General features: G+C 44.0%; 1 protein-coding gene and 1 pseudogene across 2 annotated transcripts; both read left to right on the top strand.

Moving 5' to 3' along the window:
* Positions 1 to 16,969: 16,969 nt before the first annotated feature.
* On the top strand, positions 16,970 to 31,545 carry LOC125520971 (carbonic anhydrase, chloroplastic-like). Of its 2 annotated transcripts, XM_048686011.1 has the most exons (6): positions 16,971 to 17,129; positions 17,250 to 17,298; positions 18,763 to 19,019; positions 19,115 to 19,220; positions 19,350 to 19,515; positions 31,291 to 31,545. In XM_048686011.1, exons 1-5 carry the CDS (start codon positions 17,068 to 17,070, stop codon positions 19,482 to 19,484), a joined length of 609 nt encoding a protein of 202 aa, XP_048541968.1. In that variant the 5' UTR covers positions 16,971 to 17,067; the 3' UTR covers positions 19,485 to 19,515; positions 31,291 to 31,545. The 2 variants fall into 2 exon arrangements, with proteins under 2 accessions (XP_048541969.1, XP_048541968.1); XM_048686012.1 differs by lacking the exon at positions 31,291 to 31,545 and having other exon boundaries at positions 16,970 to 17,129; positions 19,350 to 19,766.
* LOC125520970 lies at positions 30,494 to 31,545 on the top strand (annotated as a pseudogene).
* Positions 31,546 to 72,089: the final 40,544 nt, after the last annotated feature.

Below are 72,089 nucleotides of genomic sequence, written 5' to 3'. Positions count from 1 at the left end.
GTTGACCAAGCCTGTGCCTATGGGACTTGCATGCATGTCTCCATGATCTCATATACTGTTGTATGTTTTTTCTATTTATGTTTAAAAGCAATCATTGGAAAGAATATGGATATAACAGACAAAGGCTTGGTTTTTTGCTTATCCTGCCTGCATCCACCGTCAACATGCACGCCCATGTCGACAAACCCGATAGCATACACGGGTTCGAAAGAGGTGGTCAGTGATAATTGTTCTCTAGAGATGATATTTTACTACTACCTCCGTCCTGGTTTATAAGTCCTCTTTGTATTTTGTGTCAAAGTTTGATCATAGATTTAACTAAGAAAATAGTAATGCATGTCATCAAACATTATATCGATTGATTCGTATTTGTACATAGCTTCTGATGATGTAAATTTTATTTCATATAAGGTATGACATAAATTTTATTAGTTAAAATTATGATCTGTAGTGCAGGTACATACATGACCAGAATGGTTATTATGGGGGTTCGGGAAGATCTGGGGTACTTATGGGGGTTCAGGAAGATCTATTTAAGGTAGACGTCTGTAGTGCAGGTGCATACATGACCAGAATGGTTATTATGGATAAAAGATCAGGATTCAAGTGGAATCTGATCAATGTCTATGGGGCTGCTCATGTGAGGAATAAGGATAAGTTCCTGGTGGAGCTAGTAAGCTCTGGGGTACAATAAATTGCCCAGTGTTTTTGGGGGCGACTTTAACTTAATTAGGAGAATTAACGAGAGAAACAAAATTAAAAAGCTTCCTAAATGGTCTTTTTATTTTAATTCTATTATTGAGCATTGGGGTTTAAAAGAATTGGATTTGTCGGGGAGGAGCTATACTTGGTCGAATAATCATGAGGATCCACTTTTTGCTAAGTTGGACAGAATTTTAGTTAGCTCTCTTTGGGAGCAGCATTTTCCTTTAGTTACTGTCAGAACCTTGGTGAGAGGGGTTTCTGACCGTGCATCGCTTCTATTACATACAGGGATTAAGTCTGTTGTTAATCGCAAACCTTTTAAATTTGAGCTATGTTGGTTGTCTAGAACAGAGCTCCCTGTTATTGTTAATAAAGTCTGGAGTTCCACTGTACGTAGAGGTAGTAGTCTTGACTGGTGGCAGGATTTCATGCAAAATTTAAGGAGAACCCTCAAAGGGTGGAACCTTAATGTAGAGGGTAGATATACGAGAGATAGAGATGAGATTGCCAATAAGCTTGACTTTTTGGATAAGAAAAGTGAGCTCTCTAGAGTTTCAGAAGCTGACTATGTTTTGAGAAATCAGTTGCAAAATGATTTGAATAAGATCCTTAGGGAAGAAGGGATTAAATGGTACCAGAGGTCTAAAGAAAAACACATTAAGGAGGGTGATGGTAACACGAGATACTTCATGATTAAAGCTAGCGGTAGAAAGCGTAGGAGCAAAATTTTCAGATTCATCCAGGATGAGGGGATTATCCAAGGGGATGAGTAGCTCCTTAAATATGCGACTGATTTTTATCAAAAGCTCTTTGGGGCTGTTGAATTACTTCCCATCTCCTTAAACTTTCCTCTAACTGATGTGCTTTCCGATGAGGACAAAAGTAAGACCTGTATTCCCACATTCAGTGCATGGACAACACATAAAACCATTCTCCTTGTTTGCCTCAGCCGCATTGAGAAACTCATGCACGCCCTTAATGCACTCGGAGGTGTGTCTGTCACCGTACATCCATTGTCGGTTCATCTGCGTGCATTATATATAATTAAGTGTCCAAATTAATAGAAGTTCATCATCACATTAAAACCAAAGTACATACATAGTTCTCATCTAACAACATATAGCTCTCCAGAGCATCTAATTAATTAAACCATACATTGAAACTATGTAAAACATTTCAATGCGAAAACAAATGCGATCATAATCGCAACCAAGGTAACAATTGATCCAACGGCAAAATGATACCAAGCCTCGGTATGAATGACATATTTTTTAATCTTTCTAATCTTCAAGCGCATTGCATCCATCTTGATCTTGTGATCATCGACGACATCCGCAACATGCAACTCCAATATCATCTTCTCCTCCTCAATATTTTTAATTTTTTCCTTCAACAAATTGTTTTATTCTTCAACTAAATTTAACTCTCGAAAATAGGGTCGGTTGGAATTTCCGATTCACATACATCCTACATAAATAAAATATATGTCACGTTGGTCGGCATAATTTTCATAAACAATAAATGAACCAATAGTTATAAATATAATATATATACCACATCCGAATCATAGACAGGACGAGGGCCGACAGGGGCGGATACCAAAACCATCGCACTATATAAGATGCAATAATAAAAGTAAGAAAATAATACAAGTATCTATGTAAACATACAAGTAAGAATATTTTTCCTTTCAGAAAGAAGATAAGAACAAGAGGCTCATCACGGTGGTGCCGGCGATGAGCTTGGCGCGGGTGATCGACGGCGGTGAAGACGGGGATGGGGCGTGACGGACCGCTAAACCTAGACAAATATTGAGGAAAATGGAGCTTGGAGGTCGAGCTTGGAGAGGAGAAAGCTTAAGTAGTGTGGCTCGGGCATTCCATCGAACACCTTGTGTGCATAGGAGATGAGCTAGAGCACCACCAAGCCCTCTCCCCCTCGGCCAGAAAAAACAGAGCAGTGTGCTCTGCTCTTACGCGAGGAGGTATATATAGTCACCTCATTGGTCCCGGTTGGTGGCATGAACCGGGACTAAAGGGGAGCCTTTGGTCCCGGTTCAAGCTACCAACCGGGACCAATGGTGGTGGGCCAGGAGCGAGGCCCATTGGTCCCGGTTCGTCCCACCAACCGGGACCAATGGCCCACGTGGCCCGGCCGGCCCCCTGGGCTCACGAACCGGGTCCAATGCCCCCATTGGTCCCGATTCTAGACTGAACCGGGACTAATGGGCTGACCCGGCCTGGACCGTTGCCCCCTTTTCTACTAGTGATTCCATGCTTAGTGTTGTTGGGGGCATAAGTAAAGTTTTATTTATATTATTGTAGAACTTAACATTGGTGTGGAAGACTTGTACCTCCATGGATTGCTAGCTATGGTTCCTCACTAACGAAAAAATCTTACTTCTTGCTACAAACTCTTGCATTGGAGGACCAACTAGTTGTTAGGGTAAAACCTAGCAATCATCACTCGTCAAGGTAGGATGGCGCCCGGCGAGTGCCACAACTCCAACTGTGTGGACTTAGACTCCAAGCGATCCTAGAGCGCACCCGTCACCCCTAAGTTGGTGGTCATGGCCCTTGTGTCTGAGGGATCTCCTCGCTCAGCTATGTGGCACTCGATGCCTTCCTTGGCACTATGCTCGGCAGACGCTCTGCGTGATGAGGTCGTGGCCACGCCCTCAATCATGAAGGGCAAACCATCGAAGGTCTCACCTTCTTCTCCATATGTAGTACGAGCTCTAGGACCAAAGGTGCGATGGGTGATCTCACAACTATTCAAAAGGTGCATCACTAAGCGCGGCTATGGACTTGGAAAACACATGTAATCCGCGACCTAAATTTTTTGTCTTGAACGCATATTCTAATGAACACTCTGTTTTGAAACATGAATAGTAGGGAAAGCCCTACTATGATTTTCCACTAAATAAAGAAAGGAAAATTTTGTTAAAGAATTACATCATTTACGAGGAGGGTTTCAATCTCCATAGAAGAGGAAAATAGAAATTAAAAAAATACAAGGTGGTGGATATACAGGAAAGTAGTGGATCTTCGCTTCGTTAGAAGGTTTAACTCTATGGGCAACCAGACACATGTCCTTGGTAAAAAGAGAGAGAACCAATAAGCCATTGGGGGGCTGCTTGTACTTATGATGTTTCCAAATATTCCTAAGCACTAAGGAAGTGATCTGCATAAAGCAAGGCCCACCAAAAAGGCTATGAGAAACATAGATTGTCCCTAAATATGTATGATCTTCGATTGTAAGGAAAAATAAGTTTTATACGAACTGGTGCTGGTAAAAAATAAAAAAACAATGAATAATAAAGCTTGCTATCACAAGGGTCAATATAAAATGACCTTTCTTTGTATTATGAGCTTGCACATTCAAATAAAAAATGCATGCCAACCTCTGTTTCCCTCTACGAAGGTGTCGTATGTTTCCATCCTCTCTGTTGGGTCACATGGTGCTTCTGCACATGATTTTGGTTCCTCTTGATGGGGATGTGGTAGATGGTAGACAAAATGACTGCCACAAGGTCTATTGCAGACTGAGCTTGTTTTCTATAGGCAATTGTTTGGGTGCGAGTTGGGAGAGTTACCCTTCTCTTACCTAGGTATTCCAATCCACCATCGTAGGCTGACAAACAGAGAGTGGAAGTGCATCGAGGACCGATTTGAGAAGAAACTGAGTTGCTGGAAGGGTAAGCTCATGTCATACGGAGGCCGATTAATCCTGATAAATTCGGTGCTCACCAGTATGCCTATGTTTCTCCTATTGTTCTTTGAGGTCCCAGTTGGTGTTAGGAAGAGACTGGACTTCTATCGATCGCGTTTCTTTTGGCAGGGTGATGAGCTTAAAAGAAAATATCGGCTTGCTAAATGGGATATCATCTGTAGACCGAAAGACCAAGGGGGTCTCGGTATTGAGAATCTAGAAGTTAAGAACAGATGCCTTCTTAGCAAGTGGCTGTGGAAGCTCTCAACGGAGAATGATGCCATGTGGGCTCAAATCCTTCGCAACAAGTATCTCCAGACAAAAAACTTTGTCCCAGGTTACAGTCAGGCCGAATGATTCACCTTTCTGGAAAGGACTGATGAAAGTTAAACAATCTTTGTTTAATAGGATAAAGTTTGTTATTGGAAACGGCACTAGTACACGTTTCTGGGAGGATACTTGGCTCGGTGACAAACCCTTGGCCATCCAATATCCGTCTTTGTACCATATTGTTCAACGACGTGAGGTGTTCGTCGCATCGGTATTTCAATCTATCCCCCTTAATATTCAGTTCCGACGGACGCTAGTGGGCAATCGTTGGGAAGAATGGCTCCGTCTAGTTAGGAGACTGATGGAGGTCCAGCTTTCTCAACAACCCGATGAATTACGCTGGAAACTGACTAAGTCTGGAGTATTCACAGTTAAATCAATGTATATTGATGTTATCAATTCGAACTCCATTCCTAGTTCCAAGCATGTTTGGGATGTCAAAGTTCCTTTGAAAATAAAAGTGTTTATGTGGTTTGTCCATAAACAAGTTATTTTAACTAAGGACAACTTGATAAAGCGTAATTGGACAGGACCTACTAGGTGTAGTTTCTGTGATCGGGATGAGACAATCAAACACCTCTTTTTTGATTGCCCGTTGGCCAAAGTACTTTGGCAGACGGTCCACATTGCTTTTAATATCAATCCACCGAATTCTGTTAACGCATTATTTGGGACATGGCTTAATGGGATTGAGCCTGACTTAGCGAGACACATTCGGGTTGGTGTTTGCGCTTTGATGTGGACTATCTGAACTTGCAGAAATGATTTGGTTTTTAACAGAATATCATGTATCCACTTTTTGCAGGTTATATTCCGAACTACGGCACTGATCCGTTCGTGGTCGCTACTCACCCCGATGGAGGCCAGGGAGCATTTGGTTACTGGATCTTTCCGCTGGGAGATGGTAGCTCGGGATATCTTCAACCGGTTTGGATGGTGGTCATGTAATAGGATAGGCATTTAGTTTACCTACCTAGTTTTAGCCAGCCGGTTATGGCATCTTTTCATGGCTAGTTGGTGTTTCTAGCCCGTTTTGGCTATGTGTGAGCTTTCTTTACTTTTTCATTACTTTTGGAGACCTTGGAACCATATTCGCACTGCTTTATTTGGTTAATAAGATGGCCGTTATGCATCACTCTGATGCAGAGGCCGGGGAGTCCCCCTTTTCAAAAAAAATATAATATTTTTGCAATAAATTATTCATTTGTGCATACAAGGCTAAGCTTAGAGGCTTCACTGTACCTTTGTTTCTAAATTAAAAACAGAATTTTTAGCTTTGTGTTAAAACATACAATGAGACCAGTAGGACACTTCTTTTTGCAAAAGTGATCAAACCTATTATAAAGTTCTCCGGAGGTACAAATCATCTCAAACATAATAAAAGTTACATCGACTTTTGAGACCACTAAATAACCACTACCACTGACAAAACGAGCCGCCGATGCGCCCATGTCGCCGCTCCCATACCGGAACCGGCTTGACCTTGTCGATGAAATCCGGAAAGTCTTGCTTATGTACCCCTAAGGACCAGTGTCTTGGAGACACAGTTGTTATCGTTGATCCTAGCATAGATCTGAAACACCTGATACCAAATCTTGCCGCCTGCTGAGAAACCCTAACCTCACCGCCCAAGGAGACGGCAGGAATCTATGGCGGACCTCCTCGACTATGTTCAGATGGACAAAATCAAGGTGGATCGAAGTCTGAAAGACAAATTTGAAGAAGAAGCACTGCCATCCGTCTGAATTCCGCGCCTGCGAGGACTAAAAAAGACCTAACCTAAACTACTAAATGGAGCAAAGGAACCGGGATTCCCCTCCCCACCATCGGCCGCAACAGCGGTATGCAAAGGGGAGATGGATCCGCAGACTCGCCGGTCAAGCCTGGAGGGAAGAGTTTGACCTGGTCGTCTAGGATTAGGGAAGAAAACAGGAGGATGCTTTTTTTCTCACTTGTACTTATAGTTAGGAGCGGCCAACATGATTTTAGTAGATAGGTAATCTCCATACCCTTGCAAAAAATAATGATAATCTCCATGGATGTTTAGAAAGAAAAATGCACTCGAATTTTAGTGGTGTTTGGTGTGTGAAGTTCTATGATTCACTCGTTTCTACACACTTGCCACCCTATCCTATCTGTTCTATTATTTCTTTAATGAGAAATCCTGAAAGCTACTTCTCTCGATTATTCAACCCGTTCTCTCTCTTCAACTACTCTAACTCTAGTTTTCACGAATGGACCCTGGTTCTATAATAATTTCTCATTTCCCTCTCTATTGTTGACTAACTACTTTATTGTGAACCTGGATGTTGCATATATAAACAACACTTGAAGGTAGGTGTGCACCCCGTCCGGTTCAATACTATATACATGATGAGGTGATCAAGTTGTCATACATCACCACACCAAGATGAGAAACATGTTCTTATTTTTCCCTTTGCTGCTTCATCCATTCCATTTCGTAGTCGTTATCCTGATGTTTGGCATGGAGGTTTCAGGATGCCCAAAGGTGCCGGGAGTCTACTTTCCTCAGACCAACCCAAGTCGTGCAGTGATTCCTCACCAATTCGTGCAAGGCTAGTACATGCACGATTAGTTGCCACGCTCCTCACTCTAGCCAATTAGTGTATATGTGACCTCAACTTAAACCTCGGAACCAAAAAGCCAAACTTAACGCCTCGGTCAGCACTCTACATCTTCGGCTGATGACAGTTCTTGGTGTGACCAGTGTCCATCAAGTACCAGGAAGAGGAACTTGCCTACGTGTGAAGAAATACTGGTAGAGGAAAATCCAGTCTTTTTATGAGTGGAAGAGACAAAAAGAGTTCGGATGTTAGGTGCCTTTGTGATGAAGAAATTCTGGATCAGATCCTGCTGCGAGGAGAACGAACCGCGGCCGAAGTAGTTGCAGGGAAAAGGCACAAGGGGGCACTTGGGCAGCAAAAGCTTTGCTTTGTACCACGTGCTGCTGCATGAGCGTGATGTTTGTTAGGAAATGGAATGTACATAGTCTTCTATTGGAATTTGGGAAAACAACTTGTTTTTTTCATATGAACAACAAATGATTGCCGAGTATCGAAGTGAAGTGTCATGCAGATGCAAAAAGACTAAGGATTTGATTCGGCTGGAACTTTGATATCAACCTAGAATTCTCGTACATACATTGACGTTTTAGGTATGGATTGGCTAAGTGTACAACCTTAGAAACATGACAGCTCAGGTCCTTTTGAGACTACATCCAGCGTATTTTTTTTCTTTTATATCTCAGTTTCAACAAAATCGAACATGACCAATCCAACGTGCCTCTGTGTAGTCAACAAGTATTGCAATCTAGTCTCCAACCATCAACCCGTGGACATGGGCATGTTGCTAACGTGTCATGCCCAAAGCAGACGACACCACGTACAAGCTGTATATAGTGAGCATCTTTCTACTTGTTGTTTTTTTGTGTTCATCGTGAAAATCTCACTGCAAGAACAGCACTTGTCGGTGGAAATGTTGTAACATTTCTAATTTGGAGGAATTATCATGTACTCATGAATTCTCACCTAAAGGGATATTGTACTATTTGGTGGAGATGTTTGAATAGTCCCATTATTTTGGTTGCACAAACCATCCTTAATAAAAATTTGAGGCCTACGGCACAAGTTCTTATTACAAAACTGCAGTTTGTGCTGTACTGTGCTTCATTCACGTTTTCAAGGTAACATTGGATCAGTCAAATCCATATTTTCTGGATCTAGTTTCAAAAGCACTGGACAGCCCGTTATAGAATATTGGGTTGCAGACTCCACATTTATCCTTTTTTTATCGCAATATGCACTTGCCTTGCACAATTTGATGCCCAATTTTGTATGTGCATTGTAGGTTATCCAAACTGTTCCTTTAATGAACAGGTTGCTCAAACTGGAAAAGTATGGACTTGTCTTGCACCTTACTCCATATTGAGTTCTTGCAACTGGACAAGATGAAGAGGTGCTTGATTATATTTTCCTCCAAGTACACCTGCACAAGTAACTCAATATCGTACAAAATTACCCGGTACGCACAATATTCCATGCAATCAATGGCTGATCTGATCCTATATTACTCCCCTCTGGCAGTAGTGAAATGTACTGTAAAATCTCTCAAAAACAATCATTGACTAGATATGCGTCTAACAGACAAAGGCTTGGTTTTTTGCTTATCCTGTCTGCATCCACTGTCAACATGCGCGCGCATGTCCACAAACCAGATAGAATGTGCAGGTTCCAAGGAGCTGGCCAGTGATAATGTTAACTAAAGATGACAATGTGGTAATGGACTAGTTGAAAATTGTCTATATCTACAATACCGAACATATACAATACCGAACTTAGCAAATGCAATACATTATTGAACGGAGGGAGTATGAATTTGATGGACAAAGGCTTGGTTTTTAGCATATCCTGTCTGCATCCACTGTCAACATGTGCGCTCCTGTCCATAAAACCGATAGAATACGCTGGTTCCAAAGAGGTGGCCAGTGATAATTTTAACTAAAGATGATAATGTACTACTGGACTAGTTGAAAATGACTCCCCAAAAGCTCCAAGTGGAAAGGCAAAAGCTCCCAGCGCATAATGAAATCAAACGTGTAGCGGCTTTTCCTTGACACAATAAGGTGTCGAGTCTATCACGCAAGGCCGTGGAGCATGCTATTATAGGTTTACTACTCAATGTCTTTGCTCTATTGGGGAAATGTATATCTCCGTCCTTTGGCTCAATGTTGAGCAGTTTGACTTTGGTTCGCATAAGTTTGCTGAATAAACGACCGAGTCATCCGCCGCATCGGCTTCTTAATTATTTTCTATATTTTGGAGTTCCCAATCACTACATGTCTACGTACATCCCACGCGATGGAAGCCCACGTGCACACAATAGGTAGCTTTGCCTTCGTACATCCCACGCGATGGAAGTCGATACGCAGCACACTGAGAGTTCATGCACGGACAATGGATTGCCATCATAATTGATCCAATGGCATTTATCCTTTTGGGCTGCAAACATAATGCACCCTAAGACAGGTTTGAATGTTGGGCTGCAAAGTCGACATTTATCCTTTTGGATCTCAATACACATTTCATGTTGGACGCCCAATTTTCTATGCGCTTTGTAGGTTATTCAAATGGTTTATTTAATGGACAGGTTGCTCAAACTGGACAATATGGACTTATAAAAATTTGAGGTGCACCACACAAGCCTTTATAACAAAACTGCAGTTTCTGTTGTGCTTCATTCAGTTTTTCAAGGTAACTTTGGATCTGTCAATTTCATATTTTCTGGATCTAATTTCCGAAGCATCAGACAACCTATTGTCTTTTTTGGCTGCAAACTCCACATTTACCTTTTTGGATCTCAAAACACACTTGCCTGGAAGGCCACCCAATTTTGTACAGGCTTTGTAGGTTATTCAAATGGTTCCTTTGATGGACAGGTTGCACAAAGTAGAAAATGTGGACGTGCACTTGCACCTTACTCGGTATTGAGTTCTGGCAACTGGACAAGATGAAGAGCTGCTTAAATATATTTTCTTCCCAGTTTTCTTGTATGGGTAACTTCAGGGATGCCAGCAGCCAGTGGCCTGTTTAAAAAATGTCTAATTATCTTTCCCATAGGAAAAATGTATTGTAAACATTCTAACTTCACGAATAAATGCACCTTATTTCAGTGCGCATTTCGTTGCATCCGTAGTGGTGAACGAAAAGGCACTATTGCATAGTTGACCAAGCCTGTGCCTATGGGACTTGCATGCATGTCTCCATGATCTCATATACTGTTGTATGTTTTTTCTATTTATGTTTAAAAGCAATCATTGGAAAGAATATGGATATAACAGACAAAGGCTTGGTTTTTTGCTTATCCTGCCTGCATCCACCGTCAACATGCACGCCCATGTCGACAAACCCGATAGCATACACGGGTTCGAAAGAGGTGGTCAGTGATAATTGTTCTCTAGAGATGATATTTTACTACTACCTCCGTCCTGGTTTATAAGTCCTCTTTGTATTTTGTGTCAAAGTTTGATCATAGATTTAACTAAGAAAATAGTAATGCATGTCATCAAACATTATATCGATTGATTCGTATTTGTACATAGCTTCTGATGATGTAAATTTTATTTCATATAAGGTATGACATAAATTTTATTAGTTAAAATTATGATCTGTAGTGCAGGTACATACATGACCAGAATGGTTATTATGGGGGTTCGGGAAGATCTGGGGTACTTATGGGGGTTCAGGAAGATCTATTTAAGGTAGACGTCTGTAGTGCAGGTGCATACATGACCAGAATGGTTATTATGGATAAAAGATCAGGATTCAAGTGGAATCTGATCAATGTCTATGGGGCTGCTCATGTGAGGAATAAGGATAAGTTCCTGGTGGAGCTAGTAAGCTCTGGGGTACAATAAATTGCCCAGTGTTTTTGGGGGCGACTTTAACTTAATTAGGAGAATTAACGAGAGAAACAAAATTAAAAAGCTTCCTAAATGGTCTTTTTATTTTAATTCTATTATTGAGCATTGGGGTTTAAAAGAATTGGATTTGTCGGGGAGGAGCTATACTTGGTCGAATAATCATGAGGATCCACTTTTTGCTAAGTTGGACAGAATTTTAGTTAGCTCTCTTTGGGAGCAGCATTTTCCTTTAGTTACTGTCAGAACCTTGGTGAGAGGGGTTTCTGACCGTGCATCGCTTCTATTACATACAGGGATTAAGTCTGTTGTTAATCGCAAACCTTTTAAATTTGAGCTATGTTGGTTGTCTAGAACAGAGCTCCCTGTTATTGTTAATAAAGTCTGGAGTTCCACTGTACGTAGAGGTAGTAGTCTTGACTGGTGGCAGGATTTCATGCAAAATTTAAGGAGAACCCTCAAAGGGTGGAACCTTAATGTAGAGGGTAGATATACGAGAGATAGAGATGAGATTGCCAATAAGCTTGACTTTTTGGATAAGAAAAGTGAGCTCTCTAGAGTTTCAGAAGCTGACTATGTTTTGAGAAATCAGTTGCAAAATGATTTGAATAAGATCCTTAGGGAAGAAGGGATTAAATGGTACCAGAGGTCTAAAGAAAAACACATTAAGGAGGGTGATGGTAACACGAGATACTTCATGATTAAAGCTAGCGGTAGAAAGCGTAGGAGCAAAATTTTCAGATTCATCCAGGATGAGGGGATTATCCAAGGGGATGAGTAGCTCCTTAAATATGCGACTGATTTTTATCAAAAGCTCTTTGGGGCTGTTGAATTACTTCCCATCTCCTTAAACTTTCCTCTAACTGATGTGCTTTCCGATGAGGACAAAAGTAAGACCTGTATTCCCACATTCAGTGCATGGACAACACATAAAACCATTCTCCTTGTTTGCCTCAGCCGCATTGAGAAACTCATGCACGCCCTTAATGCACTCGGAGGTGTGTCTGTCACCGTACATCCATTGTCGGTTCATCTGCGTGCATTATATATAATTAAGTGTCCAAATTAATAGAAGTTCATCATCACATTAAAACCAAAGTACATACATAGTTCTCATCTAACAACATATAGCTCTCCAGAGCATCTAATTAATTAAACCATACATTGAAACTATGTAAAACATTTCAATGCGAAAACAAATGCGATCATAATCGCAACCAAGGTAACAATTGATCCAACGGCAAAATGATACCAAGCCTCGGTATGAATGACATATTTTTTAATCTTTCTAATCTTCAAGCGCATTGCATCCATCTTGATCTTGTGATCATCGACGACATCCGCAACATGCAACTCCAATATCATCTTCTCCTCCTCAATATTTTTAATTTTTTCCTTCAACAAATTGTTTTATTCTTCAACTAAATTTAACTCTCGAAAATAGGGTCGGTTGGAATTTCCGATTCACATACATCCTACATAAATAAAATATATGTCACGTTGGTCGGCATAATTTTCATAAACAATAAATGAACCAATAGTTATAAATATAATATATATACCACATCCGAATCATAGACAGGACGAGGGCCGACAGGGGCGGATACCAAAACCATCGCACTATATAAGATGCAATAATAAAAGTAAGAAAATAATACAAGTATCTATGTAAACATACAAGTAAGAATATTTTTCCTTTCAGAAAGAAGATAAGAACAAGAGGCTCATCACGGTGGTGCCGGCGATGAGCTTGGCGCGGGTGATCGACGGCGGTGAAGACGGGGATGGGGCGTGACGGACCGCTAAACCTAGACAAATATTGAGGAAAATGGAGCTTGGAGGTCGAGCTTGGAGAGGAGAAAGCTTAAGTAGTGTGGCTCGGGCATTCCATCGAACACCTTGTGTGCATAGGAGATGAGCTAGACCACCACCAAGCCCTCTCCCCCTCGGCCAGAAAAAACAGAGCAGTGTGCTCTGCTCTTACGCGAGGAGGTATATATAGTCACCTCATTGGTCCCGGTTGGTGGCATGAACCGGGACTAAAGGGGAGCCTTTGGTCCCGGTTCAAGCTACCAACCGGGACCAATGGTGGTGGGCCAGGAGCGAGGCCCATTGGTCCCGGTTCGTCCCATCAACCGGGACCAATGGCCTACATGATGATCCTATGCATACAGTGAGATATGTATTCACTTTATGGACCTACATGATGATCCTATGCATACAGTGAGATATGTATTCACTTTATGGGCAACCAGATACATGTCCTTCATAAAAAGAGGGCTGCTTGTGCTTACCTTGTTTCCAATTATTCCACAGAACTAAGGAAGTAGTCTGCATGAAGCAAGGCCCACCGAAAAAAACTATTGGAAACATAGAACATTTAGTATAGATCATCATTGGAGGTCCATGAAATCCCCACACGGTCCGAACAGTGCCAGACAAATTCTACAATTGAAGAACAAATGTTATCTGGTTTCCCAGCAAAGAACAGATCATGATGAACACTTAGGGATAGCCGATGATTTCGGGGTTAAATTATACTCTGATGTGGGTTTGAGGGTGGTTGATTTGTCCGTGATCTGTTTGAGAGAGATAGGATAGGCCGCCTTGCGGAGGCGTATGCAAAGAAAGAGGAAGAGGAGCGGGCGGCCGCTATGATTCGTCACTTTTTAATGATCAAATGGCTAACAATACTATTACCTCTTGGGGTAAGATTGGGGGGGGGGGGGGGGGGGGGGGGGGGGGGTAATTAAGATAATGGTAATAATTAGTACTAAATGTGTACGAATTCACGTTGATATCAAGTACTTGCACGTTGATATAATATTAGGGGCAGCGGAGTAGAGTATTAATTAGTAAGAGTTAAAAAATAGATAAGCTTGTAATTGCATGTTCATATTAGGCAGAATTTTTTAGGAAATATATGATATTACTTATAACATTACTGACATCGTAAATATTCGGTATGCTATTAATTGCATGATAAACATGGTGAGCCATTGCCACTGAAGAAATTTAGGTCGTTGGGTCCACGTGATTTGAAGGCCGAGATTACTTGGATATGCCCCTTTCGATCTTTTTATCTTAGTATACTAGTAAATGCGTACGTGCATCACGTTCATAATTTGGAGAATATTTTTTATAGATATTTGGTAGAATATTAATCGCATGTTGATATTAGGTAATATATTAATTGCATTATAATTATGAGATTTTTTCCTGATATTGATATTTTGTATAATATTTTTTTTGCGGGAGTATAATATTTATTACTTCCTCCGTTCCTCAATATAAGTCCTTTAGAGATTTCAATAAGCACTACATATAGATGTATATAGATATATTTTAGAGTCTATATGCACTCATTTTGCTCCGTATGTAGTACACATTTGGGAAGGGTGGTGGTAGGGGGAGGTCAGAAAAAAACCAGACGAAAAAAACCAGCGAAGGTGGGGGTGGGAGGAAGGACGAAAAGAAACCAGGGGAGGTGGGATGAAAATTAACCGCAGAGACTACCAACTGAGACATTAGGAGTAGAGATTCATTGGATCCACATGATTTGATGAACGAGATTATTCGGATCACCCTCTTTGAGTCTTTTTTATCTTGGTATACTAGTAAACGCTCACGTGGAATGCACGTTCATATTTGGAGAGTATTTTCTAGTGATATTTGGTATAATATTAATTGCATGTTGATATTACGCAATATATTAATTGCACGGTAATATTATGGGATTTTCTTTGATATTAATATTTTTTATAATATTTATTGTGTGCTAAACATTTTGAGCGCTCGCCATTGAATCAATCTTTGTCATTGGATTGACTTGTTCGCTGAGATTAGTTCGGTCCGCCCTTTCAGTTTTTTTATATATTGGTGTAGATATAGATAGATAGATGTAGGAACTATTATATACTTTTTAACTACAAATTTTACAAATTAGAGGAAAGATATCATCTTTGCGAGTAAACTAGGAAAGATATTATAGTGTCCCGAAGGAAAATGCAGGAAGAATAAAAAATCTACGAAAACACTAACGCCCACACGTGTGGGCATTTACATCTCACCCACACGCGTGAATCCGCGTCCGTTTGTGGGTGCACGAATCTTGGTATGTTTGTGGTGCCACGTATGACTGGGCTAGTGTGTGGGCATTCATCCAGTCGCCCACATATCCGTTTTACCACACGAAGGGCCCGGTGTGTGGGCGTTTAGCAGTTCGCCCACACGCCAGTTTTCACTCACGCACAAGGGTTGGTGTGTGGACATTTGCCATCTCGCCCACACGTCCGTCTTCTCTCCCACACCCAAGCTGCCAGTTGCCATGCGTTTTGCAGTGTATATGGCAACTGCCCTAGTGTGCTTGTAAGCAGATGACAACTCTCTTTTTTTTACCTGAACATGTCAGTTGCCATGTGTTTTTGCAGGGTACACGGCAACTGCCCTAGTGTGCTTGTAAGCAGACGGCAACTCTTTCTTTTACTCGAACATGTTGTTTTGCCATGTCTCTTTGTAGCGCTACACGGCAACTGCCTAGTGTTAGTAGGTGGCAACTCCTAAGGTTTTCAAATCATGACAACTGTAGTAAACCAGACCATACATGGCAACTGCTTAGTGTTAGTAGGTGGCAACCTCTAAAGTTTTCAAATCATGGCAACTATAGTAAACCAGACCATACATGGCAACAGCTGCAGTTGTCCAAAATGGCATCCGGCAGTTGACCTGAGATGGCAACTGCAGTTGAGCAACCATGGCAACTGTAGTTGTCTGACATGGCAATTGTAGTTCAGCGACATGGCAACTGCAGTTAAACGGACATTGAAGAGGGTCCGGACCATGGCAATTGCAGGGACGCGTGGTGACTGTCACGCGGGGCGTGCGAGGCCGTGAGGTAGGTGGCTGAGAGGTCGTGTGGGCATTATGCATTTTGCCCACACGTAGGCGTGTGAGAGGGACCGCAAGGAAAAAAAAAGACGTGTGGACGCTAGTTGTTTTGCCCACACGAAGGCGTGTGGGCTGGTCCTCTTAGACACCACACAAGACGTGTGGGCAGACCCCTTAACGCTCACACATGTGGCAGTTATCGTCATCCAAAATCTAATTAATGTTATACTAATATATATTTTTGACAGCATTTAATGTTATACTAATCAATCTTAGAGTGTTTAGCTTTGTATTTTCGTGAGGATAAAAAAAATCTTACTGCTTGTCTATATTTTTTGCAGTGTCGAAGTTACCCTCAGATGATCGACGGCTAGGATTAAATTACGTAGGAGGGTGCATCTCAAAATTTCCGAAATCACAAGCCCTGCCCACATGGCCACACCTTTGCCTATTCTGGCACCTCTCTCCTTTCCCCTACGCGCTTGGGAGTGGACGCGGCAGCAGCCCAAAAGAGTTTCTCAAAAAAAAAAAAAAGTAGTAGAACAAGAAGCAGCAGCAGCCCAAGAATAGCGACATGAGCCGGCCTCCACCTCACCTTCCGCTGCCCCCAATTCTCCACCGTCTTCTCACCTCCAAAGAAAGGTCCGGTCGCCATCAATCCACGGGCGTGCTTAATATAATCCGATCAAACAGGAGTGCTACTAACTAAAAGAGAAATCAGAAACGGCGATCGGGCCAAGAAACCATCTGCAGCCCCACTCCTTTCACGTGTCGTCATCTTTGTTTGACCGCTACTAATCCGGGGAGACGCTAGCGGAGACGAGGGGACGATCAGCGGCGGCTGCCCCTATGCCTCCCCTCCCCCCCCCCCCCCCCCCCGCTATATAACTGGGGCCTCCCTCCTCCAGATTTCAGAATCCCACCCAACATCCTCCCCCACCCTCCAGCAAGTTCCTTCTCTATCTTCCTCACATCCTCCCCCACCCTCCCTGCTCGAGATGGACCCCGCCGTGGAGCGCCTCAAGACCGGCTTCGAGAAGTTCAAGACCGAGGTCTACGAGTAAGTTCCCATCTTTCCTCAAACAGGACGAAATCCTCCTCGTCGATCATGATCTGGTTCGATTTTCTTGAGATTATCCAGTTCTGCTTTCTTAACCTGGTTATTCTCTCGCCATGGCAGCCAGAAGCCGGATCTCTTCGAGCCCCTCAAGGCCCACCAGTCACCCAAGGTATGCACACATACACACACTCTGATTCTCTCTTGCTGGCAACGAACTCTTGGTTGCTTGTTCCGCCGTTCGGCGTCCGATCGTGGACAAAGTCCGCCGCGGGTTTGGGATCGGGTGCCCATAGCATTCCCTGTCACGGTCAAAGTATATTAAATTAAGAAATGGAAACGGCTGTTTTGTCCTAATTGAACGCGCCATTGCCGGCCACTTGATACTAGGATACGTACTGTGAAACCAACTAGCAAGAGGGAGAATCCTATGATGCAATACAATCTTGGAATCAACTTCCTACTTAACGCCCACCGGTCATGAACCTCCAAGAAATTGGATCATGCATGCTGACATGCTGTGCTAGCTAACGACACCCACGGGTATTGTCATGATATATGATTTGGCTTATTGAGATGTCACCGTCCTTATCTCTTTGTGTGTTTGTGTCTTGTGGACAATGGATATAAGGAATATGGTTCTTTTCTTTCCTCCCTCCTTTTCCTGTTATAAAGGAGGAATAGCTGCTAGCTAGGATAACTTATTCCTTAAGAATCTTGCAAGTAGTACAATTTCTCCCCCTCTCTGAGATTCTCAACTGGCATGCTTGCTAATGCCATGGTGGGTTGTTGACGTTCCCCTTGATAAAAATTGGACCAGCAACCGCCGTGTTGAATTTCCGGTCCCTCGTCTCTTATTTTCTTCCTAGAAAATAGCCGCCGCTCTGCGCTATCACATATGAACATAATTTTTTTTATGATGTTCACTTTGGAACCTTCATCATCTTGGCACCGGCCGGCCGCGTCAGACCGCACAGACAAGAACCGTGAACAGGGCAAAAAGCCATCCATGGCTGTGGCCCTGCTGCTCTGCGTACATAATTAACCAGGCCCTACCCTTCCAAGGAAGTGCTATCAATCTGAGGAGAACTTGTAGACAGTGGTGGTCCTGTCTTCCATTCTTGATAACTCACAGAAAGGCATGGCTGACAGATGATCAATCGTCCGTCGGGTCTGCTGTCATGGGTCATAATCAAGTCTTTATTCGGTAGTTTGGTGCTGTGGTCGAGCGACGGAAGAACCTTGCCGCTACATGCTTTGCCTGCCTTTCTGTTTCCCGTGCGTCTGTCTATCCTCTACTCTTCAGGTCCATGTTGCAAAAGCAAAATTTATTTCTGGTTTTCTCCCGCCGGACCGAATAAAAAGCCGTCAGGCACAGTATTGTCAAAAGTGGCAGTGCTGTTTCATAAACGTGCACTCCACCTACACGCCATTTCGGCATCAGCATATGTGCTTGTTTGCTTCTCCCTGCTGGCTAATGCGGCTAAGCCATAATAGAATAGCGTATCTGCTTATCAGCAGAAACTGTGAAATGTTCTCATATTTTGGTGTCTTTTCTAGAAAAAAGTAACTGAAATATTGAGTAAAATAAAATAAACTATGAAATGTTGTCAACTAAAAGGATTCGGTTGTGCAGTACATGGTGTTCGCGTGCGCTGACTCACGCGTGTGCCCGTCCGTGACCCTGGGTCTGGAGCCTGGCGAGGCCTTCACGGTCCGCAACATCGCTGCCATGGTCCCGTGCTACTGCAAGAACAAGCACACTGGTGTCGGGTCGGCCATCGAGTACGCCGTCTGCGCCCTCAAGGTTGAGGTCATCGTGGTGATCGGCCACAGCCGCTGTGGCGGGATCAAGGCCCTGCTCAACCTCAAGGATGGCGCCGACGACACCTTGTAAGTTCGTAAGAGTGAAACACAGGCTCAAATCTGAATGAACCTTTATTTGGTTATCTCTTTCTGACTGGAGCTGCTCGGTTGGTGTCTATCAGCCACTTCGTCGAGGACTGGGTGAGGATCGGGTTCCCAGCCAGGAAGAAGGTCAAGGATGAGTGCTCAGAAATGTCTCCCGAGGAGCAGTGCGGCGTCTTGGAAAAGGTTCGCTCTTTCGCACCATTTGCCATCTACCATTTCTCGTTGCTTCCACAATTGTAGATGTGAATGAGTTGATTAACTTGTTGACAAAGAGATGATATGTTTCTGAAACGTTCGTTCTCGTTTCTGCAGGAGGCCGTCAACGTGTCCCTCCAGAATCTGAGCACCTACCCGTTCGTCAAGGAGGCTGTGGCCAACGGAACCCTCAAGCTGGTCGGCGGCCACTACGACTTTGTCTCCGGCAAGTTCGACACATGGGCGCTGTAAATAATCTCGCAACCCATCGCTCATCTCCTACATATATCATATCAAATATACCGTGGGACCGATCCATCGATGTGAACGCCATGGAGCATGCACCTGCTCGTTATTTTCCAGCAGTAGTGAACGCTGGATGGCCAGATGTCAATTTTGTAATAAGGGATCAAATCTGTCGACGCGGAACTATTGTAAAAATTATTACTATGTGATGCATAATTTGATCTCCATGTGATCAAAAGACATCAGATGCAATTTCATTAATATCTTCATCAAGTGTTTACCTTCTTATTACCTTCTGCTCTTATGTTTTAGTTTTCCCTATGTTGTGTCGCACTAGCTTAGCTGTTTCTTCCCGCAAAAAAAAAAACTTAGCTGTTTCAGACTTATCTTCGACGAATGATCGTTTTGGACCGCATGGACCTTCCCATCTGTGCATGCACAGGCCTATATAGTATAAACGGTACATTGATATGGTAGTACGGACTACCTATCAGTCCTTCACTCTTAAGCTTTTGTCTTCCCTATGGTGTGTGGCACTGGCTACTGTTTGAAACTGTCATTCTTAGATGTACACAAGAGTTGCTCGAAAATCATAATCAAAATTGCTAACACTGCTGTAAACCGACTGGAAGCTTTGTGGTCTTGCTTGACTAATGACATCGATCGACATTGAAAAATGATGGGCGGTGTTTTGCATTATGTGTTGGAACTATTCTGTTTTTTTTTTTCAAAAGGGATGGCGTGTCTTGGCAAATTTCATTGGTGCCTCACAGCTGGTGGTAGTTCTATGGGATTTAGGTAGTCATGTGACATACCAGGGCTCGCAGAAAATGATTTACCTAGGTTCCCCCCTAGTCGCTGGTAATAGCCCTACTCCCGCCTTGATTGATCTGTTGAGAATAAACCTAGCCATGAATACCTAGACCCGAAAGCTCAGTGTGCAGGCTAGGTTCGGGCCTTGTTTTTCACCAAGAGCTCAGCTCGAAGGCACGAAAAAGTTTGAAATTGGCGATATTTACTATTCTATCTGTCCCAAAATGTAAGGTGCATTTTTTTCTTTAGAAAGTCAAACATTTCTATGTTTGACCAAGATTATAAAATAATTTTTTTATGGGAAAACTTTTGATCTATTCATTTTTAATCATGGCAGTATAACAAACACCAAAAATATTAACATTACATCCAGATTCATAGACCACCTAACGACGATTACAAGCACTGAGCGAGCCGAAGGTGCGCCGCCGTCATCGCCGTCCATCGTCGGAGTCGGGCACAACTTGTGCTAGACAGTTGGGAAGTCGTCGTGCTAAGTCCCCATAAAACCAGCGCACCAGAACAGCCTCCGCCGATGAAGAGTAACGTAGATTTGAAGAATCCAACCTGAAGACACACAAACGTAGACGAAGTTAGCTCGTTATCCCACAAACAACCATCTGGGCAAGGATGGACGCCACTTGCTTTTGTTATATCCTTTGGAAGGCAATTTGTATTCTTACCTATCTAAGGTTTATTTGGTTACATTGCATGAGTTGGATCTTGGTTGAAAGACCCTATATATATAAAATATTTTCTTACGTAATTTTACATTCGTACATTGTTTTTACATTCATAATTTTACGTAATATAAAATATTTTTTACGACGAGTACATATTTTCTTACGTTCTTTTCTTATATATGAAATAAGATAAAATTTACGAAACGTAAAAATACGTTGCATTGATGATAAAATAGAGGGGGTGAAGAATAACTATTCCTCACCTAGGGTGACGAATAGCGCGACCCTATATATATATATATATATATAGGGTGTGTGTGTGTGCGTGCGTGCGTGCGTGCGTGGACCCTCTGCCCTCTTGCCACATTAGGTGGCTCGAGATTGGCACACTTGCGTGGACCCTCTGGACCATCTGCAATAGGCTTGTGATTCAGTGCATCCCTCTCCGACGTGCCACTGACGCTCTCTTCAAATTGTCTGGTTTCTTGCAGCTCTGACGGCCGCTTAGCCGCCCTCAGGATCGGGTCGCCTTCATCGCCGACCTCCGCTCGATGGCCGCCCGCTTATCGCCGATGCCTCCTCCAGAGCCTGATTAGATGTTGGACTTTGTCGTCGTCGCCGGCTGCGGCCGCCTTTTCTTTTTGTGTTTTGGGCTTGTTGAGTTGTGCCCTCAGCAGAACCTTTGTATTGTTGTTATGTCTCTCGGGTGTGTGTGTACTGAACTAGTCCGTGTATGTGTACTCTTGGCGGTTTGCTTTATTTATAAAGCGGGGCGAAAGTCTTTTTCGGTATATAGGAATCGACCTGGTGTTAGGCCCCTCCGAAAATTATGTCCTAGGATGAAGAGGAAGATTAGTGTACTACATGTTGTAATGGCTGAAGAAGAAGAATAAGAAATCCCATCAGACAATTCCTGCTATCTAGTCTCTTTGGAAAGCATGTAGCCAACTCAAGCATTAAAATTTCTTTTGGCTCCTCCTGATGACCCAGCTCAATTCCAGAGAACTTTTACAAAGAAAAAAAATTCTTTGTTGATGATTACACATGTCCCATGTGTAATGACTTCACTTTGGAAACCAGAGGTCACCTTGTTTTACTATTGCAGGTTTGCTCATATGTGTTGGACCTATATTTTCCCAAGCTGGAGTCCAATTACTTCTGATATTCAAGCACAGGTTACCAAGCTCAAAGAGCATCTACATCTACCATTTGCTATGTATATTATTATTCATGTGGCTTGGGCTATATGAAACACTAGGAATGACTTTGTTTTCAACAACGTGCCCCCTAGCCTTTATGCCTGGAGGTGGCGAGTAAAGGAAGAACTCAAGCTTCTGACACATAGGGCCAAGACGAAGCCCTTTGTGCCTCTGCCTCACTAGGTGCAGTCTTTCAGATGACCAACTCAACTATATATATATACATCTGTATATGTTAGCCTCTACTGAGCAGTGTTGTTGTAATTTTCTTGTTTGTATTCTTTATTTCTTTTTGCTTGCTGTTTGCTATCTTTTGGGCTTTCTATTATTATTTAAAAATCAATAAAAATACATAGCAGAGTCTTGCTGTTTCCGTCAGAATTAGTAGGAGAAATTATAGTCTTTAGTGTTATCAGTTTATCTATACCAATATAAAAAGACCCAAAGGGGCAGATCCAACTGATCTCGGCCATCAAACTAGGTGAATCCAACGATGTAGAGTACTCCAATGGTGAGCGTTCAACGTGTTTGACGTGCAATTAATATTGTACCAAATATTGCACTAATCACAGAATTAACACACAAATAATATCATACCTAATATCCGCGTGCAATTAATATATTGCCTAAATATCAACGTGCGCTGCACGTGCGCATTTAGTAGTTCTATAAGTATCTGTTTATTGTTAGTGTTGTGTTTGTGTAGTCTGGGTGCTCAATGTTTCGTGCTTTGTTTATGTGTTAATTTAGCCCGTTTAGTACTTTGTAGAAATGGAAAAGGCTGCTTTGTCCTAATTGAATGGGCCATTGCCGGCCACTTGTACTAGGATATGTTGGAATTTTGCTAGTAGGCCTTTGGTCCAAAGCCCAACTAATATTCTGAAACTTTCTTAGCCCATTCATGCACATATGTGACTGGAGTGAGTGAGACTAGAGTTTAGTCCCACCATGAAAGTTTAGAGAGAGTTGCACCTCTTTATAAGGTGAGCTCTTCTATCACTTGTATGATCATGAGAAAAGGAGACCTACACGCGCGCTCCTCCTCCTCGCTCGCCTCGCCACGCCTCGCCTCGACGCGACGCGGGATTGAGCCGAGCTGATGACAGAGCTATGCACATTGTCTATATAGTTAGGCAGACGCCTACCCTAGCCGCTGCCACTTAGTATGGTTTCGCACCACCGTTCCAGATCATTGCGCCGCCAAGCAAGTCTTCTCCATCCCTTCTTTCGGTGTGCACTGGAAGAAGGGACAACAGGCCTCCGGAACTCCGCCTCTCGTGATCCTGTACGGGAGAGGGGCGATCAGGTTTTTGGGGAGCGCACTCGCGCGATTGCTGGCAGCGACGACTTCGCCAACGACGATTTCTTCCCCAACCTCGGCAACCTCATCCTCGACGACATGGGCGACAACGTCAACGCCGGCGGTGCTGCTCCCGCTGCACCGTATGTGATTCTATCCTTACTGTTCAAGATCGTGGTACAATTCATGTTTCTAGTATGTGCCCTAATGTGATTTGTTCATCTACTATGCTAGTTCACATAATTAGTTTAATCTGTGCTATTGCAGTCATGATTTATCTTTTATTTATTCGGATTAAATCTCGTAGTAATTTTCTCATATTTTCAACAATTCAAAAACTTGATTATAGGCAATTTACTCCGAGTGGTTTTGCTACGCATTTGAAGCCGCCTGCCTTTAAGGGAGTGCAATATGGAGGTGGCGCACGAGAGCAGTCTACTGGTTTCAGACCATGTGCGGCTATGACGCCACTAAGGGCAAGCCCGAGGGTGATCTTAATCCAACACAGCTAGAAGCTTTTGAGAAGATCGATACTCTCTTTAAAGGCGCTCTTCTGAGTGTTCTTGATGACTCCATTGTGGATTCCTATATGTCGTTTGACAACGGCAAGGACATGTGGGCTGCCCCCGAGGCCAAGTTTGGTGCCTCGGACGCCGGCAGCGAGTTGTACGTCATGGAGCAATTCTATGACTACAAGATGACTGATGAGAGCTTTGTTGTATAGCAGGCTCATGAGATACAGTCGCTCACAAAAGAACTTGAGTACTTCAAGTGTGTGTTGTCGGACAAATTTGTTGCCGGAGGCATCATTGCCAAGCTTCCACCTTCGTGGAACAATTTTGCTACTTCCCTGAAACACAAGAGACAGGAGTTTTTCGTTGTGGATCTCATTAGTACTCTTGATATTGAAAAGAAGGCGAGAGTAAAAGATACACGTGCTTGATTTGCTGAGGGAGCTTCTAGTGCCCACATGGTACAAAAAGAAAAACTTCTAGCCCAACAAGTTCAAAAATAACAAAAAAAACTCAGGGTAAAGGCAAGTTTGATGCAAAGAACAAGCCATCACATTCTACCAACTTTAAGAAGAATTCCCATAAGAAGGGGAAGGGACTTTGCCATGTCTGTGGTGACCTAATCACTGGGCTACGAAATGTCCTAACCGCTTTGAGGAGCGTGAACATGAGAAGAGCGGCAAGTCTGCTAATGTTTTCATCGGTGATACTGTTACGAAGGAATCAGGGTACGGTATTTTTCCTACCATCCTTTCAGTATTTCAATCCCCTGATTGGTTAATTGACACCGGTGCCAATGTACATGTTTGTGCTGACGCCTCCATGTTTTCTTCTTACTAGGCCACAGCGACTTCTCCCGTGCTGATGGGAAACAGGTCACTTGCCATTGTTTGAGGTGTACGGTTGATCTGAAGTTTATTTCGGGGAAGACCGTGCGTCTGAAGAACGTTCATCATGTGTCGTCCATCAATAAAAATCTCGTTAGCGGTTCCCGTTTATGTCGAGATGGTTTTAAGTTGGTTTTCGAGTCCAATAAAGTTGTAATTTCTAAGTATGGACACTTTGTTGGAAAAGGCTATGAGAGCGGAGGCTTGTTCCGCCTGTCCTTGTTAGATGTTTGTACTAAAGTTATTAATAATGTTTGCCACAATAATGAGTATGATATTTGGCATTCACGATTTTTTCACATTAACTTTGGTTGCATGACACGGCTAGCCAATATGAATTTAATTCCGGAAATCTCTACTATCAAAGGCTCCAAGTGCCAAGTATGTGTGCAAGCTAAGCAACCTCGCAAGTTCCATAAGACTGCAGAGGCAAGAGACTTGGCGCCACTAGAGGTTATACATTCTGATCTTTGTGAGATGAATGGCGTGTTGACAAAAAATGGAAAGAGATACTTCATGACGTTGATTGATGACTCCACTAGATATTGTTATGTGTATCTTATGAAATCGAAAGATGAGGCTTTAGCTTTCTTCAAAAACTATAAAGCTGAGGCAGAGAACCAACTTGATCAAAAAATTAAACGGCTTAGGTCCGATCGTGGTGGAGAGTATTTTTCCAATGAATTTGATCTGTTTTGTGCATTGTTGAGGAAATCGTTAACTGGTAGCTGCTCGGTTGGTTAGCGAGTAGGGGATTAATCGGGTAATCGGCAAGTTAATCGGGCATTTAATCAATTAATCGGATGATTTTTCGGTTTATCGGCTACTCGATGATCCTATGAGTAGGGATTAATCGGCAAGTTAACTGGTTAATCGGATGAATCCTTGAACAAGGTTTTTGTGTGGAACATGGTATAATCCATGAGAGGACGCCTCCCTACTCACCTCAGTAAAAATGGGGTAGCCGAAAGAAAGAACCAAACTCTAACTGATATGGTTAACACCATGTTAGACACGTCGGGTCTCTCCAAGGAATGGGGGGGGGAGGTGCTAATGACTGCATGTCATGTCCTAAACCGAGTTCCCACAAATCATAAGACCATGACTCCATTTGAGGAATGGGAAAGGAAAAGATTGAAGCTCTCTTACCTACGTACTTGGGGTTGTTTGGCGAAAGTCAATATACCAATTCCCAAGAAACAAAAGATTGGACCAAAAACCGTGGATTGTGTTCTTCCGGGCTATGCTTTTCATAGCATTGGCTATAGATTTTTGATAATAAAATCCGAGGTATCCGACATGCATGTTGGTACGATTATGGAGTCGAATGATGTGACTTTCTTTGAGGACATATTTCCTATGAAGGATATGTCGAGTTCATCAAATCAGGAGATACCTACTCCATCTAGTGAGGAATTTGCTGTAATTCCCGAACCCACCATTGCGATGGAACACATTGAGAATCCTATTGAGGGTGACAATGGAACTCCTGTGAGGAGTAAGAGACAGAGGACTGCAAAGTCTTTTGGTGATGATTTCACTGTGTACCTTGTGGATGACACACCCAGGATTATTTCAGAAACCTATGCATCTTCTGATGCTGACTACTGGAAAGAAACTGTTCGTAGCGAAATGAATTCCATCTTAGCTAACAGAACCTGGGAGATCACTGACCGTCCTTATGGGTGCAAACTTGTAGGATGTAAGTGGGTGTTCAAGAAGAAGCTTAGACCTCATGGTACGATTGAAAAGTACAAGGCACGGCTTGTGGCTAAGAGTTATACCCAGAAAGAAGGTGAAGACTTTTTTGATACTTACTCATCCGTGGCTAGACTGACCACAATTCGGGTGCTACTATCACTGGCTGCCTCACATGATGTTCTTGTTCATCAAATGGATGTTAAGACGACTTTTCTCAACGGAGAGTTGAAGGAGGAAATTTACATGGATCAGCCAGATGGTTTTGTAGTACCAGGCCAGGAAGGAAAGTTGTGCAAGTTATTAAAGTATCTATATGGCCTTAAACAAGCTCCTAAGGAGTGGCATGAGAAGTTCGAAAGAACATTAACTGCTGCCGGGTTTCTAGTAAACGATGGTGACAAGTGTGTGTATTATTGCTATGGTGGGGGCGAAGGAGTTATTCTTTGTCTGTATGTCGACGACATACTGATCTTTGGAACCAAACTTGATTTAATCAAGGAGGTTAAGGATTTCTTATCTCGTTGCTTTGAGATGAAGGATCTAGGAGTAGCTGATATTATCTTAAACATCAAGCTGTTGAGAGATGAGAATGGTGGGTCACACTGCTTCAGTCTTACTATGTGGAAAAGATCTTGAGTCGTTTCGGGTATAGCGACTGCACACCTTCTCCAACTCCATATGATGCTAGTGTGTTGCTTCGAAAGAATCGACGGATTGCTAGAGATCAACTGAGGTATTCTCAGATTATTGGCTCGCTTATGTATTTGCCGAGTGCCAGGAGGCCTGACATCTCTTTTGCTGTGAGCAAGCTGAGTCGGTTTGTGTCAAAACCGGAAGATGATCATTGGCATGCATTTGAGAGAGTTATGCGCTATTTTAAAGACACTGCGAGCTATGGGATTCACTACACCGGGTATCCAAGGGTACTGGAGGGTTATAATGACTCAAACTAGATATCTGATGCTGATGAGATTAAGGCCACAAGTGGTTATGTTTTTACACTTGGTGGTGGTGATGTTTCCTGAAAGTCTTGCAAGCAGGCCATTTTAACAAGGTCAACTATGGAAGCATAACTCACAACATTAGACACTGCCATTGTTGAAGCAAAGTGGCTTCGTGAGCTCTTGATGGACTTACTTATGGTTGAAAAACCAATACCCCCTATCCTGATGAACTGTGATAATCAAACTGTGATCGTGAAGATAAACAGTTCTAAGGACAATATGAAGTCCTCAAGGCATGTGAAGAGGAGACTAAAATCTGTCAGAAAACTAAGGAACTTCAGAGTTATTACGTTGGATTATATCCAGACGTCGAAAAACTTGGCAGATGCCTTCACAAAGGGTCTATCACGTAATGTGATAGATAATGCATCGATGGAGATGGGTCTGAGATCCACCGCATGAGTTGTTCATAGTGGTAACCCACTCTATGTGATCGGAGATCCCGTGAAGTAGAAGTAGAAGACAAGCTGTTGGTCAGCTGAGAGGAGAGTATCCCTATTTTAATTATCCCACTCCGTGAAGATGCAATACTCTCCTGATCTGCATGGCAGGTTGATATTTATCTTAATGTGTTCCAAGTGGCTTATCTGAGTAAGCAGAGATGTTGTCCTGCAGAGCATCTCCTGAGGAACACATCTATATGAATTTGATTGTTAACGTCGCAGTCTGTGAGAATTGGGTGTTCTCTAATAAATTCATGAAAGGCCCCGGAATATGACGTATATGCCCCACCTGCGGGGAAGCCTTGCGGCAGCCTAGTATCAGTCAAGAATTTTTGTGAAATTAGTTTCGCAGAAAACTTGTAGTTCAAGGCATAGTTCAGTATTCAAGTTGTGATCTAGCGTAGCATAAAACTCTAAGTGGAAGTTCAACTTCATAGTCTGCACTAAGCACTGGTATATAAACAATGCTATGGAACTAAATGATGAGATGTGCCAATGAGACTTTGTGGGGGATTGTTGGAATTTTGCTAGTAGGCCTTTGGCCTAAAGCCCAACTAAAATTCTGAAATTCTCTTGACCCATTCATGCACACATGTGAGTGGAGTGAATGAGACTAGAGTTTAGTCCCACCACGAAAGTTGAGAGAGACATGCACCTCTTTATAAGGTGAGCTCTTCTACCACTTGTATGAGCATGAGAAGAGGAGACCTACACACGCGCTCCTCCTCGTCGCTCGCCTCGCCATGCCACGCCACGACGCGCCGCGGGTTGCGAGATTGAGCCAAGGACAGAGCTATGCACGTTGTCTATATTTTTGCTGCTTCAATAATTAACGGACGCGTTAATTACTGAACCGTTTTCGATTCTTTTGGATCGTGACGACTCGGACGTGGGGTTTACTCCTACTACCTACCCGGCCCGCACTATATAGTCAGGCAGACGTCTACCCTAGCCGCCCCCACTTCGTATGGTTTCGCACCACCGTTTCAGATCATTGCGCCGTCAAGAAAATCTTCTCCACCCCTCCTTTGGGCATGCACCGGGAGAAGGGACATCAGGCCTCCGGAACCCCGCCTCTCGTGATCCTATACGGGAGAGGGGTGATCAGGTTTTTGGGGAGCGCACTCGCGTGACTGCTGGCAGCGACAACTTCGCCAACGACCTCGGCAACCTCATCCTCGACGACATGGGCGACAACGTCAATGCCGGCGGTGCTGCTCCCGCTGCACCGTATGTAATTCTATCCTTCCTGTTCGAGATCGTGGTATAATTCATGTTTCTAGTATGTGTCTTAGATGTGATCTGTTCATCTGCTATGCTAGTTCGCATGATTAGTTTAATCTCTGCTATTGCAGTCATGATTTATCTTTTGTTTATTCGTATTAAATCTCGTAGTAATTTGTTCATATTTCCAACAGGATATGTGCTGATAAACCAACAACCAAGACGGACAGTTAATCCTCCTATGACATATAATTGTGGATTCCCTTCCTGACTGACCCCCATCTTTCATGCACCTCCAAGAAATTGGATCATGCATGCTGTGGTAACCACGCCCACTTGTGTTGTCGTGATATATGATTTGGCTTATTGAGATGTCACGGTCCTTTTCTCTTTGTGGTCTTGTGGACGATGGGTACAAAGAAAGAATATGGTTCTTTTCTTTCCTGCTTTTCCTGTTATAAAGGAGTAACAGTTGCTGGATAACTTGATGTTGAGAATCTTGTAAGTACTAGTACAAGAAGAGGCATTTTCTCCCTCTCTTTGAGACTCTCCATTGGCGTGCTTGATAATGCCGTGTTAGGTTGTTGAGGTCCCCTTCATAATACCGTGTTCAATTTCAGGTCCGAGCCATCTCCTATTTTTTCTTAGAAAGTAGCCGTCATTCCGCACTATCACATTTGAACATAAACATCTTTTGATAATGACGGCCATTTTGGAAGGTTCATCATCTTGGCACCGGCCACACAAGAAACGTGAACAGGGCATAAAGCCATGGCTGTGGCCCTGCCGCTCTGCGTACATAAACAAGCAGGCCCTACCCTACCATGGAAGTGCTATCAATCCGAGGAGCAACTTGCAGACTGTGGGCCTGTCACGAATTCAAGATTCTAGATAACTCGCAAAAAGTCATGGCCGATAGATGATCAAGTCGTTAGTTTGGTCTACTGTCAAGGGTCATCATCAAGTGTTCATTTGATATTTTGGTTTGGGCGAGCGACGGAAGAACCTTGCCGCTACTTTCTATGCTTGCCTTTCTGTCTTTTCCGTTTGTCGCAAAAGCAAAATTTATCTACTTCCGGTTTTCTCCCGCCGGGATGGATAAAAAGGGGCCCCGGACAGAATGTCAAGAGTGGTAGGCTCTGTTACAAAGCTGTCTCAGAAACGTGCACTCCACATATCACGCTATCAGCATATTGTGCTTATTCTTTTGTTCCACCCGGCTGGCCAAAACAGTCAAAGCGTGAATAGAATAGCGCATCTGCTTATCACAAACAAATCTGTGAAATGTTGTCAGCTAAATAAATTATGTTGTGCAAACATGGTGTTCGCTTGCGCCGACTCGCGCGTGTGCCCGTCGGTGACGCTTGGCCTGGAGCCCGGCGAGGCCTTCACCATCCGCAACATCGCCGCCATGGTCCCATGCTACTGCAAGAACAAGCCGTCTGCGCCCTCAAGGTCGAGGTCATCTGTGGTGATCGGCCACAGCCGCTGCGGCGGGATCAAGGCCCTCCTCAACGTCAAGGATAGTGCCGACGACACCTTGTAAGTTTGTAGATGACGAAAACACGGGTTGAATCTGAATGTACTTTTCTTCCATCTGCTCTTTCTGACCGAAGCTGTTTGGTTGGTGTCTGTCAGCCACTTCGTCGAGGACTGGGTCAGGATCGGGTACAAGGCCAGGAAGAAGGTGAAGGCCGAGTGCTCCGAGATGGCTTTTGAGGAGCAGTGCGGTGTCCTGGAAAAGGTTCGTCTGTTCGCAACATTGGCCATCTACCATTTCGTACTTAGCATGTGAATGAATTGATTAACTCGTTGACCAAGAGATGATATGTTTCTGAACCGTTCGTTCTCGTTTCCGCAGGAGGCCGTCAACGTGTCCCTCCAGAACCTGAGCACCTACCCGTTCGTCAAGGAGGCTGTGGCCAACGGAACCCTCAAGCTGGTCGGCGGCCACTACGACTTCGTCTCCGGCAAGTTCGACACATGGGCGCTTTAAATTCATCTCTCCTCCCATCGCTCAACTCCTACAGATACATACATGCGTACATATATCATATCAAATATACCGTGGGACCGATGATCCATCGTTGTGAACGCCATGGAGCATTCACCTGCTCGTTATTTTCCAGCAGTAGTGAACGCCGGATGGCTAGATGTCAATTCTGTAATAAGGGATCAAATCTTCCGTGGCGGAATTATTGTAAAAATTATTACTGTGGGATGCATAATTTGATCGCCATGTGATCAAAAGATATTAGATGCAATTTCATTAATATTTTCATCAATTATTTACCTTCTTACTACCTTGTGCTCTTATGGCTTTGCTTTCCCTATGTTGTGTGGCACTAGCTAGCTGTTTCAGACTTTTCTTCAATGAACAAATGATCGTTCTAGACCGCATGGCCCTTCGTGATCTGCGCATATATAGGCCCATATGGACTAAACAGTATAAGCCGTACATGGATAGAGAAGGGTGTACTGACTTTTTTAAAGAAAAGGTTGCAGCTCGACTTTAAATTAATAAAGCCACCAGGCAACAGAGTAACAAGGTCAAATAGTACCCGCAACAAAAGTAACGCACCGATCAAGTATAGATGGAGGCCACAACCGGCAAACAGGTGCGCAGGCCCACAAACCCTCACATCAAATACCCAAAAGACTAACTAAGATGCTGGACGACGACATGGAGCACCAACTACTACGGCTGTTGCGGACCGGCGCGATCACCACCCAGGATAGTGCTTGCCAAGAACGAACGCGGGAAATAAGAAGCTCCACAGCCGCCTTGTCGCCGTCCTTAGTCAGAGACCTCCACTGATGCAAAAAGATAGAGAATTTGAACAAACAGTCAACCGCCTTGTTAGGGAGCACATGTTTAATGGTAAACTTGTTACGGGTCGTCCATAGAGTGCAGCACATGGCAGAGAAACCGAACCAGAATAGCCTCATGGTTTGGCCCAGCAGTGGGGAGGCGAGAGAACGGAGCTCAGCAAAGTTATTTGAGGCCCAAGACACAACCAGCCACTCACGAAGGCAGCACCAAAAGATCTTAACCAAAGGGCACTGCAAGAGAATGTGGTCCATATCTTTAAGGTTGCTACATAGGGTACACAACTCCGAGCCCCGCCCATGTCATTTCTTAATCTGATCCGCAGCCGGGAAGCGGGCACGCATGGCCTGCCACATAAATTTTTGGATCTTAGGCGGCACCTGGCCTCCCAAAAAGGCTTAAACTTGTTAACCACCGAACCCAAAAGCAACACACGATAGCAGGAATTAACAGAGAAACGACTAGAGGAAGAATGTGGCCAAGAGACCACATCCCGAGATTCCGAGAGTGCAGTGAGAAGAGCAACAAGACGGTGCCAACCCTCCAACTATATAGGAGACAGGGCCCGGTGAAAGCAAAGTGCCACTCCCTGGGCGCGAGCTCTGCAACAGAGGCAGAAGGAGACATGAAAAAAGAAAAGAGAGCAGGGAAGGCCGCCGCAAGGGGCCCCTTCCCCACCCACCAGTCAAGCCAAAATCTAACAGAGGCACCATTGCCAATAGAAAATTTAACCAGGGCCTGAAGTCATCTCTAACAGTGAGAAGTTGGCGCCAAAACTAAGACACCGCCGGGGTACCTGTCGAGTTGCACATGAGAGGGGAGGAGGTAGGGAAGTATTTAGCCTTAAGAATAGGCAGCCACAATGCGTCAGGACAAGGAGAGAGGATACTCCACCACCATTTGAGAAATGAGACATTTTTTAGTAATAGAAGTGTTGAGGATCCCCAAACCCCCCATACTTTTAGGTCTGCACATGAGTCTCCACTTGACCAGCCAGTATTTTTCCTTATTATCCGCAGTATTCCAGTAGAGCACATTCCTATGTTTATCAAAACCAGCATGCGTGCCTTCAGGCAGTCCATAAACAGAGAAGGCAAAAATTTTAGACAACAATTTATAAGGAGAAATGAGCATCCCAAGGTATTTGAAAGGAAACGAGCTGAGGGAGCAATTGTGAAGGGAGGGATGCCTCCTCCGCTGGGGCACCCAAAACCAAAACTTCGCTCTTAGAAAAGTTCATCTTAAGGTCAGACATCTCCTCAAAACAAAGGAGAAGGAACTTCAAATTAGCTAGGCATCGATCAGTATTTTCCACCAAAATAATAGTATCGTTAGTGTACTGCAAATGGGACACACCAAAGGGAATCAGATGAGATGCGACAGGAAGGATATATCCAGCCGTCGCCGCTTGGTTCAAGATACAAGAAAAAGCACCAGCCAGAAAGTTAAAGAGCAGGGACGAAATCGGATCACCTAACGTAGGCCACGACCGTTTTTGAAATAAGGACTAATAGAACCATTCACACAAACCGCAGTGTGGCCGCCACAAACCAGCTGCATAACTCGGTGAACATAAGCACCCTAAAATCCCTTGGCCATGCGGAAAGGGCATCACGCGGAAAGGGCTAACTAACCAAATCATAAGCCGTCTAAAAATCCAACTTGTGCACCACAGCATTGCAATTCCTAACTTTCAGGTCATGGATGATCTCATGCAGACTAAGGAACCCATCCAGAATAAAGCGCCCTTTAATGAACGCAGATTGATGTTACCCAATGACCTTTAATGGTTGTACAAACTGCCTATCGGACCTTCGCTCTTAAGCTTTTGTTTTCCCTATGGTGTGTGTGGCACTGGCTACTGTTTCAGACTATTTTATGAGGAACAAACTATTGTTCTAGACGGCCCAACCCTAAGTTTTCTTAGATGAACACAAGAGTTTGTACATAAATAATAAGGAGATTATTTTGTTCTAAAAACATAATCAAATTTCTAACACCACTAGAAACTTCATTTGCGTTAATGGTTTGGTACTATTCTTTTCCTATTTTCAAAACGGATGGTGTATCTAGGCTAATTTTGTTGGGTAACGTAGCATGCAATTTCAAAAAAAATTCCTACGCTCACGCAAGATCTATCTAGGAGATGCATAGAAACGAGAGGGGGAGAGTGTGTCCACGTACCCTCGTAGACCGAAAGTGGAAGCGTCAGGTTAACACGGTTGATGTAGTCGAACGTCTTCACGATCCAACCGATCTTGGTACCGAACATACGGCACCTCTGAGTTCAGCACACGTTCAGCTCGATGACGTCCCTCGAACTCTTGATCCAGCAGAGGGTCGAGGGAGAGTTCTGTCAGCATGCCAGTGTGGTGACGGTGAGTGATGTGATCCGCGCAGGGCTTCACCTAAGCGCTACGACGCTATGACCGGAGAAGTAAACTGTGGAGGGGGGCACCGCACATGGCTAAGAGAACTATCGGTGTGCCTTTGGGGCGCCCCCCGCCCCTGTATATAAAGGAGGGGAGGAGGGGAGGAGGGGGTGGCCGGCCAAGAGGGGCACGCCATAGGGGAAGTCCTACTAGGACTCCTAGTCCCAGTAGGATTCGCCACCCCCTTCCTTTCTTCACCGGAGGGAAAAGTGAAAGTGTGTTATATCGACTAGAGGGGGGGGGGTGAATAGGCAATTTTTATGAAAGTCTTCAAAACGTGGAAGTTTCGAAGACAAACGATAGAAATAAACCTATTACCATGCAGCGGAAGGTAGACTACACTAGGCAAACCATAGTCAAGTATTCAATGGAGTGAGAGCACAATGAGTAATAGCAGCAATGTAGTAAGGATCAGGTAGGAAGATGTTATGAAGCCAACCAGAACACGCAGTCACTCAGTGAAGACAAAAGATAGTGCAAACATACAATGACTTTCCAAGGAGCAACAGTAAGTAAAGGGAAGGGAAGGATGAAACCAGTGACTCGTTGAAGACAATGATTTGTTGGACCAGTTCTAGTTGCTGTGATAACTGTACGTCTGGTTAGGGCGGCTAGGTATTTAAACCTGAGGACACACAGTCCCGGACACCCAGTCCTGAACACGCAGCTCAGGACACCCAGTCCTCACCGTATTCCCCTTGAGCTAAGGTCACACAGACCTCGCCCAATCACTCTGGTAAGTCTTCAAGGTAGACTCCCAAACCTTCACAGACTTCGTTCACCGGCAATCCACAATGTCTCTTGGATGCTCAGAACGCGACGCCTAACCGGCTGGAGGATTCACAGTCCTCAAGTGTAATAAGTCTTCAGATCACACAGACAAGAAGACTTAAGTGATGCCTAACACTCTTAGGCTCTGGGTGGTTAGGGCTTTATCCTCGCAAGGAATTCTCTCTCAAAGGCTTCGAGGTGGGTTGCTCTCAAACGACAAAAGCCGTACTCTAACTCTGAGCAGCCAACCGTTTATGGTTGTAGGGGGTGGGCTATTTATAGCCACTAGGCAACCCGACCTGATTTGTCCGAAATGACCCTGGGTCACTAAGGAACTGACACGTGTTCCAACGGTCAGATTTCAAACTCACATGACAACTTTACTTGGGCTACAAGCAAAGCTGACTTGTCCGACTCTGGACAAGATTCGCTCTCATAGTCTTCACTCGAAGACATAGGTTTTGGTTAAGCATCACTTCAGTCATTCTGACTGGTTCTCTTGGACCCCACTTAATAGTACGGTGGCTCCTATGACTCAACAAAGAAGAAAAAGAACTACGAAAGATCAAAGTCTTCGAGCTCCATAGGCTTCATGCGATGTCTTCTCTTGTCATAGTCTTCAATGTGAATATCTTCATATACCACCTTTGACATCAATGTCTTCATACATTTTTAGGGGTCATCTCTGGTAGGAAAACCGAATCAATGAGGGACTTCTACCTGTGTTATCCTGCAATTCTCACAAACACATTAGTCCCTCAACTAGGTTTGTCGTCAATTCTCCAAAAACTACTAGGGGTGGCACTAGATGCACTTGCAATCTCCCTCTTTTTGGTGATTGATGACAAACTAGTTGAAGTTTTCAACGGGGAATATAATATGTGAAATTGTAAAGGATAAGGAATTGTCTTCATAAGTTGCAAGGGCTCCCCCTGAAGATGTGCATATAAGTAATTTGCTTTTGGAATGCAAATGCACATGACATGTTGTGCTTGTGGAGATCCTCTTCAACTTATGATGACAATCCACTATGCATGTAAAGGTATGTGAAGATAATGACATGCATAATGGAAAATGGACATCTGCAAAATGATCTAAGTGCGGAATTTTTCGTCGCACATGCGGAATTTATCATTGCATCACGAGGTGGCAAATAAGTAGCAGACGACCATCAAGTTTAAGTGTTACAACTCAAAGAACCAACTGTATCAAAGCAAACGAGAGTTGTAAACACGAAGCAAAAAGTATAAAGCACCCGCCCATATGGACCCGCTTGAAGACTATCAAACTCATATGCTTCTCCCCCTTTTGTCAGTAAGGACCAAAAAGGTTTGAAGACATAGAGCATCTACTCGTTCCCATGAAGAGTAGGTGAAGCAGCAGGGTCGTCCGTGGTGTTCGGCGGTGCAGAAGAACTTGGAGCAGTGTCGAAGCATGCTGAAGGAGGTGGCGGTGAAGTAGCATCGTCTTCATCCTCGATCACTCTGGCATTAACAGTTGCAGCAGAGGAAGAGAACTCAGAGTCTTCAAGAGATGGAGTTCGTCGCAGCACTGCTCTCCGAGGAGGTGTGGAGTCAAACTTGAAGCGCTCAGAGAAGCCATCCTCTTGAAGATCATCTTCAGAGCACATCAGCGTCGGCCCCTTCCATGTGTGTCGAGAGGTTTCATGGGCAACAAAAGCATTCTTGGTGGCAAGATTGCGAATGCGGTTGACATCCACCAAGAGGCTTTGCATTTGACGCTTCAGCCAGTCATGATGCCTATCCTGTTTCTGATGAAGAGCCACCAGAAGCTCTCGGTCATTAAGAACACGAGTGCGCTTCTTGGGTCGTTGGGCAGTTGTGCTGTCGGTGGCTTCAGTAAGAGCAGGATGTGGTGCATGTGTAGTTCCAGCCAAAGGATACACACGAGTGACTGCTTCAACCCCTTCAATGTTCTGAGAAAAACTTTGATGCTCCGCATTCTGAAGACTTAGAGGTTCCTTGGCAGGCTCAGGATAGATGGTTTCAATAGACATATCCACATCAGGCAGAAAGATCCGATGATTGCGAGCAAATGGCTGATATGAGATAGCGGAGTGAAGTTTGATCAGCCGCATTACCCATGGGGCGTAGAACTTGAAGCCAAAAAGATCAGAGCCTGATGCAGCAAGTTGGCGAATGAAGAAGTCCTGTGCATTGAAGCATTTTCCATGAAGAATATAGAAGACCAAAGTCTTCATTGCACCTTCCAGCTTGGCATGTGGAGAGTGTCCTTTGATGGGCCAGAGAGTTCGCCTTATGATGTGATAAATAGTCCTTGGCAGATACTCTAGGTCTTCAACAAAGAACTCGTTGGGATATGCAGCATCTTGGGGCAATGGCTTCATCATACTGAGCATCTGACTCATGTTAGGTTCAGGCTTCTGAAAGATGCTCTCCACAGCTTCACTGTGAAGTTGACAGCCAGATTCATAGAGATCGCCAGGAGTGGGTAGACCAGTGAGCTCAATGATGTCAAAGGCTTTGGCTTCGTGATGAACGTTTCCTGTCATCCACTCCAGGACCCAAGTCTTCGGATCTCTGTTGTACCCGCGGATGTGAAGTGTGGCATAGAATTGGAGCAGCAACTCTTCATTCCAATGCTCTTGGTCGGTGACGAACGGCAGCAGTCCAACCTCTTTGAAGCAATCCAGAGCTTCTTCCTGACAGGGCAGACCAACTATTGCTTCAATGTCAAGACGCTTGTGTGGGAAGATGCGACCTTGATTGTATAGAATGCAGGAGTAATAGCTTCGCTGCAGATAGCTCCAGAACCGATCAGATGATATTCTTTCCCTTGAGTAGGGGTTCCTGGAGCTATTGAAGAAGGTGTTGTCTGCCTTGAAGCCATTAATATTGAAGGATCCAGGTGCTGATGCAGGACCTAGGAACCTGGGCAATCTTGGGATTGGCTTCTGTACCTGAGGCCTGTGCTCAACATGATAGTCGAACTGAGGACCGGCAGCAGGCGCAGGAACATAAGCAGTGGGATCAGTGGCTTCGCTGACTTCTGGTGCTTTTGTTGGTGAGGGCTCCACATTAGCTTCAGCCATGACAACGTCAGTGGCTTCATTGGTGTTGGTGGTGGCAGCCTCAAGATTTTCAACCTCCACTTGACGAGCTGGAGGGTCGGTCATAGTCAAGTTCTCCTCGAGAACCGCTTCTTGGTGGGACAGGGGAGTAGCAGCCTGTGGGGCTTCTTCTTCATCGGCTGATGCAGCCGGAATGTCTTCAACAGCTTTAACTTCAGACTCAGAGACTGGAGGCCTTGGTCCTTTGCGAAGCCTGCGCAACACTGGCGACGCCTGTGGAGTTGGAGTTGGCTGGGCCTCAAAGTCTTCTTCCTCTTGTGCTTGTGGGCGATCAGCCCATGATGCATCCTGAGCAATTGGCGTCAAAGGACGACCAATGCTGATGAGCTCGCTGTGCGTTAGCACAGGCGATGATACCTGTTGGTTCTCGAGCTGAGGAAGAACTGCATCATCTTCGATATGGTCATGGTGACCAATGTCTTCAGCAGCGATGGGATCAGCTGCTGGAAAGTCTTCAGCTTCATGAGCCTCTGTGAAAGTAGGCTCATGGACAGTCAATTGACGTTCTTGCGGTTCAGCGTCAGGGTGAACCATGGAGATGGGTTCAACAATCAAGGGCTCTGTGGGAGCAGCCCGTTCCTTCTTGGTCTTCCTCTTCTTCTTGGAGGGGGCAGTAGCAGAGGCTTCAGGATGTTTCCTCTTCCTGGCTTCAGCCTCAGTAGTCCTCGTGTTCTTTAGCTCTGAAGCGGTTGACCGGGCCTTTGGCTTCGAGCCAGTCATGCTAGTTGGGAAGATAATGGGATCTGCTTCCTGCTTTGGTGCGTTGGGTTCGGCCACAATGGGCTTCTTCTTCTGCTTAGCAGCCATCCTGGGATCAATGCCCGGACGCCCAAGGGCCTTGCGCTTCTCAGCCTCATTGTAGCCTTGCACACACTTGTCAGCCAGGCTCTTCATGCGCTCCCGAGAACCCTGAGCTTCTGTGCGTTTCTTGAGAAAGGCTTCTTTGAGCTCGTGCAGCATAATCTTGAAGTTTTTCACCTCTTGCATGCTGAGCTTGGCCATATGCTTCTTGAACTGAGCCTTTTCATAGTCAATCTTTTGCTTCAGTTCGACGATGCGCTGAGCGAGAGCTAGCTCTGAAGCAATGGCGCCATGGAAGGCGACACTGAGGCCAATGGGTAGTTGCAGATCTTCGAAGCTGATGTTGGGCGTGTCAAACCACTCATCAATGAAGTTGTGGATGATTGTCACGTCAAAGAGAGGCAGATCATTGAAAATTTCTGCTTCTTCTTTGCTCTTGATGAGTTGCTCAAGAGCGTCATCTGCAAGATCTTCATCACCGGACAGATCAATGGCATCGTTGCGCAGAATGGCAGCAGCTGTCAGCTCTTGGCCGGTGTGTGGCAGAGGCATCTTGACCTTCTGGGGCTTGGAGATGCGTGACAAATCTTCAGACTGCACACTGTCTTCAGGAGGTGCAGTTGCCAATGGCTTCGCTCGTGAGATTTTGGGTGCAGAGGCAGGCTTGGAAGCTTTTGGCTGCTTCAGTTTCTTTGGCTTCGGCGCTGCAGGCGCTTCATCTGAGTCAGCGTCATCTGCAGGCTCATTTACCGCAGTCCCTTAAACCACTATATGGGTGATGAGACCTTCAAGGTTGTAGAAGGGCCCAAGAAGATTGGGTTCAGCTTCACGAGTTCCATCGGCACGGGGAGCAGAGGGACCAGGGTTGAAGTCTAATCCCAAAGACTTCTTGTTCTGCTTTGCTGAGTTCTGGGCAAACTGGAAGTTGCGCTTAAACAGATTGTCGTCACGACACCATAGCAGTGACGATGGGTCAGCATCCGCAGGCTGTGGTCCACGAACCATGCAGGGATAGAAGCCTTGTTCAATGGCTTCATCTCTGGTCCTGGGTTGAAGATTTTTGTAGAGGATGTCTCCCCATGGTCGCTTGATGGCATTCTTTTCAGCATATTCCTTTGTCACAAATCTGTACTTGAACCACTGTTCTACCCAATAGCGTCGAATCCATTGGATTCGTGTCTTGCGCTGATTGTAATCCTCTTCAGGATCTGTCTTGTACAGCTCTGAGAGGTCATCGGGCAGATATCTTGATGTTTCTCCTCGACACTTTCTGCCACCCTTCCTTGCTGATTTCTCTGAAGCCATGAACTTTAAACTGAAAGGCTTCAATACGTTCAAAGGCTTCAAAGGTTTTCGCTTGCTGGACAAGTAGGAACTGGCTTCGGGAGAATTTATGTGATGCTGTAAGTATTCTGTAAATGAATGCAGACTATGAGAACCAAGGGATTCTCCCACGGACATGTACCCGTGACAGCATTAAAGTGCGAGGGAAGGGGAAGAGGTCATATGCATTCTCAGAAGATTTTGAAGATAAATCAGTTTAGAAGACATTGACCTCATCGTGCGAAGACATTCACTCATAGATAAGGAGTTGGTTCCAGATTTGTACGAATCCATGGATCAGTACAAGTGAGGAATCTAACTACTTTGTGAAATACAAGTGAATATACTAGGCATATTATGAGATGCAGTATGTAAGAGATCCAACTTGTGTGAACAGAAACTGCTTGTGGTAGAAAGTGACGAAGCTATAGGATCAAGGGGGCTGTAAAAAGGAAGTTTTATTTACCACACGAAGAACTACTAGACAGAGTGGAAGAGGAGGCCGAGCAGTTCGATCGTCCGTGCCCTAACTTGGCGACGGAGGACACCTACGGCGACGGCGGAGAAGACGATGTCTGCGGTCAGCGTGAAGACGGCGTCGGAGAAGTTGCGGCAGCAAAACGCTTCGTCGCCAGCGTCATCGAGGGCTAGCGGTGGCGCTAGGGTTCGTGCGAGTGTGGAAGAAGAGATAATGACTGCTGTGAGGTGTGTATTTATAGGTACAGGGGCGGCCCTGCGTTATTACACATGTGCCCCTGGCGATTCACATTTGAGGAACACGTGGCCATCATGCAGCATATCGGGGGTTATTCCACGTCCCACACACGCCTAGATTGTTGGGTGGTCGTTCCCACTTCTCCGGGTTTCAGGTGAAGGAATGAGCATTGAAAACGGACTTCATGTTTGTCTCTGTATCTTCTACTGACAAGGACGCAGAGAAGACATTCGACAGTTTCAATAGAATGCATATGACTTGGAGAGATGGAGTTTGCGATAGAGAGCATAGAGAGGTTAGGGTCCGATCACATTCACTTAGTTCAAAAGACTCAACAGGAAGAGATAGCTATAAGTGAATGATGTAGAGGACAGAACACTAGTATATATATATTCAACATAGAGAAGATAATCATGAAGACATGTTGAAATTTAAGCCAAACCAAATGTGAAGACATAGCAAATGTAACGCCATGAGTGAAACACTTCGAGCAGAACCTTTGGTGGTGGCGTTACCCACCGTATAGGAGGTATTAGACCCATACACGGTGCACAATTATCGTGGCGTTCCGAAGTCAAATTCCAAATTAATGTATTCATACTTAGAATGTATGTCTTCATTGATTGAAGATATACTTTACTTCGTGTGTTGCACATCTAAGTCATCAATATGCATAAGTGTTAGGGTGTGTGCCTGATCACAGGACACTTGAGGATTCCAAGATATTTAGCTCACACCGTAACTTGCAAAATCTCTTCTCATCCAAGGGCTTGGTGAAGATATCTGCCAATTGCTCTTCAGTGTTGACGTGTATGATATCAATATCTTCCTTCACAACATGATCTCTGAGAAAGTGATGACGAATTTCAATGTGCTTTGTCTTCGAGTGCTGAACCGGGTTGTTGGCAATCTTGATGGCGCTTTCGTTGTCGCAGTAGAGTGGCACTTGCTTCAGATGAATGCCATAGTCCTTGAGTGTTTGCTTCATCCACAGAAGCTGAGCGCAGCAAGATCCAGGAGCAATGTATTCAGATTCAGCAGTGGAGAGAGATACACAGTTCTGCTTCTTTGAAGACCAACATACAAGTGATCGTCCCAGAAAGTGACATGTGCCTGATGTAGACTTGCGATCCACTTTGTCACCAGCATAATCAGCATCCGAGAATCCAACCAGATCAAACTCTGAGCCCTTTAGATACCATAATCCTAGAGTTGGGGTGTGAGCCAAATATCGAAGAATTCGCTTCACAGCTAAGTGATGCGACTCCTTTGGTGCCGCTTGGAATCGAGCACACATGCAAACACTAAGCATAATATCTGGCCTAGATGCACATAGATAAAGTAAAGAACCAATCATGGAGCGGTATACCTTTTGATCGAACTCTTTACCATTGTCGTCGGGACCCATATGATGTTTGGCTGGCATTGGCGTCGTGAAGCCTTTGTAGTCTTGCATACCGAACTTCTTCAGGCAATCTTTGAGATACTTCTCTTGAGATATGAAGATGCCATTGTGTTGCTGTTGTATTTGAAGACCGAGGAAGAACTTCAGCTCTCCCATCATGGACATCTGATATTGCTCTTGCATCATATATCCAAACTCTTCACTGTACTTCTGATTGGTGCAGCTGAAGATAATGTCATCCACATATATTTGGCACACAGACAGTTCACCATCATATGTCTTCGTGAAGAGAGTGGGGTCGAGGGAACCAGGTATGAAGCCTTTGCTCTTCAGGAAGTATTTGAGTGTGTCATACCAGGCCCGAGGGGCTTGTTTGAGGCCATACAGTGCCTTGTTGAGCTTGTATACCATGTCAGGATGTTTTGGATCTTCAAAGCCAGGCGGTTGTGCAACATACACTTCTTCTTCAATCTTGCCATTGAGAAAGGCGCTCTTCACATCCATTTGATATAGAAGTATGTTATGATGATTTGCATAGGCTAGCAGTATGCGTATGGCTTCCAGTCTAGCCATAGGAGCAAATGTTTCATCGAAGTCCATGCCTTCCACTTGAGTATATCCTTGAGCAACGAGACGAGCTTTGTTTCTGACAACTTGACCATGCTCATCTTGCTTGTTGCGGTATATCCATTTGGTGTCTATTATGTTGTGCTTCCGAGGATCAGGACGCTTAACCAGTTCCCATACATTATTCAGCTCAAACTGTTGAAGCTCTTCTTGCATAGCTTGAATCCATTCAGGTTCCATGAAGGGCTTCTTCAACTTTCTTGGGTTTTGTTATTGAGACGAATGCGAAGTGCCCACAGAAATTTGCTAGCTGAGTTGCCCTTGAACGAGTGAGCGGACCAGGGGCATTGATGCTATCAATTATTCTCTCAATCTGCACTTTATTGGCAACACGAGGATGTACAGGGCGAAGGTTTTGCTCTTGCTGATCATTGTCATTGTTAGTGGGATTGTCTTCAGGCTGAGCATTGTCTTCAGGTTGATCAGGTGCGGAGATGATAAGTTCCTCTTCAGGTTGAGCTTCAGAGGGTATGATTTCTCCAGTTCCCATTAGCTTGATTGATTCACTGGATGGAACTTCATCTAGCACATTTGGGAGGTGCTCTCTTTGTGAACCGTTAGTCTCATCAAACCGCACATCCACTATTTCAACCACTTTATAATGAAAGAGATTGAAGACTCTGTAGGAGTGCGAATCCTTTCCATATCCAAGCATAAAACCCTCATGTGCTTTTGGTGCAAATTTTGAAGTGTGATGTGGATCCTTGATCCAGCACCTGGCGCCAAATACTCTGAAGTAACTGACATTTGGCTTCTTGCCAGTAAGGAGCTCATAAGATGTCTTGTTCAGAAGCTTGTGAAGATAAACACGATTGATTGTATGGCATGCAGTATCAATGGCTTCAGGCCAGAATATTCTTGGAGTCTTGTATTCATCAAGCATCATTAGGGCCATCTCAATGAGTGTTCTGTTCTTGCGTTCGACGATGCCATTCTACTGTGGCGTGTACGGGGCTGAGAATTCATGTGTGATGCCCAAGGTGTCAAGATATGTATCAAGGCCGGTGTTCTTGAATTCAGTGCCATTGTCACTTCTGATGTGCTTTATCTTGGCGCCATAGTTGTTCATTGCTCGATTGGCGAAGCGTCTGAAGACATCCTGCACTTCAGTCTTGTAGAGGATTATGTGCACCCAAGTATATCTAGAATAATCATCAACAATGACAAAGCCATAAAGACAAGCAGTAGTAGTAAGAGTTGAGTAATGAGTGGGACCGAAAAGATCCATGTGGAGCAGTTCGAAGGGTCGTGTAGTTGTCATGTTTTTTTCGAGGGATGTTTGGCCCTCGTCATCTTTCCTGCTTCACAGGCACCGCATAAGTGATCTTTCTTGAACTTGACGCCCTCGATGCCTATGACATACATCAAGCTGTGGTCCTGCTGAGGAATCTACCACGTACAAATGATCTTTCCGATACCCTTCAAACACTAGAGACTTGTCAGATTCCATTAGAACAATGCAGCGATATTTTCCAAACATTATGATCATGTTTAAATCACAAAGCATTGAGACAGACATTAAGTTGAAGCCAAGGGATTCAACAAGCATGACTTTATCCATGTGTTGATCCTTTGAGATTGCAACTCTACCTAGACCCAATACCTTACTTTTACCAGTGTCAGCAAATGTGATGTGACTCTTGTCGGAGGGACGTAAGGTTGAGTCCATAAGAAGGCTTCTTTTGCCAGTCATGTGATTGGTACACCCACTATCAATAATCCATTCTGAAGACGCTGGTGTCGTACCCTACAGTGCATTTAGGGGGATAGGCTTCACGAAGAGAATTGTGAAGCAAAAACATTTGACGAACCAGGGTTATGAAAGCTTAGATCCAGATTAGGACTAATAGGGAGAGTAGCAAGCGATTCAGGAACGAAGTACATAGTAAGACCATTTGGGCATTTGATCTTGCGCCCTACAAGATGTTTAAGGTCCCCAGCAATAGCGTCAGACGATTTTGGTTTTCTGCTGGAGACCTTTCCCTGCAAAAGAGAGCTAAGCTTTCTTAGCCACCCACATCTTCAAGGGTGGTTTAGAAGCAATAAGTCTAAGTGCAGCATCTGAGAACTTTGGCTTTGGAGCCCTAGCAAACAGTCTTGCAGGCGGACAATAGTACTCATAAGAATAAGTAGAATAGTTCTTGGTCTTATGAACATGGCGGTTTGATGAACCGCGCTCATATTCATAGGCCTGAGAATGGTTTCCCTACAAAACATTTGCGTTAGTGCGACTCAGGTGAGTCCTCTGTCTGTATGAAGCCTTTGGACCGTATGAAGCCTGTGGTCTGGGGTTTGTCTTCTTCACGTGTGGTGTCATGATGACATTCACAGGAAGATTCTCCAGACACTTTTTCGGAACCCAGATCTTCTTCATAGGCGGTCCATTCCTGCAGTTAGTACCAATGTACCTGGCAAACACTTCACCATTCTGATTCTTAAACAGTTTATAGTTTTCATCAAAGGATTCATCAATGACAATGGGGTTTGCACAAGTGAAGCCAGATAGAGTGGATGGATCTGCTGAAGATTCCTTTGCAGCAACCCATGTGGTTTTGGGGTACTGCTCAGGTTTCCAGTAAGAGCCATCACCATTCATTTTCCTTATGAACCCAACACCCTCTTTCCTCGGGTTTCGGTTCAAGATCTGCTTTTTGAGGACATCACATAGTGTCTGATGCTCTTTAAGACTTTTGTAAATCCCTGTTTCAAAAAATGTCTTCAACCTAGCATTCTCATCAGCAATAGCAGTGGTATCCTCAGCAGAGGGGTTTGTTTCCACATCAACAGTTGAAGATATTGCAACAGTAGCAGCAGTAGAACATTCAGCAACAGAAGTAGTATTATCATGCTCAATGCATTTAAGACATGGTGGTTCAAATCCTTCCTGAGCGGAACTGATCTGTTTGGCGCGAAGTGACTCATTTTCCTTTTGAAGATCTTCATGAGCCGCTCTCAATTTCTCAAGATCTTGCTTCCTTTGAAGATAATCATAGGAAAGCTTTTCATGAGTTGTTGAGAGCGTTTCATGACGACTTTCAAGTTTCTCATACTTAACATGAAGATTTTTTATGTTTTCAATTAAGGACTCAGATCGAGTCATTTCAGCGCCTAACAGATCATCGCTTTTGTCTAACAGTTTTTGAATATGTTCCATGGCTTTCTGTTGTTCAGTTGCAATTTTAGCAAGTGTTTTGTAGCTGGGTTTTGAACCACAATCATAGTCATTGTCACTAGATGTTTGATAGTGAGTAGTGCGTGTGTTTACCTTGGCACCGCGTGCCATGAGGCAGTAGGTAGGAGCGGAGTAGTCCTTGTCATTTGCATCGGTGTCGGTGATGAAGTCATTGTCTTCAGTGTTGAAGATGGACTTGGCAACATATGCTGTAGCCAGACTTGCGACGCCAGAATCGTACTCCTCCTCAGACTCCACCTCCGCCTCCTCAAAAGAGGACTCCTCCTCTGAATCCATTTCCTTGCCAACAAACGCACGTGCCTTGCCAGATGAGCTCTTCTTGTGTGATGAAGACTTTGAGGAAGACTTGGAAGACGACTTTGAGTATTTCTTCTTATTCTTGTCGTCAGAGTCATATTCCTTGCTCTTCTTCTTCTTTTTGTTCTCATTGTCCCACTGCGGACACTCAGAGATGAAGTGGCCAGGTTTCTTGCACTTGTGACATGTTTTCTTCTTGTAGTCATGAGCAGAAGCTTCATCATTCCTTGAGCTTGATCGAGAAGACTTTCTGAAGCCTTTCTTCTTGGTGAATTTTTGGAACTTCTTCACAAGCATAGCAATTTCCCTTCCAATGTCTTCAGGATCATCAGAACTGCTGTCAGATTCTTCTTCAGATGAGGAGACAACTTTTGCCTTCAAGGCACGAGTTCGCCCATAGTTTGGACCGTAGATATCTCTTTTCTCAGATAGCTGAAACTCATGTGTGTTGAGCCTCTCAAGTATGTCAGACGGATCAAGTGTCTTGAAATCAGGACATTCTTGAATCATCAGGGCTAGGGTGTCAAACGAACTGTCAAGTGATCTCAGTAGTGTCTTGACGACTTCATGCTTGGTGATCTCAGTAGCGCCAAGGGCTTGAAGCTCATTCGTGATGTCAGTGAGTCGATCAAATGTGAGCTGGACATTCTCATTGTCATTTCTCTTGAAGCGGTTGAAGAGGTTGCGGAGGACACTGTTTCTCTGATCTCTCTGGGTTGAGACACCTTCATTGACTTTGGAGAGCCAGTCCCAGACTAGCTTAGATGTTTCCAAAGCACTCACACGGCCATATTGTCCTTTGGTCAGATGACCACAGATGATATTCTTGGCAGTAGAGTCCAGTTGAATGAACTTCTTGACATCGGCAGCAGTGACACCTTCTCCAGCCTTGGGAATGCCGTTCTTGACGACATACCATAGGTCGACGTCAATGGCTTCAAGATGCATGCGCATCTTATTCTTCCAGTAGGGATATTCAGTTCCATCGAAGACGGGGCACGCAGCGGAGACTTTAATTATCCCTGCAGTCGACATAGCTAAAACTCCAGGTGGTTAAACCAAATCACACAGAACAAGGGAGTACCTCACTCTGATACCAATTGAAAGTGCGTTATATCGACTAGAGGGGGGGTGAATAGGCGATTTTTACGAAAGTCTTCAAAACGTGGAAGTTTCGAAGACAAACGATAGAAATAAACCTATTACCATAGTCAAGTATTCAATGGAGTGAGAGCACAATGACTAATAGCAGCAATATAGTAAGGATCAGGTAGGAAGATGTTATGAAGCCAACCAGAACACGCAGTCACTCAGTGAAGACAAAAGATAGTGCAAACATACAATGACTTCCCAAGGAGCAACAATAAGTAAAGGGAAGGGAAGGATGAAACCAGTGACTCGTTGAAGACAATGATTTGTTGGACCAGTTCTAGTTGCTGTGATAACTGTACGTCTGGTTAGGGCGGCTAGGTATTTAAACCTGAGGACACACAGTCCCGGACACCCAGTCCTGAACAGGCAGCTCAGGACACCCAGTCCTCACCGTATTCCCCTTGAGCTAAGGTCACACAGACCTCGCCCAATCACTCTGATAAGTCTTCAAGGTAGACTCCCAAACCTTCACAGACTTTGTTCACTGGCAATCCACAATGTCTCTTGGATGCTCAAAACGCGACGCCTAACCGGCTGGAGGATTCACAGTCCTCAAGTGTAATAAGTCTTCAGATCACACAGACAAGAAGACTTAAGTGATGCCTAACACTCTTAGGCTCTGGGTTGTAACGCCCCGGACACACCCGCCGGTGGTCGTTACTCCTGGCGGGATCTAGACTGGCCCCACAGATCAATACTAGTCTTTTCTGCGCACTTTGTCCTCACTCGTGCGCACCCGGGAGCAACTTCCCGGTTGGTCACCCATCCTGAAACTACTCCAAGATGAGCACGCTTAACTTTGGAGTTCTGTCCGAATGGGCTTCCGGAAAAGAAGGAATTCCTTATTGATATGAGTAGTCTATCATCCCTATTAAGCCAGGCTATCATATACACCCCCACTCAGAGGAACCGACGTCCTCGTCGGGCCACAGGAACGTTCCCTCTTGGCACATACGTCTGTGCATCCAGTCCGGTACATGTGCCATGCCGGGTGCCATGACGGGTCACAAACGTCATGAACAACATGACCGCGCACCTATCGCAAACATCCGTGTAACCGCGAGGGTCGGCTCTGATACCAACTTGTAACGCCCCGGACACACCCGCCGGTGGTCGTTACTCCTGGCGGGATCTAGACTGGCCCCACAGATCAATACTAGTCTTTTCTACGTACTTTGTCCTCACTCGTGCGCACCCGGGAGCAACTTCCCGGTCGGTCACCCATCCTGAAACTACTCCAAGATGAGCACGCTTAACTTTGGAGTTCTGTCCGAATGGGCTTCCGGAAAAGAAGGAATTCCTTATTGATATGAGTAGTCTATCATCCCTATTAAGCCAGGCTATCACATGGGTGGTTAGGGCTTTATCCTCGCAAGGAATTCTCTCTCAAAGGCTTTGAGGTGGGTTGCTCTCAAACAACAAAAGCCGTACTCTAACTCTGAGCAGCCAACCGTTTATGGTTGTAGGGGGTGGGCTATTTATAGCCACTAGGCAACCCGACCTGATTTGTCTGAAATGACCCTGGGTCACTAAGGAACTGACACGTGTTCCAACGGTCAGATTTCAAACTCACACGGCAACTTTACTTGGGCTACAAGCAAAGCTGACTTGTCCGACTCTGGACAAGATTCGCTCTCATAGTCTTCACTCGAAGACATAGGTTTTGGTTAAGCATCACTTCAGTCATTCTGACTGGTTCTCTTGGACCCCACTTAATAGTACGGTGGTTCCTGTGACTCAACAAAGAAGAAAAAGAACTACGAAAGATCTAAGTCTTCGAGCTCCATAGGCTTCATGCGATGTCTTCTCTTGTCATAGTCTTCAATGTGAATATCTTCATATACCACCTTTGACATCAATGTCTTCATACATTTTTAGTGGTCATCTCTGGTAGGAAAACCAAATCAATGAGGGACTTCTACCTGTGTTATCCTGCAATTCTCACAAACACATTAGTCCCTCAACTAGGTTTGTCGTCAATTCTCCAAAACCTACTAGGGGTGGCACTAGATGCACTTACAAAAAGGAAGGAGAAGGAGTAGGAGAAGGAAAGGGGGTGGCGCCCCTTCCCTAAACCAATTTGGCCTCCTCCCTTGTGGGGGGGCGCACCAGCCCCTTGTGGGCTGGTTAGCTTACCTCCTAAGGCCCATATCTCCCACCGGGGGGTTCCGGTAACCCCTCGGTACTCTGGTAAAATACCTGAATCACTCGGAACCATTTCGATGTCCGAATACTACCTTCCAATATATGAATCTTTACCTCTCGACCATTTCGAGACTCCTCGTCATGTCCGTGATCTCATCTAGGACTTTGAACAAACTTCGGTCACCAAAAACACATAACTCATTATACAAATCATGATCGACTGTTAAGCGTGCAGACCCTACGGATTCGAGAACTATGTAGACATGACCGAGACACATCTCCGATCAATAACCAATAGTGGAACCTGGATGCTCATGTTGGTTCCTACATATTCTACAAAGATCTTTATCGGTCAAACCACAATAACAACATACGTTATTCCCTTTGTCATCGGTATGTTACTTGCCTGAGATTCGATCGTCGGTATCATCATACCTAGTTCAATCTCGTTACCGAAAAGTTTCTTTACTCATTCCGTAATACGTAATCCTGCAACTAACTCATTAGTCACATGGCTTGCAAGGCTTATAGTGATGTGCATTACCGAGAGGGCCCAGAGATACCTCTCCGATACTCGGAGTGACAAATCCTAATCTTGATCTATGCCAACCCAACAAACACCTTCGGAGACACCTGTAGAGCATCTTTATAATCACCCAGTTACGTTGTTAAGTTTGATAGCACACAAGGTGTTCCTCCGGTATTCGGGAGTTGCATAATCTCATAGATAGAGGAATATGTATAAGTCATGAAGAAAGCAATAGCAATAAAACTTAACAATCATTATGCTAAGCTAACGGATGGGTCTTGTCCATCACATCATTCTCCTAATGATGTGATCCTGTTCATCAAATGACAACACATGTCTATGGTTAGGAAACTTAACCATCTTTGATTAACGAGCTAGTTGCTACCTCTTGAGCACTACGTTGGTTTTCCCCGAAGAGGAAGGGATGATGCAGCAAAGTAGCGTAAGTATTTCCCTCAGTTTTTGAGAACCAAGGTATCAATCCAGTAGGAGGCTACACGCGAGTCCCTCGTACCTGCACAAATCAAATAAATCCTCACAACCAACGCGAATAGGGGTTGTCAATCCCTACACGGCCACTTACGAGAGTGAGATATGATAGATATGATAAGATAATATTTTTGGTATTTTTGTGATAAAGATGCAAAGTAAAATAATGGCAAAGTAAAAAGCAAAGGAAATAACTAAGTAGTAGGAGATTAATATGATAAAGATAGACCCGGGGGCCATAGGTTTCACTAGTGGCTTCTCTTGAGAGCATAAGTATTCTACGGTGGGTGAACAAATTATTGTTGAGCAATTGTCAGAACTGAGCATAGTTATGAGAATATCTAGGCATGATCATGTATATAGGCATCACGTCCGAGACAAGTAGACCGAATCTTGCCTGCATCTACTACTATTACTCCACTCATCGACCGCTACCCAGCATGCATCTAGAGTATTAAGTTAAAAACAGAGTAACGCCTTAAGCAAGATGACATGATGTATAGGGATAAACTCATGCAATATGATGAAAACCCCATCTTGTTATCCTCGATGGCAACAATACAATACGTGCCTTGCTGCCCCTACTGTCACTGGGAAAGGACACCGCAAGATTGAACCCAAAGCTAAGCACTTCTCCCATTGCAAGAAAGATCAATCTAGTAGGCCAAACCAAACTGATAATTCGAATAGACTTGCAAAGATAACCAATCATACATAAAAGAATTCAGAGAAGATTCAAATATTGTTCATAGATAGACTTGATCATAAACCCACAATTCATCGGTCTCAACAAACACACCGCAAAAAGAAGATTACATCGAATAGTTATCCACAAGAGAGGGGGGGAACATTGTATTGAGGTCCAAAAAGAGAGAAGAAGCCATCTAGCTAATAACTATGTGAAAGATCGTGGATGTCGCCTAGAGGGGGGGTGAATAGGCGTTTTAAAATAATTACGGTTTAGGCTTGAACAAATGCGGAATAAACCTAGCGGTTAATTTGCCAAGCACAAAACCTAAAACAACTAGGCTCACCTATGTGCACCAACAACTTATGCTAAGAAAGATAAGCAACTATGTGATAGCAAGATATATGACAAGAAACAATATGGCTATCACAAAGTAAAGTGCATAAGTAAAGGGTTCGGGTAAGAGATAACCGAGGCACGAGGAGACGATGATGTATCCCGAAGTTCACACCCTTGCGGATGCTAATCTCCGTTTGGAGCGGTGTGGAGGCACAATGCTCCCCAAGAAGCCAATAGGGCCACCGTAATCTCCTCGTGCTCTCGCACAATGCAAGATGCCATGATTCCACTAAGGGACCCTTGAGGGCGGTCACCGAACCCGTACAAATGGCAACCCTTGGGGGCGGTCACCGAACCCGTACACTTTGGCAAACCTTGGGGGCGGTCACCAGTACCCGTCAAATTGCTCGGGGCGATCTCCACAACCTAATTGGAGACCCCGACGCTTGCCCGGAGCTTTGCACCATAATGATTGAGCTCCGAACACCAACAACCGTCTAGGGCACCCAAGCACCCAAGAGGAACAAGCTCAAGGGTACCAAGCACCCAAGATTAATAAGCTTCTCAACTTGTAAGTTCCACGTATCACGTGGAGAACTCAAATCGATGCACCAAATGCAATGGCAAGGGCACACGGAGTGCCCAAGTCCTTCTCTCTCAAATCCCACTGAAGCAACTAATGCTAGGGAGGAAAATGAGAGGAAGAACAAGAAAGAGAACACCAAGAACTCCAAGATCTAGATCCAAGGGGTTCCCCTCACATAGAGGAGAAAGTGATTGGTGGAAATGTGGATCTAGATCTCCTCTCTCTTTTCCCTCAAAAACTAGCAAGAATCCATGGAGGGATTGAGAGTTAGCAAGCTCGAAGAAGGTCAACAAAGGGGGAAGAACACGAGCTCAAAGGATAAGGTTCAATGGGGAAGAAGACCCCCTTTTATAGGAGGGGGAAAATCCAACTGTTATGTGCTCAGCCCGCACCCGAGCGGTACTACCGCTCCATGAGCGGTACTACCGCTCAGGCGGAAGAAACAGGGAAAAGGAGCAACAAAACATGAACCTTGGGGCGGTAGTACCATAGGAGACAGCAGTACTACCGCTGGGTTAGGCGGTACTACCGCACCCTTCGGCGGTACTGCCGCGTAGAACGAAGGGTAAAGGGAAAGAGGGAATCGGGCGGTACTACCGCGGAGGAAGGGCGGTACTGCCACTAAGGAGCGGTACTGCCGCACTACTGCCACAGCGAGGTACCGCACAATCCGACACAGAAAAAGACCCCTCGAATCGACGCGGTAGGGACCTGGTAAGCCAACGGTAGTACTGCTGCGGAGTCACTGCCGGTACTACCGCTGCGGAGCGGTACTGCCGCTTGTGACTCCTCAGCAGTACTACCGCTGGGTACCACGGTACTACCGCTGGGACCCTGACAAAAACCACACTCAAGAAAACCAGAACTGCCATAACTTCTGCATATGAGCTCCGAATTGAGCAAACTCAAGCTTGTTGGAAACAAGATGATGAGTAGCATCAAAACAGCAAAACCTCCAACATCGAAAACATCATAGAAGATGCAAGCGAACTCCGTTTTCGATGAACTCAAGCTTGTCAACAAGATGACCGTAAGCTCTAAGACTCACACAGAGAACCAAAGAAGAACCAAGAAATATGATGCAAGGATGCAATGGTTTGAGCTCTCTACTAACGATACGATCAAGCTACCAACTTGAGAGCCCCCCTTGATAGTACGGCAAACGATCCTATAACCCGGTCTCCAAACTACCACCATGAGACCGGTAAAATAGAAAATCTATCAAGAGCAAACCTTTGCCTTGCACATGGTCCACTTGAGCTAGATGATGACGATCTTGATTCCCTCAAGTTGGACCACCTTACTTGATTGCGTTGGCACGATGAAGACTAGATGATTGCTCCCCCATAGTCCACTATGGGTGAGCCACTCTTCGGCACATCTTCACAAGTCCATTGTCACCACAATGGCCGGCAAGCTTCAAGAACTTGATCTCTTCGCGATGATCCACTTGAACTTGCACACGGCAATCTTGATGACGATCACCACTAGATGTCATCCTCTCCATGGGTTGAGTGATATCTTCCTCTTGACACAAGCCCATGAACACGTACCTAACCCCACGTAGAACTCTCACATAGACCATGGGTTAGTACACAAAGCACAATGTACAATGCTTACCAAACCATGGGATCACTTGATCCCTCTCGGTACATCTTCTATGCTTTGTGAGTTGATCAACTTGATTCACTCTTGACTTAGTCTTGATCAACCTTGAATCTTTCCAACTCTCTTCGTTTGGATGATGTCTTGAAGGTAAACATGAATGATCACACAATCTTCTTCTTCAAGACATGCTTGCAATAAGCTCAACTCTCAAATGACCAATCTTTGGATAATTCCTTGAATAGCACCTTGGTCGACACAAACTCTCCTTGAAACCAACACATGTACTCCAAGAAAAGCCTATGGACAAAACCTTCAAATATAACTCAAGGAAACCATTAGTCCATAGAGATTGTCATTAATTACCAAAACCAAACATGGGGGCACCGCATGTTCTTTCACTATGGACCCGTAGGTCTGAGGTAAACTACCCACACTTCATCGGAGGGGCTATGGTGTTGATGTAGAATCCCTCCGTGATTGATGCCCCCTCCGGCGGAGCTCCGGAACAGGCCACAAGATGGGATCTCGTGGATACAGAAAGTTGCGGCGGTGGAATTAGGTTTTTGGCTCCGTATCTGATCGTTTGGGGGTACGTAGGTATATATAGGAGGAAGGAGTACGTCGGTGGACCAACAGGGGGCCCACGAGGGTGGAGGGCGCGCCTGGGAGGGGGGGTAGGCGCGCCCCCTACCTCGTGGCCTCCTCTTTTGTGTCTTGACGTAGGGTCCAAGTCTCCCGGGTCTTGTTTGTTGAGAAAATCACGTTCCCGAAGGTTTCATTCTGTTTGGACTCCGTTTGATATTCCTTTTCTTCGAAACCCTAAAACAGGCAAAAAAACAGCAATTCTGGGCTGGGCCTCCGGTTAATAGGTTAGTCCCAAAAATAATATAAAAGTGGATAATAAAGCCCAATAATGTCCAAAACAGTAGATAATATAGCATGGAGCAATCAAAAATTAGAGATACGTTGGAGACGTATCAAGCATCCCCAAGCTTAATTCTTGCTCATCCTCGAGTAGGTAAATGATAAAAACATAATTTTTGATGCGGAGTGCTACTTGGCATAATTTTAATGTAATTCTTCTTAATTGTGGTATGAATATTCAGATCCAAAAGATTCAAGACAAAAGTTTAATATTGACATAAAAATAATAATACTTCAAGCATACTAACAAAGCAATTATGTCTTCTCAAAATAACATGGCCAAAGAAAGTTATCCCTACAAAATCATATAGTCTGGCTATGCTCCATCTTCACCACACAAAATATTTAAATCATGCACAACCCCGATGACAAGCCAAGCAATTGTTTCATACTTTTGGTGTTCTCTAACTTTTTCAATCTTCACGCAATACATGAGCGTGAGCCATGGACATAGCACTTATAGGTGGAATAGAATGGTGGTTGTGGAGAAGACAAAAAGGGAGAAGATAATCTCACATCAACTAGGCGTATCAACGGGCTATGGAGATGCCCATCAATAGATATCAATGTGAGTGAGTCGGGATTGCCATGCAATGGATGCACTAGAGCTATAATTATATGAAAGCTCAAAAAGAAACTAAGTGGGTGTGCATCCAACTTGCTTGCTCATGAAGACCTAGGGCAATTTGAGGAAGCCCATCATTGGAATATACAAGCCAAGTTCTATAATGAAAAATTCCCACTAGTATATGAAAGTGACAAAATGAGACACTCTATACTATGAATATCATGGTGCTACTTTGAAGCACAAGTGTGGTAAAAGGATAGTAGCATTTCCCCTTCTCTCTTTTTCTCTCATTTTTTTATTTTTTATATTTGGGCCTTTTCTCTTTTTTATGGCCTCTTCTTATTTGGGCTTCTTTGGCCTCTTTTATTTATTTATTTTCGTCCGGAGTCTCATCCCGACTTGTGGGGGAATCATAGTCTCCATCATCCTTTCCTCACTGGGACAATGCTCTAATAATGATGATCATCACACTTTTATTTTTCTTACAACTCAACAATTACAACTCGATACTTAGAACAAAATATGACTCTATATGAATGCCTCCGGCGGTGTACCAGGATATGCAATGACTTATGAGTGACATGTATGAAAGAATTATGAACGGTGGCTTTGCCACAAATACGATGTCGACTACATGATCATGCTAAGCAATATAACAATGATGGAGTGTGTCATAATAAACGGAACGTTGGAAAGTTGCATGGCAATATATCTCGGAATGGCTATATGGAAATGCCATAGTAGGTAGGTATGGTGGCTGTTTTGAGGAAGGTATATGGTGGGTGTATGATACCGGCGAAAGGTGCGCGGTATTAGAGAGGCTAGCAAAGGTGGAAGGGTGAGAGTGCGTATAATCCATGGACTCAACATTAGTCATGAAGAACTCATATACTTATTGCAAAAATCTACAAGTTATCAAAGCAAAGTATTACGCGCATGCTCCTAGGGGGATAGATTGGTAGGAAAAGACCATCTCTCGTCCCCGACCGCCACTCATAAGGAAGACAATCAAAAAATAAATCATGCTCCGACTTCATCACATAACGGTTCACCATACGTGCATACGACGGGAATCACAAACTTTAACACAAGTATTCTTCAAATTCACAACTACTCAACTAGCACAACTTTAATATCACCATTTTCATATCTCAAAACAATTATCAAGCATCAAACTTCTCATAGTATTCAACACACTCATAAGAAAGTTTTATTATTAATCTTGTATACCAAGCATATTAGGATTTTAAGCAAATTACCATGCTATTTAAGACTCTCAAAATAATCTAAGTGAAGCATTAGGGATCAATAGTTTCTATAAAACAAATCCACCACCGTGCTCTAAAAGATATAAGTAAAGTACTAGAGCAAAACTATATAACTCAAAAGATATAAGTGAAGCACATAGAGTATTCTAACAAATTCCAAATCATGTATGGCTCTCTCAAAAGGTGTGTACAGCAAGGATGATTGTGGTAAACTAACAAATAAAGACTCAAATAATACAAGAAGCTCCAAGCAAAACACATATCATGTGGCGAATAAAAATATATCCCCAAGTAAAGTTACCGATAGAAGTAGACGAAAGAGGGGATGCCTTCCGGGGCATCCCCAAGCTTTCGCTTTTAGGTGTCCTTAGATTATCTTGGGGGTGCCATGGGCATCCCCAATCTTAGGCTCTTGCCACTCCTTGTTCCATAATCCATCAAATCTTTACCCAAAACTTGAAAACTTCATAACACAAAACTTAAAGTAGAAAATCTCGTGAGCTCCGTTAGCGAAAGAAAACAAAAGACCACTTCAAGGTAATGTAATGAACTCATTATTTATTTATATTGGTTTTAAAACTACTGTATTCCAACTTCTATATGGTTTATAAACTATTTTACTAGCCATAGATTCATCAAACTAAGCAAACAACACACGAAAAACAGAATCTGTCAAAAACAGAACAGTCTGTAGTAATCTGTAGCTAGCGCAAGATCTGGAACCCCAAAAATTCTAAAATAAATTGATGGACGTGAGGAATTTATCTATACTAGTAAATGTGCACGTGCAATGCACGTCTCGGCCAATGTTACAATAAGACATGAAATTTCACATGCAGACAACATCTATAGCTGCAATGGATGACATTTTATTGGGATAACTTAGGGCTTGTCCGGTTAATTTGTTGTGCTAGACCCAAGCAGATACTGTTTATGTCCGGACGCTGCGCAATACTGTTTATTGTAGTTCTTTTTGGACGAAAGAACATGCTTACATTAATCATACAGGCTGTTTGGGTCAGCAACTCCAAAATATTCACAAGACCTGGTATTCATAGAACTGTAAAAAGCCCTTGCTATGATCCTTGGCAATACACGGCACCATTTGATGTGTTTTTAAACAAAGTAGCTAACCTGAAAATATCAAATGTGTTTGGAGATCCTCAAGCATATGATATTCAACTACCTCTGCATTCTTCTTGCGCCGCCAATTCTCATTACTTGTATCCACAGATACCTGGCCTAAACATCAGTACACCCATAGAAAATGGCAGGAATTATATATATGGAAACAAAACCTAAAAAGCTACTCCCTCTGTCTACTATACCAATCTTGAGCTAAATAGTAAAGAATAAATGAAATTTCATTAAAATACATGCCTGAGTTAAATCTTTACCTGAGATCTGAAAGATCACGACGGCACAACATCAGACATCAAGAAACCTATACCTGTTCTGCAAAAAATTGAACACATCAACCCCCAATGGGAAAACCCAACTTAATATGGACCTCTAACGGACTAAATATGCACTCTATGACTGTAGTAGGTGCACATACTACACCAACCCCCTTCCCAATATAGACCTGAACAGTATCAAATCCTGCAGCAAACACAAGCAATTGAAGCAACCAAAACCAAGGAGGGTGCATGATAATTCGCTACAGATTTGCAAACTAAACAATATGGAAAACACAAAAACCTGGAGGCCGCAGGGAAGCCGAGGATATTCCAAAGCCAGTTCGGATAATTCCTAGAAAAAGAATTCTCCAAAAACAAGTATCTGCTCCCAAAATGCAGGGCCAACAAATCAAAGAAAAGCTCACTTATTTCACCACAGCTGAGTGCTCGGAAGCAATCAAGCCTCGATACTCTCACTGGCGAGGCCGACAGTGTCAAACAGCATGCTATGGAAATCAATGTCAAAAAATTTAGCAAAATCAATGTCCAACAGCATGCTATGAAAATCAATGGAATAAAAAAAATTCAAATAATAATAGCGATGTGCTTACTGTAGGTATGGTTGGTTTGCGAGGCCGACGGTGTCAAACGACATGCTATGAAAATCAATGTCAAAGAATTAGCAACAATAATCTCAAACAACATGTTATGGAAATCAATAGAACACAAAAAAATCCATCTCATAATTATGATGTGTTTGGTGTTGGTATGGTTGGTTCGAGCCTAATTTGAAGCAACAAAGCAGTGATTCATCTTTGGACGCAACAAGTAAGCATCATTCATTTGTTGAAGAATATCTACTAAAAAACTTGACCTTCACCTCAGTTTGTAAATGAAGTTGATTTAACGGCTTGATCAAGGCCCATATGCACCTATGACATGTCCACCTGAATCCAAAGAAATAAATAAATTAGAGTTTACCTTGAACCCACTTTTGATAGTAATTCCACTTGGACGCTCATCAGCCAGAACTCAATGGAGGCATAAGGCACAAACAAAAAACTAACCTGGACAATGAAAAAAAACTTAATCTGGTGGCAAATATTGGACGCGAACTTCTGGGTCTTGAGAAGCTTGGCATACTTGTTGTATGAACCGGTGTCATCCAAAATCTTGCCTAGAAGTAGTATTTACATCAAGCCGAGAGCATGTTTGATCAATTCTTCTTGTGTGCCATTAATCCTTTTCCTGCATTACAGGAACACACGACAAGCTTTGAATTTGCCATGAAAACAATCTGGGTTGAGGTGCTGGGTGTTAATTATAGTGGATTGGACGTCTGCATTCACCTAGCCCCACCTTGGGTGCTACCAGTTCCACGTCGGCAGACCTCGCCATCTCAAGAGAGAGTCAAATAAATAGGAAATGTGGTGGAGATGGGAGGGGGGCAATACCTGCAGAGTTTGAAGGGCCGTCACCGCCGCTTGTTGGATCTCCGTGCCCCATCAACGATCCGAAGTTTCAGCCACCATCGCCTCCTCTTGGTTTGTCGTTGGGGGATCTGTTGGTGGTGAAGAGGAGGGAGGGGAGGAGCTGGGTGCCTGGGTTACCGTTGGGCGTCCGTCGGAGGGAGTGCAATGGAGGTTCCCCATGCGCCTCGGCGTTCTCTGCGTGGAAGCGCTCTGGTGAAGATGCGTTGGGCGCGGCGGAGTCGGGGTTGGAGGTGCAGGACGGGAGGAGCACCGTCGGAGGTCAACATGGCGGGGGGATAGGAGCACCAGCTGAGGTCGGCACAGGAGGTGGCGACGGAGATCGGGCATGCAAGGTGGGGAAGGAGATCAATTGGTGGAGGGAGATAAGGAGAAATCGATTCCTGCCTTATGTGCGGAGGTGTTTTCCTCCGCGGTGGAGTGCAGTCAGTCATGTTAAATACCTAAGTGCACACCAGGGATCAGATTAGATTAAGGAGAGCTGTTAGATTGAGATTGATGGGTCTAATCTTGTGGTGGTAATGAGTCCATGTACGCTTATGGGGTGCATGTAAATAAGTTCTTGTTGGATTTTTTAATAGTAGTGGAATCATCTACAAAAAGAATTAACTAAATAGAACATTCCAAATAAAAATGGCAGTAGTTCTTGTGAGCGCTAAAGTTTCTGTTTTTTACAGCAAGTGTAACAAGACTTTCCCCAAGTCTTCCCAACGGTTCTACTTGGCACAAACACTAATTAAACACAAAAAACACAACCAAAACAGAGGCTAGAAAAATTATTTATTACTAAACAGGAGCAAAAAGTAAGGAATAAAAATAAAATTGGGTTGCCTCCCAACAAGCGCTAGCGTTTAACGCCCCTAGCTAGGCATAACAAGCAAGGATAGATCTAGGTATTGCCATCTTTGGTAGGCAATCCGTAAGTGGCTCTCATAATAGATTCATAAGGTAATTTAATTTTCTTTCTAGGAAAGTGTTCCATGCCTTTCCTTAATGGAAATTGGAATATAATATTTCCTTCCTTCATATCAACAATTGCACCAATCGTTCTAAGGAAAGGTCTACCAAGAATAATAGGACATGAAGGATTGCAATCTATGTCAAGAACAATAAAATTTACGGGCACATAATTCCTATTTGCATCAATAAGAACATCATTAATTCTTCCCATAGGTTTCTTAATAGTGGAATCCGCGAGGTGCAAGTTTAAAGAGCAATCATCAAAATCACGGAAACCTAACAAATCACACAAAGTCTTTGGCATAGTGGAAACACTAGCACCCAAATCACATAAAGCATAGCATTCATGATCTTTAATTTTAATTTTAATAGTTGCTTCCCACTCATCATAAAGCTTTCTAGGGATAGAAACTTCCAATTCAAGTTTTTCTTCATAAGATTGCATCAAGCCATCAATGATATGTTTAGTAAATGCTTTATTTTGACTATAAGCATGAGGAGAATTTAGCACGGATTGCAACAAGGAAATAAAATCAATCAAAGAGCAATTTTCATAGTTAAATTCCTTGAAATCCATAATAGTGGGTTTAGCAACATCTAGGGTTTTAATTTCTTCAATCCCACTTTTATTAGTTTTAGCATCAAGATCAAAAAATTCCGAATTCTTAGAACGTCTTCTAGGTAAAGGTGGATCATATTCAGTCATGTCATTATCAAGATTCATATTGAAAAACAAAGATTTAATACGGGTCACATCAATAACTTTTAGATCTTCATCATTATTTTCATAGCAATCTGGTTTAGGGGCCATCCTATTAACTAAGTTGGCCTGCTTATCCGAAATTTCAGCAGTCAATTTCTCAAGACGAGCAATCTGGGATCTTAAACCATCGAATTCTTTAGACATATCATCAAGCTCTTTATTCATATAACTCATAAAACTTTTCTGTTCCTTAAGCTCGTTTCTGAAGAAACTATTATGTTCAAATTGCAAAACCGTAAAACTCCTGACATTGCTTTCGATCTCTTCTAACCTTTCAAGGTGGAGATCCCAAATTTAGGTAGAGCCATTGTGACAAGCAAGCAAACTAACACACAAGCAAACAAAAAGCAAGTGGGCAAAAAGAGGCAAATAGAGAAAGAGATGGTGGATAGGGAGAGAGAGGACGAATAAAACGGCAAGGGTGAAGTGGGGGAGAGGAAAACGAGAGGCAAATGGCAAATAATGTGATGCGGGAGATAAGGGTATGTGATGGGTACTTGGTATGTTGACTTTTGCGTAGACCTCCCCGGCAACGCGCCAGAAATCCTTCTTGCTACCTCTTGAGCACTGCGTTGGTTTTCCCCGAAGAGGAATGGATGATGCAGCAAAGTAGCGTAAGTATTTCCATCAGTTTTTGAGAACCAAGGTATCAATCCAGTAGGAGGCTACGCGCGAGTCCCTCATACCTACACAAAAACAATAGCTTAACGCAACCGACGCTCTTAGGGGTTGTCAATCCCTTCACGGTCACTTACGAAAGTGAGATCTGATAGATATGATAAATAATATTTTTGGTATTTTTGGTATAGAGATGCAAAGTAAAAAGTAAAAGCAAAGAAATAATAAAGTGATGGAGATTGATATGATGAGAAAGAGACCCGGGGGCCATAGGTTTCACTAGTGGCTTCTCTTAAGAGCATAAGTATTCTACGGTGGGTGAACAAATTACTGTTGAGCAATTGACAGAATTGAGCATAGTTATGAGAATATTTAGGTATGATCATGTATATAGGCATCACGTCCGAGAAAAGTAGACCGACTCCTGCCTGCATCTACTACTATTACTCCACCCATCGACCGCTATCCAGCATGCATCTAGAATATTAAGTTAAAAACAGAGTAATGCCTTAAGCAAGATGACATGATGTAGAGGGATAGTTTCATGCAATGTGATTAAAAAAACCCATCTTGTTATCCTCGATGGCAACGATACAATACGTGCCTTGCTGCCCCTTCTGTCACTGGGAAAGGACACCGCAAGATCGAACCCAAAGCTAAGCACTTCTCCCATGGCAAGAACAACCAATCTATTAGGCCAAACCAAACTGATAATTCGAAGAGACTTGCAAAGATAACCAATCATACATAAAAAAATTCAGAGAAGATTCAAATATTATTCATAGATAGACTTGATCATAAACCCACAATTCATCGGTCTCAACAAACACACCGCAAAAAGAAGATCAAATAAATCCTCGCAACCAACACGAATAGGGGTTGTCAATCCCTAGACGGCCACTTACGAGAGTGAGATCCGATAGATATGATAAGATAATATTTTTGGTATTTTTGTGATAAAGATGAAAAGTAAAATAAAGGCAAAGTAAAAAAGCAAAGGAAATAACTAAGTAGTAGGAGATTAATATGATAAAGATAGACCTGGGGGCCATGGGTTTCACTAGTGGCTTCTCTTGAGAGGATAAGTATTCTACGGTGGGTGAACAAATTACTGTTGAGCAATTGACAGAATTGAGCATAGTTATGAGAATATCTAGGCATGATCATGTATATAGATATCACGTCCGAGACAAGTAGACCGACTCCTGCTTGCATCTAGAGTATTAAGTTAAAAACAGAGTAATGCCTTAAGCAAGATGACATGAAGTAGAGGGATAAACTCATGCAATATGATGAAAACCCCATCTTGTTATCCTCGATAGCAACAATACAATACGTGCCTTGCTGCCCCTACTGTCACTTGGAAAGGACACCGCAAGATTGAACCCAAAGCTAAGCACTTCTCCCATTGCAAGAAAGATCAATCTATAGGCCAAACCAAACTGATAATTCGAAGAGACTTGCAAAGATAACCAATCATACATCAAAGAATTCAGAGAAGATTCAAATATTGTTCATAAATAGACTTGATCATAAACCCACAATTCATCGGTCTCAACAAACACACCGCAAAAAGAAGATTACATCGAATAGTTCTCCACAAGAGAGGGGGAGAACGTTGTATTGAGATCCAAAAAGAGAGAAGAATCCATCTAGCTAATAACTATGGACCCGTAGGTATGAGATAAACTACTCACACTTCATCGGAGGGGCTATGATGTTTATGTAGAAGCCCTCCGTGATTGATGCCCCCTCCGGTGGATCTCTGAAACAGGCCCCAAGATGGGACCTCATGGATACAGAAAGTTGCGGTGGTGGAATTAGGTTTTTGGCTCCGTATCTGATCGTTTGGGGGTGTGTAGGTATATATAGGAGGAAGGAGTACGTCGGTGCGGCAACAGGGGGCCCACGAGGGTGGAGGGCGCGCCTAGGGGGGTAGGCGCGCACCCTACCTCATGGTCTCCTCTTTTGTGTCTTGACGTAGGGTCCAAGTCTCCCAGGTCTTGTTTGTTGAGAAAATCACGTTCCCGAAGGTTTCATTCCGTTTGGACTCCGTTTGATATTCGTTTTCTTCAAAACCCTAAAACAGGCAAAAAACAACAATTCTGGGATGGGCCTCCGGTTAATAGGTTAGTCCCAAAAATAATATAAAAGTGGATAATAATGCTCAATAATGTCCAAAACAGTAGGTAATATAGCATGGAGCAATCAAAATCTATAGATACGTTGGAGACGTATCACTAGTCTATTAGAGGCTTACTAGGGACACGGTGTTTTGTCTATGTATCCACACATGTATCAAGTTTCCGGTTAATACAATTCTAGCATGAATAATATATATTTACCATGATATAATGAAATATAAAATAACAAGTTTATTATTGCCTCAACGGCATATTTCCTTCAAATTTCATCGGTGCCTCACACTGGTACGGTAGTGATACGTCTCCAACACATCTATAATTTATGAAGTATTCATGATGTTATTTTATCATTCTTGGGTGTTTTACAATCATTTTATAGCAACTTTATATCATTTTGGGGGACTAACCTATTGACCAAATGCCCAGTGCCAGTTGCTGTTTTTTGCTCGTTTTTTACATCGCAGGAAATCAATATCAAACGGAGTCCAAACACCGCGAAACTTTACAGAGATTTTTTTGGACCAGAAGGAACGCAATGGGCCAGAGCTGCACCTGGGGGTGCCCCGAGGGGGGCACAACCCACCAGGGCGCGCCAGGGCCCCCTGGCACGCCCAGGTGGGTTGTGCCCACCTCGGTGGCCTCCCGTACCCCTTCTTTGCACTATAAATTCCCAAATATTCCGAAACCCTTCTGGGTTAACCTAGATCAGAAGTTCCGCCGCCGCAGGGCTCCGTAGCCACCAAAAACCAATCTAGAACTGTTCCGGCACCCTTCCGGAGGGGGAAATCATCTCCGGTGGCCATCTTCATCATCCGAGCGGCCACCACGATGACGAGGGAGTAGTCCACCCTCGGGGCTGAGGGTTTGTACCAGTAGCTATGTGTTTTATCTCCCTCTCTTTCTCTCTCGTGATCTATATCCTGGGCTTTGTTAGCATAGATGGATCATATGATGTTTCTCCCCTCTATACTCTTGTTGTGATGAATTGAACCTTTACCCTTTGAAGTTTTGTCTTGTCGGGTTGAATATTCAGAGATGAGAACACATGATATATGTATTGCGGTATGAATACTTGAGGTGACAATGAGGTATCATATTGATTCACTTGATATATGTTATGACATTCAACTCTCGGATTCCCGCGGTGATATTGGGGTAATCTATGCATAGGGGTTGATGCACGTTTTTATTATCATTTCTCCGATAGAAACTTTGGGGTCTCCTTGTAGTTATTTGTGTGGATTGAGTATTATGAATATGAATTTGCTTTGGTGTTATTCTAGTACGAACTCTAGAATAGATCGAACGGAAACAATAGTTTTGTGTTATTTTAGTACGAACTCTTGAATAGATCGAATAGAAAGAATAGCTTTGAGGTGGTTTCGTACCCTACAAACAATTTCTGTATTTTGTTCTCTGCTATTAGGAACTCGGGAGTGATTCTTTGTTGCACTTTGAGGGATAATCATATGATCCAACTATGTTAGCACTGTTGGGAGATTGCACTAGTGAAAGTACGGACCCTAGGCCTTGTTTTTAAGCATTGAAATACCATTTTTGTGCCCGTTTACTATTTACTAACTTGCTGTTTTTATTTATTAAGATTATAAAAATATATTTCTACCATCAATATTACACTTTTATCACCATCTCTTCACCGAACTAGTGCACCTATACAATTTGCCATTGTATTGGGTGTGTTGGGGACACAAGAGATTTCTTGTATTTGGTTGTAGGGTCGTTTGAGAGAGACCATCTTCGTCCTACACCTCTCACGGATTGATAAACCTTAGGTCATCCACTTGAGGGAAAATTGCTACTGTCCTACAAAACTCTGCGCTTGGAGATCCAACACGTGTCTACAAGAATAAAGTTGCGTAGTAGACATCAAGCTCTTTTCTGGCGCCGTTGCCGGGGAGGTGAGTGCTTGAAGGTACATCTTTAGATCTTGCAATTGAATCTTTTAGTTTCTTGTTTTATCACTGTAACATCCCAAATTTTCAATTTGGAATCTTTTACAATTTTAGTTAAGCATCTATGCATTTTGTTTGAATTGTGTGGCATTTGGAAATTTTCAGAGGCATTTGAGTTTTGTTTGAATTGGATTCAACTTGGCAATTGAAATTTATTTCAAAAAGAAATGCTTGACAAAATAATTGAGCAAAAGTATGGAAGGAGCTAACATGACACTCCAAAAATGTCAGAAGAAATTAATGCCAAAAAGTTTGAATTCAAATTTGAATCTTATTTGGGATTACCAGAAGATGTTTTTTTAGTTTGTGTTTTGCCTCTGGAAAAATGTCCACGTTGTAGGATTAATTCCCCTGAGATTTTTCATATATATATGTCTTATATAAAAATGTTATAGTTTTCTCTTAGTTTACTTTTTCTCTCTGGCTTAATTAAAAAAAGGGAAAAGCCCCCCCCCCCCCCCGAGCTGGCCAGGCTCGGCCCAGCCAGCGAGGCCGCAGCCCAGCCAGCGCCGAGCCACCAGCCCAACATAGCGGCCGCACCCGAATCCCCTCCCGACCGGTCGCCCGCTCGCCTCCTTCCCTCCTCTCTCTCACTGGCAGCGGGACCTGCCCCTGTTCTTTCAACTCGCCCACGCCATGCCGCACCAGAGGCGACCACCGTCGCCTGACACCGCGATCTTCTCGGGATCGCGATCCCGCGTCACCCCCTCCTCCAAGACCTTGCCCTATATAAACCCCTTGGCCTCCTCTCTCTATCCCCTAAAACCCTAAGCTCAAAACCACCCGTAGCCACCGCCGTCGCCAAACGCATCTCAGCGCCGCCGCCTCGGTTCGCCACCGCTTCTACCACCGGTGAGCACCCCCCTGGACTCCAAGCTCCACCACGCGAACCGCCTCATCCTCCCACAACCCCTGGCATCTTTTTGATCTTCCTCGACGCCTACAGGAAGCCGCCCGAGCACCGCCGCTCTTCGTCGGAGCTGCAGCTCACCAGGACCCCGCCGTCGACGCCCCGGCCGTTTCCGTCATCCCCGAGCGACCTCGACATCACCACCGCCTCCGCCTCGCTCCGCCGCATCGCCCCGACCTCGCCGCCGCCGCACTGGACCACCACCGCCACCAACGCCCGAGCCCACCTCACGTCCGACCGCTGCTGTAAGCCGCCGGACCCCACTCCACCGTTAGATCGGCAACCTACGGCGTAGATTAGAAATAGTGAATGGCTAGGTTTTTTTATTAGACTGGTTTTAGTTGGGTTTTGTTCCGGTTTAGTTACCTGGTTTGGTTTGACCGAACCGGTCGGTTATTTCCGTTTAGTCATGGGCGCATTTTAGTTAGCTTTCGCCTGAGCGTTAGATAGGCCCAGTAGCGCCTGTTTTGTTTTTAGTTTTAATTTTTTAGTTTCTGTTTTAAAAACAGAATAGTTCTCTTCTTGTAAAGTCTATATCTTTTAGGTTGTTTAATATTTTTGTTGATTCTTTTTTTGTTAGTTTACAAATTTCCTATAATTTCTGTAGAAAATAGATTCGGCCATGTTTAAGCTTATAAAAATAGTTTTATATTAGTTTTAGTCAGATTAGTATTTCTACTATAATTTGAGCTAGAATTAATATTTTTAGGTGATACTTTTTCCACTGCTTAGTTTTGACCTAGCCTAGCAGTAGGAACTAGTTGGGGTATTTGTAGATTGTATTAAAATTAGTTTTAGTCGAAATCAAGCTTTTCTAGTTTTTTTAGCTTGCTGTTGCTTCCTGCTACTCTAGTTATTATAGAATTTTAATTTACCCCTGTTATAATTTATTTTAGATTAGTTTCTGTAGTTACAGACGGTGAACATTTATTTACAGCAAAATAAAAAGTTTTATTTTATTTTCTTATTAGTTTTGTTTTAGGTATAAGAGGAGTTCTATAATAGATATTGATGTGATTCTTTTTGCACCTAGTTTATATGCTGTTTTCCTTTATGTTAGTTAGCAAAACCCTTGTTTTGGTTCTGTTAAGAAAAATGTTAGTGGGATAAAACTATTTCTTTGTTGTTGCTTGAAGTGATGAAAACCTTGATTTTGTTTTCCTCGAGTTTTCTTTGGTTTTGGTTTGAGTGCTTGTGTGTTTCCCTTTAGCTTGCTGTTATGTTATTTAGTGGAATACTTATTTGTGCTATTGTTTGACTCGATAGAATTTCCGGAGTGCGAAGCTTGCTATCTCGAGTCACTAGCGTTTGAAGACCGTCAGCCAGGCAAGTCATTTGATCATGTTTTACAATACCTATGATTTTGTTGCATTAGAATTATTCCTCCCCACCATGCATGCAGTAGGAGAATTTTAAGTTATGTCTTGAGTAGTATCATGAGGTAGGATGAACCCAATTACCCTTGCTACTATTGCCCGGGATGATGTAGTTTATCTTGCTATGCTTGTAGACGGGGTTGGTTTAGAGATTCATAAGGGAGATGTGGGAGTCAAGATGATGACAACCCCATGACTTCAAGATCAAGATGGACTTCAAATTCACTACTGGGTGGAGGACGGTTGACGGGCACCCTGGAGGAACCAGCGGATGGCCGGGATGCATGGAGAAGCGCCATGACATCTTGCGGAAAGCTTCACCCGGCCATGAAGAGACGGATGGATACCCCTTGACCGGAAGCTTACCTGTGCAGCCGCAAGCCATTATGGGCTCTGGCTGGGTTGACCTTAGGCGTGACTCTGGACGGACGGTGCCAGCAGATGTAGAAGAACGGTAGGACATGGATGGGCACCGGCAGTGCCCATAGAAACTCTATGGAAGACTCTGTTTCGTTCATCCCATCTTCAAACACCAGGCAGTGCGAGGACATAAAGGAGGGAACGATTCTTGCGGGTAAAGTGCACAAGACTCTGCAGAGTAACAACCTAATCGATTAGCCATGTCCCCGGTTACGGACAAATGAGCCTTTGGAAATTGGAGTATTTCGGAAATCTCAACACCAAACAAATTAATTAATTGAGGGGTTAATTAATAATTGGGAATGAGACATTGGTTGGCAGAACCATCTCAATAACTACCAACATTTTGTAGTAATTGTAAGCAAGTCCTTTGTTGTAGGGAAAAACTGGCTTTTTCGCAAAAACATAAAACTTAGAGCCCCACAGCCAAATTGCATATAGTGTTAGCATTATTATTATTATTATTATTGTTCTCTCTATGACTTGCCGACATATTCTAAATGCTGACCTACATGGCTACAACGTCTCATGTTGCAGAGGAGTTTTGCGACCAGGAGTGAAGCTACGATCTACGCTTGGCAATTGCCCTATGGAGTCGGATGGACTCGCTATTCGTCTACGCTTCCGCAGCTTTATTTAGTTTATTTCTCATGAGTTGGCCTTCGGCCGAATTTATTATGATGTAATAAAGACTCGATATGAGAATCATGTAATAAATTCAGGTGTAATTGAACTTTGAATCTTTTCATCAATGTACTGTGTGTGCCAGCATGATCTTGGGATGGTACAGCTACACAGAGACTTGACCGATTTTGGGTCGGGTCGTTACAGAGATGGTATTCAGAGCACACGCTGACCGTAGGACGTAACCCCTAGGATCGGAAAGCCATAGGAAGAACTATTTTATTTTTTGTCCTTATCATTCCATAATTCTCCCTTGTTCATTTCTGACTTCTCTCCGATTTCAACATTCTAGATGGCCATCAAGTTCATCCCAGTTCTGCTCCCGGAGTTTTGCCAGCCAGATGAGATAATGATTTTTGGCAGGAGGCTGGTCCAGATCATCAAGGAATTGAATATTGCTCTGCCGTCTATCACCGGGACCCCTATCATGGCATTTCCAGAAGACCCTCGCTATAGGATTAAGGTACACATACCAGGGAGGACTTTCGGAAGTCTCTCAGCGCCCGTTGACTTCAGGTTCACTGCTCCCACTTGGATACTCGGGAGAGACATAGCAATTCATACTGCACTTGGACGCATCCAGGAGGAATACAGGGCCGAGCTCGTTGGATCAGACCACACCATGATTTCTGGTAGGACTGCAGATGGAGAGCTCATCCGCACTATTGATGACGACTCCGTTCGCTCATATGCCTAAGACTTGGAGGCTCACATCAGGGCTCTAGAGATTCAAATGCGCAGGAGCTTGAAGACGGTCCAAAAGTTGCATCTTCGTGAAATGGAACTGGAGGATGCAGCACGTGAAGCCCACTATGAGCATGAAGAAGAAGTCAAGGATTTTATGGATAGACTCGAGGACCGGAAGAAATATATTGCCACACTGGAGGAGAAGTGGATTTGGGAGAAGACCTTTTTCCGAGTAGATATGATGGACCCCTCGTGAGCAATGACGAGGATTATGAAGAGAGCTCCACCGAAGGAAACCGCAAGAGGAGGCGCCGCACTAGAGGACGCAAGGATAATTGATGAAGACATTTATTCAACCACCATGTTATTTTATTTTTGTCAATCAGTTAGGCCGTTACTTTTGATTAGTCGTGAGATTTTGTAATCCGAGATTGAATCTTGTTTGAGATGAATGAATAAATGATTGGTGTGATTATGTTTGTGCATTCATTTGGGTAGTGCTATTTTCTCATTAGACCCTTGTTCTACTCTAATTTCTCATCCACTCCATAACACCTGATGCCTCCGAGACGTGACCCCGGTTTCACATTCCCGCCGGAGCTCACCCAGCTGATTCAACAACAGAATGCCTTAATACAAATGCTTATCCAAAACCAAGGCAACAACAACAACAATCCACCGCCACCACCCCCTGTCGATAACCTGACCCGGTTCCTAAGGCTGAATCCGCCGGTGTTCTCTAGTAGCACCGAGCCGATTGTAGATGATGATTGGCTCCGCAAGATCGGAAGGGATCTAACAACTGCTGGATGCACAAATGCTGAGAAGGTGCATTTTGCCGCACATCAACTGAATGGACCTGCAGCCTCTTGGTGGGAGAACTACACCGCCACTTATCCGGTCGCCACGATGACATGGGATCAGTTCCAGCGGGCCTTCCGCACTGCTCATGTCTCAGCTGGAGCCATGAGTCTGAAGAAGCGTGAGTTACGCAACTTACGCCAGGGGAACCATACTGTGGGGCAGTATGTGGATGAGTTCAGCATTCTCGCTATGCCCCAGATGATGTGGCCACAGATGCCGCAAAACAGGAGAAGTTTCTTGAGGGACTCAATGATGAGCTGGGAATGCAGCTAATGGCACTACAACAAAATCCCCCATATAACAACGCATGTCTACCAACGAATCATATGTATGTGTTGTTTGGGCCACCTCCCACTTCCCATGATTTGCTAACCTCCCGTGCCCACTTCACATTATCTACAAAAAAAAGCCTTAACATTAGGGCGCTACCTCCTCGGTGCAAGTACCATGCAGCCAAGCCAAATCTCTTCTCTCCGTGACCACAACGCCTCCGCCGCCATCGCCGCCACCACCTCTGATTCTGGCTAGCTCCGGCGCTCTGCCTCGCTGTTGCTCACCACACCAGCTACCCCTCACTGCTCTCTCCGACCCCCCCCCCCCCCCCCCCCCCCCCCACCATGGCGACGTCTTCAGCGCCCCTACATGCGGTGCACAACAACCCTAGTGGCCACAGGTCGCCAGCGCCCGCGCCCCCTCTGGTTGTCGCCCTACTACCCAGTCCCCGTGGCACATCTCCACACGCACGGCTGCTAGC

The sequence above is a fragment of the Triticum urartu genome, chromosome 7, assembly GCF_003073215.2.
Source record: "Triticum urartu cultivar G1812 chromosome 7, Tu2.1, whole genome shotgun sequence".
In the NCBI taxonomy this organism is placed as follows: Eukaryota; Viridiplantae; Streptophyta; class Magnoliopsida; order Poales; family Poaceae; genus Triticum; species Triticum urartu.
This window is presented reverse-complemented; position numbering and strand designations above follow the sequence as displayed.

Bases quoted from the DNA above. Each gene is read 5' to 3' on its own strand.
- LOC125520971 (XM_048686011.1), top strand. From the start codon at position 17,068: ATGGACCCCGCCGTGGAGCGCCTCAAGACCGGCTTCGAGAAGTTCAAG. The intron at 17,130-17,249 runs GTAAGTTCCCAT...TCGCCATGGCAG, and splicing joins TTCAAGACCGAGGTCTACGA to CCAGAAGCCGGATCTCTTCG. The intron at 19,020-19,114 runs GTAAGTTCGTAA...GGTGTCTATCAG, and splicing joins GATGGCGCCGACGACACCTT to CCACTTCGTCGAGGACTGGG.